At 40.4% G+C, this 72,089-nt stretch overlaps 1 long non-coding RNA gene across 1 annotated transcript; it reads right to left on the reverse strand.

Annotated features, from left to right (window-relative positions):
- Positions 1 to 36,588: 36,588 nt before the first annotated feature.
- Positions 36,589 to 53,368, reverse strand: LOC117675005 (uncharacterized). The gene is made up of 2 exons (XR_004594085.2): positions 53,312 to 53,368; positions 36,589 to 37,204 (listed from the first exon to the last, which is right to left on the reverse strand). It is a non-coding gene; the product is annotated as an uncharacterized LOC117675005 (long non-coding RNA).
- Between the last annotated feature and the right edge of the window lie 18,721 nt (positions 53,369 to 72,089).

The following is a 72,089-nucleotide window of genomic DNA, read 5'->3' on the forward strand; positions in this document are numbered from 1 at the left end:
AGGAGTCTGGGGAAAACAGCCTTCCTCCCCGGAGGCCCTCCAGAAGCTGAAAACAGCCCATTTGCCAATTTCTGGTCCCACAGGTGGCACGTGTAGCCATATTGGTGGGCACGCGAGGTCAGCTCTGACGTGCATGCATGTGCCAGCCATCTTATTTTTGGGCCTCTGGACCCACCGAAAGTTGGCAAACGGGCCATTTCTGGCCTCCAGAGGGCCTCCATGGGGTGGGGAAGGCCGTTTTCACCCTCCCCAGACTCCTAGAAAGGCTCTGGAGCCTGGTGAGAGAGAACAACGGGCCTAGCAGGCCATCGTGTACCAGGAGCACGGGGAGCAGGGGGGTTGCACTTGCATGCACAGGGATGAGGCGCATAGAATTATGGGTGTGGGCATGCATACATGCGACCCCCCCCTCCCTGCTCCTGGCACGTGATGGCAAAAAGTTAGCCATCACTGGTCTAGGCCATTTAACCATTGAAGCACATCATCGTTTATATTACAAAAGTCAGATACTGGACCAGTATATGACCTCAGTTTATAGCCAGTCACAACGTGATATATCGTTTGATGTGGGACCCTGCAGTCATAGTCAGGGAATGATACTATGCCCCATTTATACAGAGAATTCTGTCTCACACATCTCTCTCTCCCAGCCTTTGCAATTTCTTCTGCAAGTCCTCCATTAATGGCTTGTTTCTTTTTTCCCCAAGGAAGATCTGAAGCCCCTTTGAAGGCTGTGGAAATTGAGAAAGTTTAGAAGAGAAGACAAACTGGACAGTGGATATGATAACATTCCACAAATATCTGAAAAGGTGTCATCCAAAAGAAAATAATTAAAAAAAAATATTACACAATGGAGATCACAGAATAATGGATTTAAGTTGCAGGAAAATGGATTTCAATTGTGTGTCAGGAAAAAAAAAATCCTAACAGTAAAGCCAGTTTGGCACTAAGCCCAAAGATTTAAATAAATGATGATCTCCTTTTGTTAGATGTGGTCAGTAGGAAGCTAAGCAGCCATTTGTCAAGGAAGATTTATCATGAATTCCTGCAAAACAGGGAGATGGACTTCATGGTGATATGACGATGATTCAATGTAAGATCAATGTATGTTGCTATTATTTTTATTTTATTACAAAAATCCATCATGTGAGATTGACTTCTTACTTATGACTAATTTATATCAGTGAAGCTAATGGTTATTTTTATTGCATTTTAAATACAGTATTTCTTATTGTCTAATTTTTGCTGTGAGCTTGTTGTTTATTTTTTTTAGCAAAGCAAGATACCAATGTAGCTTGTATAACTATACATTTATTGATTGATTTAGTCAGCTGTTATGCTGTGTCCTCTATTGGAAATAAAATCTCAAAGCTGTGCAATAGCGTTATCGTAATAGCTACAACACAAGTACCTATTTTAGCAGGGAAATGATTTAAAGTGTTGACTGTTGTGCTTAAAAAACACAGGTATTCCGATTTGGAAATGTAAAGGTCTTCCTGTTCAGGTTTTTGCAATCAATGCCCGCCCCCTGAAGGTGTTTCAGACAGTGAACCTACCCCTGAGAAGGCCTTCTTCCATATTGATTGATTGACTTTGTATAGGTCATGGGATAACCAAGATGACCTCAGGTTTTGTATTTTCTCATATTTAAACATCATTTTGCAAATTTAAACTAAAAAAAACCCCTCAATTCTAATAGAAAGTCCCTTCACAACTTAGCATGCATTAGACTCAGTGGTGGGTTGCCCCCGGTTCGCACTGGTTCTATAGAACCGGTAGTAAAACCAGCAGGAGGCTCCGGCCACTGATCCCGACGTCATCAAAATGCTTCTGTGCTTGCGCAGAAAAGCGCACACATGTGCGGTCCCGCTGCAAACCGGTAGTAAAGGTAAGTAGAACCTACCCCTGATTTGGACATCCATTCAAAGAAGTGTCCAATTCTGTGGCTGTTGTTGTGGGGTTTTTTCCCTTTCCTTCCCTCCCTCCCTCCCTCCCTCCCATATACTAATGTGAACTCCCTGCAGAAGCCTATGCTAATGGAGGCTGTTCCATTTTACCTATCAGAAGTCTTCTTTAATGGAGATGGAATGTCAAAGCAAATTGAAACCTGTTGGAAGCAGTTCCCTTCCATTTCTTCAAACTCATTTATCAAATTTCCTGCAAACAACAACATTGCTTTCAAATGGACAAATATGGAACATAGAACATAGAATAACATAGAATAATAATAAAGAGTCTACCAGACTCCAAATTTTGGGCTTAGATAACTTAGAACTACACCGACTTCAGTCTGACCTAAGAATAGTACATAAAATTATCTGCCACAATGTCCTTCCTGTCAACGACTACTTCAGCTTCAACCACAACAATACACGAACAAATAATAGATACAAACTCAAGGTAAACCACTCCAAACTCGATTGCAGAAAATATGACTTCAGTAACAGAGTGGTCAATCCTGGAATGCACTACCTGACTCTGTGGTTTCTTCCCTAAATCCCCAAAACTTTAACCTTAAACTGTCTACTGTTGACCTCACCCCATTCCTAAGAGGTCTGTAAGAGGCGTGCATAAGCGCACTAGCATGCCTACCATCCCAAGAGCCTTGGTGGTGCTAAGTGCTGTTAAGTGCTAGCACTTAGCTGCCAGCTGCCTGCAATTAGTGTGAGTTCAAATCTCACCAGGCTCAAGGTTGATTCAGCCTTCCATCCTTTCGAGATAGGTAAATTGAGGACCCGGATTGTGGGGGCAATAAGCCAGCTTTGTATAGAACAACATTGCTTGGGGGGGGGGGTAGGCAAAGCCCTAATAAGCAGGTATATACATAAAAGTATGCAGGCTATTGCTATAATGCATTGTAAGATGCCCTGAGTCTACGGAGAAGGGCGGCATATAAATTGGACTAATAAATTGGACTAATAAATAAATCCCTGTCCTAATATTCCTTTTTTACTTACTCTTTTCATGTATTCTAATTATGTTTATACTTTTACCTGTTATCTTATATATGCTTATGATTATAATAAACTTATGATTATGATTATAACAGGGTTTGAAAGCACCTTGCAGGTCTTCTAGTCCAATCCCTAATATTTTGCAGAGATTGCATGGGGCTGCCCTTGAAAACCACTTGGAGGCTTCAGCTGGTGCAGAATGTGGCCACGCAGGTTGTGATGGGAGTACCTCGACACTCCCATGTTACACCTTCCTATGCGACTTGCATTGGTTGCCGGTTGCCCTCCGAGTGAAATTCAAGGTGCTGGTGATTACCTATAAGGCCCTATATGGCTTAGGCCCAGGATATTTGGGGGGCCATCTGCAGCCAGTAACAGCTGCCCATCGCCTGGTGCGTTCCCACACAGGGGGACTCCTCAGGGTGCCGTCAGCCAGACAGTGTCAGCTGGCGACCCCCAGGGGGAGAACTTTCTCTGTGGGCGCACCTACCCTTTGGAATCAACTGCCCCTGGAGCTCTGGGTGGCCATGCTGTTCTGTGACGAGGTGGCCATGGGAAATTGTCCTGCAGCAAGTTGGCCATGGCAAGTTGGCCATGGTGAATTGTCATAGGCTGTCCAGGAGGGGAGAAAGAACTCAAAAAAGTCAGGGTAGTTGTCAGACCACATGACCCAACCCCAACTTTTTAAAATATGTGCACAATGTCCCACAATATTAAAAAATGTCTGGAACCCACATTGTATTTCAGACATGAATACTTGTATCTTTGTATCCTCACAATTTATATTGATATTGTTTTTGGATTACTTATTTGTACCCTATGAGTATCATTAAATGTTGTACCTTATGATTCTTGACAAATGTATCTTTTCTTTTATATACACTGATAGAGTATGCACCAAGACAAATTCCTTGTGTGTCCAATCACACTTGGCCAATAAAAAATTCTATTCTATTCTATACAATTGAACGAGTCCAGAGATATTTCACAAGAAGAGTCCTCCACTCCTGCTAGCAACAAAATACCTTATGCCACCAGACTTGAAATTTTGGGCTTAGACAATTTAGATCTTTTCCATCTTCGGTCTGACCTAAGCATAGTACACAAAATCATCTGCTACAATGTCCTACCAGCCAATGAATACTTCAGCTTCAACCAAAACAATACAAGAACACACAATAGATACAAACTCATGATAAACTAAACTGCAGAAAATACGACTTCAATAACATAGTGGTCAACGCCTGGAATGTACTATCTGACTCTGTGGTTTCTTCCCCAAATCCCCAAAACTTTAACCTTAGACTGTGTACTGTAGACCTCACCCCATTCCTAAGAGGTCTGTAAGGGGTGTGCATAAGTGCACCAGAATGCCTACCATCCCTGTCCTAATGTTTTCTTTTATTTGTATCCTTTTCATGTATTTATGATTATGTTTACACTTGTATCTGTCATAAAATACATGCTTGACGAAATAAATAAATAAATAAATAAATAAATAAATAAATAAATAAATAAATAAATAAATAAATAAATAAATAAATACATACATACATACATACATACATACATACATACATACAATGATGGCTATCTTTTTTTTTAAAAAACTTTCTCTGCAGATAGTCTTACCTGGAACCAACCTGAATAGGAAGAAATATAAAAAAATAAATAAATAAATAATCCTGCTCTTCTTCAACCATTCTTGGACAGCGTGTTGCTTAGGTAGATATTTTGGTCTGTCTTCATTTTTGAACCTTTGAAGATTCTCGAGCCAGTTTCCTTTTCCAAAATACTAATTAGTCACTCCTTTTTTAATTCACCTTGGGTTGCTCCTTCAAGGATAGGAATATCACATTTCTTGCTGTTGGTCGGTTTACACGTTTCTGAATAGGATAGGATAGGATAGGATAGGATAGGATAGGATAGGATAGGATAGGATAGGATAGAATAGAATAGAATAGAATAGAATAGAATAGAATAGAATAGAATAGAATAGAATAGAATAGAATTATTTATTGGCCAAGTGTGATTGGACACACAAGGGATTTGTCTTGGTCCATATGCTCTCAGTGTACATAAAAAAAAAAGATACATTCATCAAGAATCATAAGGTACAACACTTAATGATAGTCATAGGGTACAAATCAGCAATGAAATCATATTAGGAAACACTCAATATAAAACATAAGGATACCAGCAACAAGGTTACAGTCATACAATCATAAGTAGGAGAAGATGCGTGCATATATGTATATACATATTATATGTATATTTCTGGATGTAATCAAAAGTAACACACATACTTATGAATGAAGACCTCTCCCCCTTTTTCCCAAGCAGAGCCCCAGAGCTGTTTACAGGTTTTCTAGCTCAGGCCTCAGTGAACCATTATCCTGATGGCAGACATCAAATGCCTGTGGGAGAGACACCACATTTTATTGTTAGGATTTTGTTTAGGATTATTCTTTCATCGCTTTTCTCCAGCCATTTTCTCCTGACAGTCCCATTAATTTGTTGGATGTGCATTTCATATTTCCCCAGGTTGCCTTTTATCTCTTAAGTGTGGACTTTTATGTGACTAGATGCTGCTAAATCCCATTCATAGTTATATGAGTCATAATTTGTTATTACCGGTTGCTATGAAAAGGGAATTGTTGTTTGAAGGTGAGAGATAGCAATAGTTCTTGTGATGGAGTGTAAGAAGGAGATTGATTCCCAGGAGGGAAGGGGTGCATTCCAGAAGAGTAAAAGGCAACCCAGTCCAGACAGTACATCTGAGAGAAAGAGGGTGAAGACAGCTCCTACTTAATAGTACACAGAGCACATTGAAGATACTGATAATAGAATCTTTGGTCTGGCAATATTTTTTCTATGTGCATGAAAACAACAAAGGACTTCACCTGGAAGAATCACAATGTGCCCCAAAGTGGTTTTTTTCCTTTTTTCTTTTCAAGAGGCAACTGGACTTTCTGTTTTTTTCTTTTTCTAGAAAGAGTGCAGAGAAGAGCAACAAAGATGATTAGGGGACTGGAGGCTAAAACATATGAAGAACAACTGCAGGAACTGGGTATGTCTACTTTAATGAAAAGAAGGACTAGAGGTGATATGATAGCAGTGTTCCAATATCTCAGGAGCTGCCACAAAGAAGAGGGAGTCAAGCTATTCTCCAAAGCATCTGAGGGCAGGACAAGAAGCAATGGATAGAAATTAATCAAGGAGAGAAGCAACTTAGAACTAAGGAGAAATTTCCTGACAGTTAGAACAATTAATCAATGGAACAATTTGACTCCAGAAGTTGTGAATGCTCCAACACTGGAAGTTTTTAAGAAGATGTTGGATAACTATTTGTCTGAAATTGTACGGGGTTTCCTGCCTAAGCAGGGGGTTGGACTAGAAGAACTCCAAGGTCCTTTCCAATTCTGTTATTCTGTTCTGTTCTGTTCTGTTCTGTTCTTTTTCTGAAGTAATTTCGCTTCTCATCCAAGAAGCTTCTTCAACTTTGACTGGATGGTGGGAAATGGAAGGATTTATACTCTTTGCAGACAGCTGGACATTTGCATTCTTTTAGCAAGTCATTAAGGTCACCTGGTTTATCTGTATCATCAGGGTCACCTATTTATGCAAAATAGTGTGGAGCCTTCTTGGAACTGTTGAAAGGACTGTGTTGTAGACTGGAGATAGATGATGTTGTATCCCTCCCCCTCTGTTGAATGTTGCTGTTTTGACATAGATGCCTTCTTTGACCCCTCTTTCAAACCAGCGGTCCTCTCTGTCCAAAATGTGGACTTCAAAAGAGTGGTCTGTGTCTTTTAAATGCAGATGGACTGCTGAGTCTAGTCCTGATGTGTTTGCTCTCCTATGTTGTGCCATGTGTTTATGAAATGGTTGTTTCGTTTCCTCAATGTACATATCTGCACATGGCTCACTGCATTGTATTGGATATACCAGATTGCTCAGTTTCTCTCTGGGTGTTTTATCCTTGGGATGGACAAGCTTCTGCTTTAGTGTATTCTTGTGTTTGAAGTGTGCATGTATGTTTTATGTTGGCTGAAGATCCTCCTGAACTTTTCTGATACGCCTGCAACGTATGAAATGACAATGTTGCTTCATTTAATCATTCTCATCACTGTCTGTTACAGAGGAGTAGGGTCCTGTAGGGGTTTTTTTTGAGATCTGATGAAGGCCCACTATCACAATGTGCCATTCTTGGGTTTGGGCCTGACAGTTCTCCCTTTTATCAATGGCCCCTATTAGAATGTTCTTGAAAGCAACAGTACCATCACCGGTGGCCTGTCATCTCTATTTATGGCTTGGGTAAGAAGAGTCCCATTCAGTCTTTTGAAGGTCTGTGAAGATGTGGGTGGGATGTTTTCCTTGAGCATGATGCTGGCAGAAGGTACCATGCAAAGGTGCTTCCAAACAATGAGAGATCAAATTGGTTGTCACCTGGAGTGAGAAGAAGGCAGGAATCCCTTTGCTCTCTGCTTCTTCTTTTAGTTTGTGTCTCTGGGGTCATCATCTCATAATATAAGAATGTAATACTGCAATATCCTTTCCCCAGGAGTAGGGAGGGAATGGAGATTTTGCAGTACCCTTCCCCAGGAGTGGGGTGGGAATGGAGATTTTGCAGCATCCTTCCCCTGTCATGCCCATCAAGCCATGCCCACCAAGCCATGCCCACAGAACCAATAGTAAAAAAATTTGAATTTCACCACTGATTGCAATGAACAAGGACATGCGTTCAATGTTTATTTATTTATTTATTTATTTATTTTTCATATTTGTATACCGCCCTACTCCCGAAGGACTCAGGGTGGTGAACAGCCATAATAAATACAAATAAATACAAATGTTGAAGCTACTACAGTTGTTGGCTGAGCATGGGAAAAAATAGCCAGAGAAATCATTGGGAAATGGGTCCCTTGTCATAGGCCCACAGTCAATAGGAGTGCTGATTTACCACTACCCACTCAGGAGCCAAGGGTGTGGCAGCAAAAGGAAAAAAAACAATTAATGACTTAATAGCCAGTCATCAATACCCTAATGAACAACTAAAAGCTACACACAACCAGGAACCATATAAATAGAATGTGTAGAATAGATTAGTGCACATATTCAGCAGAGAGAGAATAACCTGTTGATGGGCTGCAGCACAAGCCCCAAAGCTTGGAAGAATAAATATTTGTTCCCGGTGAATGGCTCAAATTGGATCCTGCAACATTATCCTGGGACATGTATATTTGCCTTCATTTGTGATTTAGAAACTTGTCAACATACTAGCTTTTGCTAGAATAAGCTTGTATTCTTATGCCTTCTGTTGGGATTGGGTTTACTGTCCCCAACATATATCCATCCCCCAAGGCTGAAATTAAGCTGTACAGATGGTTGGCAAGATTTTCATGGATATTTTTTCCCCCGGTGCTTGATACCTAATCGTTTTTATATTTTAGTCCTCCCTTTAAAATGTCATATTTAGCCCCTTATCTGTCTATCTTGAGAAAATCTGCTTCAAATAACAATGATGAAAATGTATTTGTGCTGCTAGATACATAGCCTCGAGGGCTGCCAATTAAAACATAATTTGGATTGTTGCATACACCCATAGAGAGAACAGCTCTATTCATTCCTTGCCCTTTTTAGAAATAGCAGCATCTCAGGTCACCTTGAGAAGAAAAGAGATGCATGATTGTATTTAGAACTGAGCATGATTTTCAGAGGTGGGGAATCAGTTGTTACCGTATTCCTGATTGCAATAAGAGGAATCTTCAGATAAATTTCTATGAATATGCATAGGTTGATGATTGGCTGATCCACAAGAGAGTCTTTCCTTTTGAAAAAAGGTGCTAATAGAAGCTGTATTCTCAGACTGAGGCAATTTTTAAGTTTTCCCACAAGGAAAGAATGAAGTTCTCTGCCTTCTTCCTCTTATATAATTATCTGAAATCTGATTGTCTTTCTCTCTCAGATGTCAAACCCACATCTGGATTGTATCACTACAAAATGCAAATGGGGCTGGTAATGTGTGAATGCTTGTCCATGGGGAAAAAAAAATAACTGATCATAAAATCAGAGAGTCGAGGTACCTGAGAGGTCATTTAATCCAAACCCTTGCTTAGTACAGGATATATAAAGCATTTCAAAGAGCTGGAGAGCTAATCTCTGCTTGAAGACTTCTAATGATGGGGAACATGCCTCTTTATGAGGCAGCCTACCAGTGGTAGGTTTCAAATTTTTTTACAACCAGTTCTGTGGGTGTGGCTTGGTGGGTGTGGCATGGTTTGGTGGGTGTGGCTTGGTGGGCGTGGCAGGGGAAGGATACTGCAAAATCCCCATTTCCTCCCGATCAGCGGGGACTTGGGAGGCAGAGAATAGATGGGGATGGGACCAGTCAGAATTTTTACTACCGGTTCTCCGAACTACTCAAAATTTCCACTACCGGTTCTCCAGAACTGGTCAGAACCTGCTGAAACCCACCTCTGCAGCCTACCCTATTGATTGACAGATCTTCCCATCAGGAAGTTACTAATATTTAACCTGAATTTACTTCTCTGAGACCCGAAAGTGCTTTTATTTTAAAGGCAACTGGACTTTCTGATTTTTCTTTAAGATGTTTCACTTGTCATCCAAGAAGCTTCTTCAGTTCTAACTAACTGGTGGTGAACGGAAAGACTATTTATTTATTTATTTATTTATTTATTTATTTATTTATTTATTTATTTAGTCAAGTGTATATAAGATAACAGGTAAAAGTATAAACATAATTTGAATACATGAAAAGAGTAACAATAAGAAGGAACATTAGGACAGGGATGGTAGGCACGCTGGTGCACTTATGCACGCCCCTTACAGACCTCTCAGGAATGGGGTGAGGTCAATAGTAGACAGTCTAAGGTTAAAGTTTTGGGGGTTTGGGGAAGAAACCACAGAGTCAGGTAGTGCGTTCCAGGCATTGACCACTCTGTTACTGAAGTCATATTTTCTGCAATCAAGTTTGGAGCGGTTTACCTTGAGTTTGTACCTATTATTTGCTTGTGTATTGTTGTGGTTGAAGCTGAAGTAGTCATTGACATGTAGAACATTGTGGCAGATAATTTTATGTACTATGCTTCTCTGAGGTTTCAACACATTGATCCTGATATTCTCAGTAAGAGATCAAATAGTCATTTCCTTTTTATGTATGTATGTATGTATGTATGTATGTATGTATGTATGTATGTATGTATTTTTATTTATTTGTCAAAAATGTACAAGATAGCAGATATAAATATGAACATGGACATGAACGAAGGAAATGAGTACAAATAAATGGGGACAGTAGGACAGAGATGGTAGGCACGCTGGTACGCTTATGCACCCCCCCCCCTTTATGGACCTCTTAGGAATGGGGTGAGGTCCATGGTAGACAGTTTAAGGTTGAAGCTGTGGAGGTTTGAGGATTTAATAACAGAGTTGGGTAGTGCATTCCAGGCATTGACAATTCTGTTGCTGAAGTAGTATTTTCTACAATCATGTTTGGAGTGGTTTAGCTTGAGTTTGCCCGTGTATTATTGAGGTTGAAGCTGAAAAAGTCGTTGACAGATAAGACATTGTAGCAGACAATTTTGTGTACTATGCTTAGATTGGACGGCAGACGGCGCAGTTCCAGATTGTCAAAGTCCAAAATTTCAAGCCTGGTGGCATAAGGGATTCTATTGTGTGAGTAGAGGAGTGGAGTACTCTTCTTGTGAAATACCTCTGGACCCACTCAATTGTATTAGTGTCTGATATATAGTGTGGATTCCAGGCAGATGAGCTGTATTCTAGAATTGGTCTGGCAAAGGTTTTGTATGCCCTAGTTAACAGTACAATGTTACCGGAGAAGAAGCTTTGCAAAATTAGGTTAACAATTCTTAATGCCTTTTTGGCAATGCTGTTACAGTGAGCTCTGGGGCTTAGATCGTTTGAGATGAGTACTCCTAGGTCACTGACAGAATGAGGGTCATCTACGATGTTGTTTCTGCCCAATTTATATTTGGTGTTCTGATTTTTATTGCCAATGTGTAGGATAGAACATTTATTTTTTAGAACTTAGAGAACAAAACTAGCCATAATATTCCAAGTAGGGCCAAGTGGAACAAGGAAACCTGCCCCCATCACCATCAGACCAGAAGTCTTATATAAAAATCGTGTCAAAAATGTAAAATCTCCAAGTCAATGTTGATTCCTAATGATCTGCTCATCTGGCAGAAATGGTTTATTCTCAGCCATTTTACAACTTTCCAGTCTAACTCACAGTCTTGGTTTTCCTCAGGGGTCTTTCATCCAAGTGGTAACAAGATTTAGTCCTGATAAAATTTGGGAGATTAGTCAAAATTCCATATGGCCTGGGAATAGCCAGAGGAAAATCTATATTAGTATCTATCCATATCTGATTTTTCCTGGCTCAGCATTATGATAAACACATATTTAAAAAATCACACAAAAAATTCTTTAGCAAGCTATCCAAGATGTTAACTGATCAGTCTGATTTTCCATATTTAATTATTCAGAGCTTATCGATGCTTGAAATTTCTCCATTGGTTGAAGTTGTTTCACCTATATATGATTTGAAGAAGAGAAAAACAAATTTTGTTGTTAAAAATTGTAGAGTACTCACGGGATTGGAGGTGCAAATGACACTCTGTCAATTCTGCATATAAAAAATGGGTGTACCAAGGGGAAAAAACCAAGTTGCATTAACATTGTTTTGTTTATACCATGTAGTGTATATATTTTTATGAAGGACTATTTAATTCCAAGCTTTGTGCAGTGCCACACAGTTCAGGTTTACTATTTGTGATAGAGATAATCATTTTAAGACTTTCAGTTAGTGACTACAGGTTTATAAATTGGAGATATACGAATCAGTAAAAAGATTAGATGTGGCAGTCAATACAAAAGCAGAAAAGAGCACGAGATGGAAGAGTAAGCTTTGTTCTCACAGACTCCTTGCTTTTGTCTAATCTGCTCATGACATCCTTAGCAGCAGCTTTTATATTTTAAGAAAAACAAATCCACCCAGAGAAGGAAGCATGATCTTCAGGACTCCATATCCTTTGCGATTCATGAACAATCCAGATTGGCAGTTGTTGCAATGAGTCAAGTTTCTGTGACATCTGAGAAAGAATTTTATAGAGCCATGTTTTTCAATCTTGGCAACTTTGAAGATGTGTGGACTTTGGCTCCCACAATTCCCCAGCTAGCATTGCCAGGGTTGAGAAAAATCATTACCAGAGGTGGTATTCAGCTGGTTCAGACCGATTCACCCGAACTGGTAGCGGAAATCGCGGGTGGACCCACCCACCCGCCCGGGTTCTATGCCATCCTATTTAGGCACATTTTTGAGGCTGGGCGCATGTGTGGAAGACAGGCATACATGCAAACTGGGGGCGTGCATGCACGAAGTGAGTGTGTGTGTGTGCAGCGAACCAGTACTAACATAATGTGAAACCAGTGGTGAAATCCAAATTTTTTTACTACCGGTTCTGTGGGCATGGCTTTGTGGATGTGGTGTGGCTTGGTGGGCGTGGCTTGGTAGGCGTGGCTTGGTGGGCATGGTGTGGCTTAGTGGGTGTGGTTTGGTGGGCATGGCAAGGGAAGGATACTGCAAAATCTCCATTCCCACCCCACTCCAGGGGAAGGATACTGCAAAATCCCCATTCCCTCCTCACTCCTGGGGCCAGCCAGAGGTGGTATTTGCCAATTCTCTGAACTGCTCAAAATTTCTGCTATCGGTTTTCCAGAACCTGTCAGAACCTGCTGGATTTCACCCCTGTGTGAAACCCACCGCTGATCATTAGAGAGACTAGGGCTGTGCAAACATTCAGAATGGAAGTTTTGCAAAGCATGATGTGTGAGCAAAGTCTCTTTCCTTAAAGCGTTAACATAGCTGCATCCTTCAGAAGGCTGGGCTCCTTTGATATTCCACTGAATATCAGAACATGGGTGAATGTGTACAGCTACTTTTTGCTGGGAAACCCAGTGGAAGTGTTACCTGTATATTGGCAAGCATGTAAGGTGAAGCACAACTCCCAGCCAACCTGGCTAGCATGGCCATTGATGAGGGATATTAGGAGCTGTAGGGGGTCATGATGGGTCGGGGTTAAAGATGCTTAGCTTGTCAGCTGGAAATCTGACAGCCCAGGTTCGAGACCTGAGTACTGCATGACAGGGTGAGCTTCTACTTTCCCCAGCTCTTGCCAACCTAGCAGTTGGAAAGTATGCAAATGTGAGTAGATAAGTAGGTTCCACTTGGTGGGAAGCTAACAGCATTTCCTGCATCTCGGCGTATAGTCATGCTGGCCACATGACCATGGAAATTTCTTCAGACAATGCTGGCTAAGAAGCGGAGATGAGCGCTGCCCCCTAGAGTCAGACTAAGAAGCTGTAGTTTAGCTATGTTCAGGGTAGGGGGGATATGTTCCCTGGCATTATTATTATTAATCATATTTCTATGCCGCTCACTCTGTTTATCAAGAATGTTCACCACTCTACAAAACCTGTTGTTTAGCAGACGTATGCATGATTTTGAGAGCCCATTGATCACATTAAGTCTTTGAATAATGTATAGGAAGCAGGCTCAACTTCAAAAGGTGAAAGCAGATCTAAAAAAATAAACCACACACACCAAACTACATTTTGCTTTATTTGAACATAAATTATTTTTTGTTAAAATATCAATTAATTGAATCAGAGTCATCATTATCTTTTTATTATATTAAATGTTACATTGGAAAAGAATTGAGGCTGCATAAGTGACTTTAGGGGGAAAATCCCTTTCAGAAATCCCCCACCACCACCACCATCAACAGTGCCCCTATATTATCCGATAGCCTGCAGCTTTCTCTGAATTGTAATCTGATTTAGGGAGACATTTTTTCTCATTTCTTGAAAAAAAAAACGAAGTATACATGGCTCAAGCTTAATAAAAGGGGCTACTGATTTTTTTGGTTTGCGTTTTGTCTTGAAAACATTAGAATGATCTCAAGCCTTGACTTTTGGTGATTGCATGCATGTTGCTTTCTTGTTAGTGATATAGAATAGAATAACAGAGTTGGAAGGGACCTTGGAGGTCTTCTAGTCCAACCCTCTGCCTAGGCAGGAAACCCTACACCACTTCAGAAAAATGGTTATCCAACATCTTCTTAAAAACTTCCAGTGTTGGAGCATTCACAACTTCTGGAGGCAAGTTGTTCCACTGATTAATTGTTCTAACTGTCAGAAAATTTCTCCTTGGTTCTAAGTTGTTTCTCTCCTTGATTAGTTTCCATCCATTGCTTCTTGTCCTGCCCACAGATGCTTTGGAGAATAGCTTGACTCCCTCTTCTTTGTGGCAGCTCCTGAGATATTGGAACACAGCTATCATATCACCCCTAGTCCTTCTTTTCATCAGACTAGACATACCCAGTTCCTGCAATCATTCTTCATATGTTTTAGCCTCCAGTCCCCTAATCATCCATGTTGCTGTTTTCTGCACTCTTTCTAGAGTCTCAACATCTTTTTTACATCCTGGCGATCAAAACTGAATGCAATATCCCAGGTGTGGCCTTAGCAAGGCATTATAAAGTGGTATTAACACTTCACATGATCCACGGGTTCTTTTACACCAGGGCTGTCAAACTCATGGCCCATGGGCTGGATGCATCACATGCTGGCTATTCCCACTCCCGCTTTAGTGAAGGGGGCAAAAGTCATGATACATCACGTAATGACTATGCAATTCGTGGTGAGTTTGACACCTCTGTCTTAAACTATACCCAGATCAGTGGGCTCCAAACCCCAGTGAGCCAACATACCCACACAAGCACTCAAAGTACTTACTGCTCACTATTCCATTCTTCCCCAGTTCTGCTACAGCTTCTACTTCTGCTCTTTCACTGCCATTCTCCGTGAGTACTACTGCCGGAGAACAGTATCTCCTTATTTGCCTTAGGCTGCTTCAGACTTTATTTCTATAAACAGCCACAAATCACCCTCCTTCTCACATCAACATCACCACATCCAGCTGCCTCTCTGCTCAGATTTTGTAACCAGAGTTTGCTGTGCTGGCTAGGGAGACACCTTAAAGGGACAGAGCAATGGGAACTCAGGTGCTGGCCATATTTATTTTATTTTTATTTTATTTTATTTAGTTTGTCAAACATGTACAAGAAAACAGGTATAAGTATAAACATGAACACAGGAAATGAGTCTGAATAAATGGGGACAGTAGGACAGGGACGGTAGGCACGCTAGTGCGCTTATGCATGCCCTCTTACAAACCTCTTAGGAATGGTGGGAGGTCCACAGTTGACAGTCTAAGGTTAAAGTTTTGGGGGTTTGAGGATGTAACAACAGAGTCAGGTAGTGCATTCCAAGCATTGACCACTGTTGCTGAAGTCGTATTTTCTGCGATTGAGTTTGGAGAGGTTTACCTTGAGTTTGCAACTATTGTTTGCCCGTGTATTATTGCAATTGAAGCTGAAGTAGTCATTGGCAGATAGGACACTGTAGCAGACAATTTTATGTACTAGGCTTAAGCCAGACCATAGTCGGTGTAATTCTAGGTTGTCCAAGCCCAAAATTTTGAGCCTGCTCGTAACAAAATACTTGAAATTCTGGGTTTAGAAAATTTAGAACTACACCGCCTTCAGTATGACCTAAGCATAGCTCATAAAATCATCTGCTACAATGTCCTACCTGTCAATGACTACTTTAGCTTCAACCACAACAATACACGAGCACACAATAGATACAAACTTAAAGTGAACCGCTCCAAACTCGATTGCAGAAAATATAACTTCAGTAACAGAGTTGTTAATGCCTGGAATGCACTACCAGACTCTGTGGTCTCATCCCCAAACCCCCAAAATGTTAACCTAAAATTGTCTACTGTTGACCTTATCCCATGCCTAAGAGGTCTGTAAGGGGCGTGCATAAGAACACCAGCGTGCCTACCGTCCCTGTCCTAATGTTCCCTTTAATTGTATTCATTTTATGTATTCAATTCATGCTTATACTTATATATATTATCTAATATGTACTCGACAAAATAAAATAAATTTTAAAAATGAATATGGTATTCTAATATGAGCAGAGGAGTGGAGTACTCTTCTTGTGAAATACCTCTGGACTTGCTCAATTATATTAATGTCCGATATACACTGTAGATTCCAGGCAGACAAGCTGTATTTGAGAATTGGTCTGGCAAAGGTTTTGTATGTCCTAGTTAACAATTTGATGTTACCAGAAGAGAAGCTTCGCAAAATTAGGTGAACAACTCTTAATGCCTTTTTGGCAATGCTGTTACAGTGAGCTATAGATCGCTTGAGATGTGTACTCCTAGGTCCATGCCAGAGTGAGGGTCATCTACAATGTCATATTGTAGGCAGGCTGCCTCTTCTCATGGTGCAATGTGGTTTCTCAAATACTTTTTTTTCAGGATATATATTTAATTTCTAGGCAAATGTTTGGGATGCCCAAGTAGCATCCACCCACACACTCAAGAACTAATCAGGGCTGCCTCTGCTTCGCTTACCAGAACATCCAAAGTCAGCTAGCTGCTACCAGCTCCTGAGGCAGATTTTTTTCTTCTTGCTAGGTGGCTCAGTGGCTAAGACACTGAGCTTGTCGATCAGAAAGGTCGGCAGTTTGGTGGTTTGAATCCCTAGTATAGATCTCCTGTGTGAGCAGGGGGTTGGACTAGATGACCTTCAAGGTCCCTTCCAACTCTGTTACTGTTACTGTTACTAAGCAAATGCAATGAGAGCTCTCTTTTGCACTTTTTATTTATTTATTTTTAATACTGTGATATGGATGCACCTGAATCCTTTGGGAATATCTGCAAGGCACTTGCCTACATCTTCTGCAGATTTTATACTCCCATGGCCATGTTCAGCTCTAAACCAAGTTTGTGCTTGTAGAACAAGTCAGACTTTAATCATAAGTCTTTAAAGCTGGAAAGACGGTTCTCTCCATGTGAATTTCTCCCCTAATGAGCTACTTGTCTTGCTGTAACTTTCCTGTCACTCTTTAAAAGTGGTCATCTTTTCTCTCTCTGCTTCCCCGATGGGCAGATTTGTTCTCTCATCAACAACAGCATATCAACTTGAAATAGTTAAGAAAATCAATAAAGCATGCTTACAGGTGGCAACAAGAAAGAATCGCAGATGGTTAGGTAGCTCCCCAAAGCATCATTAGCTTGTTAAGTGGGTTGATTTATATTAACTTTAAAAGCTTATTACATTCTAAAAGTTCAATTGGAGGTATGCATTTTCAGTTTAGGGAAGATGGTCTTGAATAGCTTCCTAAAAAAAGGTTGTGTGGGATCAAGGATGCTCCAAGTTCAAAGTTGCCCTATCTGTTTTCCCCTTTTTGCACTACTGATACCATCTCTTCCTCCTAGGGGTATCCACAAGTTATGGTTTTAAAAAAAAGTGACTGGCAGAAGAATGCAATTTTTTTTTTCTTCATGTCCTACTCTTTCGTTGTCATGCTGACATCTCAACTTTTTTTTACCATTTATTTATTAATTGATATGTCACTAATTTCACTCTCAAGGGATTCTGGGCATCATACTCTGAAAACATCCCTGCTTCTTCCTTTCTACCCTACAAAACCACCAATTCTGTTTCTGAGGGAGTCCTTGGTGCTCTCTGAGCTTGTTTCCTTGCAGATGTTTCATTACCCATGTCACAGTTTCTTGCAAAAATCAAATCCAGAAGCACAAACAGATAAACTGATTCACAGGATTCATTTAAATAAGAAACTTCTTTATATACATAATAACACATAAAGTATTTACAATACCAATAGTTGAGTTCTTTCAATGTGGTAACAAGTAGAGAGAGCGGTTTCCAGTTTCATTTCGGCAGACAGACCAGCAGACAAGTTCACACTCTGGTTTCAGTTTTGTTTCTCTGAACAGACTCAGAAGCTGCAGACTGAGACACACCTTGGCTCCAGTCTGTCTCAGCTCCCAATTGACTGACTTAGTTGCTATGCCTATTCATTGGCTGACCTTGTTACCATGTCTTTCCCAGTCATGAATATTCTGACAACCCAAACTAGTACACTGATTCATTTGGTAATGAAACATCTGCAAGAAAACAATCAAGCTTAGAGAGCACCAAGGACCCTCCATTTCAACCCTGGGCTACAGCTATTCTCCTTTATTAATTCTGTTTCTTCATCACCTCTGATAATGTGACAATCCCCTTACACCTTCTCTCCTACTTGCTTCTGCTTTCTTCTGCTACCATCAACATATTTCCTCTTTTCCATTCAGCACCAGAAAAGGGGAGCAATCTTAATAGGACATTCTGGACTGGAAATAAGTAATCTGACTTTAGAAACTCTACTGTGGAGTAGAGGAGTCACCTGCCCCTGATGTTTTTGGCTAATAAGCCATCTTTTAATTGAACAAGGTAGTCATCTTAGCATTAAAGTGCTAAATTTCCCATTTATTCAGGATCAGAGTGAACAAAATTGAATTTTCTTTCTTTCTTTCTTTCTTTCTTTCTTTCTTTCTTTCTTTCTTTCTTTCTTTCTTTCTTTCTTTCTTTCTCTCTCCATGGTCCCACCTAAGCTTCACCATCTGAAAGTTATAATTGCCTATGATTTCTTTATTTAGGTGTGAAAGTACTGTATGTGTGTGATAAGAGGAAGACATGACCATGTTTCACTGATTTTAGGACTGGAAAATCCAGCTCTGCAAATAAGCTCAAAACTACTTCACTGCCTGAATGAGTCCATAATAAATCCTCCATCTGAAACCTTTTAGAATTTCCTCCCATCCCCAAAGAACTGTAAATTAAGAAACACTTAATTCAACATCAACCTCTTTAAATAAATGTTAAATATCTTCTACTGAGATCTTGTTCTCAGGCATTTTTAAAACTTGTTAATCATTTAATGCATTGAGTGATGAATTAAATATATATTTTGGTGGGGGGGGGTTGTATTAGTATTTGTTTTAGCAGGTTATTCTTTGTGTCACTCAGGAATCCATGTCAGGAATTGTGATATGTAGGACAAGTAATGGGAGAACCTCCACAAAAGTACTGTTGATACCTTATTGTAGATAGATAGATAGATAGATAGATAGATAGATAGATAGATAGATAGATAGATGGATAGACAGACAGACAAACAGACAGACAATAGACAGACAGACAATAGACAGACAGACAGACAGACAGACAGATGATAGATAGATATTAGATGGTATAGCCTTTATTGTCGTTGTACATCATGTATACAATGAAATTGGTTTTAGCCTCACTGGTGCAATCTATGATAAAAAAATACAAACAACATAAATAGTATAAAGAATAATCCCTATGCAAGTAATTAGAGGGGTGGAGAAAAAGAAAGAAAAAGAAAAAACTAGTCATACGTTTCTGTGTGTGCGTAGAGTGATTGTGGTTGTGTTTAAGAGTCTGACAGCCCAAGGATAGAAACTATTTTTAAACCTATTCATTCGGCTGGCTATGCTTCGATGTCTTCTGCCCGGTGGTAGAAGTGCGAAGAGACACTGACCAGGGTGTGAATCATCTCTGAGTATCTTTCTTAGTCTGCTAAAGCAGCGAGGCCTGGAGATGTCATCCAGTGGTGTTAGAGGGCAACCAATGGTTTCTTGTGCCGAATTGATCACTCTCTGTAGTGCCTTCCTGTCTGCAGCAGTTAAACCAGCGTACCATACTGTAATGCAGTATGTGAGGACGCTTTCTATTGTGGACCGATAGAAAGAGGTCATCAGCTGTTGTTCCTCCTGATTTTTTTGCAGGACTCTAAGGAAATGAAGTCTCTATTGGGCCTTGCCAACAAGGTGTGTGTGTGTGTGTGTGTGAAAGAGAGAGGAAATAGATGCACAGATAAGTAGGGAGAAAAAGAGAGAGGGAGGTGGGAGGGGGAGAGAGAGAGAGACAGAGATTCTATTTACCTCAGACTTAAGCATGGGTTAGTTTTAGCACTTACATTACAGCTTTGAGAAAAAGAGTGTTATCAACAGCAGGTAACAGAATTTCATTTTTAATATGTGCCAGTGCGCTCACAGTAAAAAATGACAATAAAGGTTATCTTATTAGATATATATCAGGCCTCAACATAGGTCAGAATCAGTTCTCAGAAACCAAGATCCTATTATAGACTACCCACGACAGACAGCCTCCCCCCCCCCAACCAAGCTAGTGTGAATGTTGACATTCCTGGATCAAATGCAAATAAGCACAAAGTACACCATTACATAAGCAAGCCCTTGGGAGTCAAATGAACTCGGGAGTAGCTCAAAAATTTTATATCAGTGTTTCTCAAACCGGACAACCTAAGGATGTACGGATTTCAACTCCCAGAATTCCTGAGAATTCTGGGAGATGAAGTCCACGCATCCAAAAGCTGTTAAGTTTGAGAAACAGTTATTTAGCATACCATTCATCTAAATCAGACTTGATAGGCACCAGCTGAATAAGAGTAGTTTAGTTAATCTGCAGGGACTTGTCCAGGCAGCTGCCAAAAGTCAAGTTGATCTGAAGGCACATACACAGTGTTAATTAATTAGATTTGGAAGACCACCTGTCTTCCATATGACTCCAGGTAGCTTATATGATGAAAAAGACAGTTAAAAAAAGAAAAGAACGTGTACAGAAAAAACTCCAACTCTGGAAGCAAAGCCATATTTTCAAAGACTTATGAAACCTTTGTAGAGTGGGAGATGTGTGAATCTTTGGGGGATACTGTTCTTGAGGTAGGGTAGGTACAGTCTCTTGTATAAAATATGGTTGGAAACAACAACTATCATTTGTGAATGTGTGTTACTAGCTACTCTTCTGCCTTGAATTTTGATTGCCTGATAGAGCTTGCCTGATGTTTTTCTGTCCATGTGCTGACTGGATCTATTCATTCATCTTCTTCTTCTGGAGCCTGATCAAAATTTAGCATGTCTGGCTTTGACTTACTAATATTAGAAATAAGACTTTTCAACTATACTATTCCTCCTTGGAATCCTGAATAGAATAGGAGAGGAGAGGAGAGGAGAGGAGAGGAGAGGAGAGGAGAGGAGAGGAGAGGAGAGAAGAGAAGAGAAGAGAAGAGAAGAGAAGAGAAGAGAAGAGAAGAGAAGAGAAGAGCATCATTTATTTATTTATTTATTTATTTATTTATTATATTTCTATACCGCCTTTCTCCCATAGGACTCAAGGCAGTGTACAGTCAAGAAAAATATAGACACACAAACATCATAAAATTGCTAATTAAAATTATTACTTAGTTTGGTCAATTAAATAAAACCCAGAATTAGATAACATTTAAAAAATCATTCACATGTTTGTATGTTTAGCCCCGCCTGTTGGAACATCAGGGTCTTGAGGGCACGGCGGAAAGCACGGAGATCAGGGATATTCCGTATCTCTGGGAGCAATTCATTCCAAAGGGTTGGAGCCCCCACAGAGAAGGCCCTCCCCCTGGGAGGAGGGTTTTGAGGGTAGGAGTTGAAACAATTTATGTCCAGGATGCGAAGGGTCCGTTAATATTTTCAAAGCCCTCTTTTTGACTCTTGCAGTACACAGGTCCTCAATGGAAGGCAGATTGATTGGTAGTAATTGTTTTTTCTGCAGTTCTAATTATCCTTTGAAGTCTGTGTCTGTCTTGTAGGGTTGCAGAACCAGTTAAAGAGGTGCAGATGACAGGCTCAATAATTCCTCTGTAAAACTGTATCAGCAACTCCTCGGGCAGTTTGAGCTTCCTGAGTTGGTGCAGAAAGAACATTCTTTGTTGTGCTTTTTTGATGACATTTTTGATGTTAGGTGTCCACTTTAGGTCTTGAGATATGATAGAATCTGGCCAAGAGGAGGGCAATAGAAATGTGTGTCTGCGTAAAGATACTTTCAAGTCTGGTGCTGCCTGGACTAGTCCCTGCAGTGTTCTTGGCAAATTTTGGAAATGGTTTGCCATTACCATCTTCCTAAGGCTGAAAGGGTGTCACTGGCCCAAGGTCACTTAGCCAGCGTTCTGCCTAAGGCAGAACTGGAATCTATGATCTTCTAGTTTTTAACCATTACATCAAACTGGCTCTCGGTATCAATGCGTTCTTCACACCAATAGACTGCAGCAGTTGGGAGTTGTTGTTCAGAGCCATTTGGAAGCTGGTGGTGCTTCCTTTACTGACCAAAATACATGTGAAGATGTGCAGGTATTTCAGTTATGCTTCTTTTAATGAGAAATGCTCCACTGCTGTTCAAAAAAAGCAGCAGAGTCTCCTTCGGTTCAAGCCAAATATTCTACTTAGATCTAGAGTGCTTCTGATGATAAGACATTCCCCACAAACAAGGCCATCCTGATTACAAAGCTGTGTTTTTATTCTTTTTATGCAGTAGGGGGGCATGAATTTTTAACTTCATACATCATTTACAATTTGCTGCAACAATTCTACAAAATCAGTAAGCTTTAAAAAGTTAATGAAAGAGAATACATTTCCCCCTTTTCCTTTGCTGCCTGTCATTGTGAGTTTTGTGATTTGTTGGTCTGAGCTGGCAGTTTATTTATTATGTTGGTGGAAAGAAAGGAAGTAAAGGAATACCAAATAGTAACATTAAAAATAGTTTGAATATGCTGCCCAGCCATGAGCTAGGAGGAATCAAGTGACAGCATAAGGGTGATCTTATTGGACTTGAAAAGCTAAACAGGGCTGTGTTTGTAACTATTCAGGATGGAAGACCAACAGAAAATGCCAGGCAATAAGATAAATTGTGAAACAGGGGGAAAAAAAAAACCCTGAAATGTCAACCCAACAAGGTAGACCAGCCTAAGAAACCAATGACATACAAACAGTGGTGGAATGCTGCTGGTTTAACAACCAGTTTAGTGAGTGTGCGCTTCGCACTGAAATGGAGCATTTAGAAGCTCAGTTGCTTACTTTCCAAGTTAGCAAAGGTAAGTAGAACAGCAAGAGGGGGGGAATCAGCTGTGCCGCGTGATTGAGATGAGCTAGAAAGCAAGAAATAAAGGACAGGATAGGGTGGGGCAGGTGGGCGGGGTCAGATGATCATTGGAGCTACTGGTTTGCCAAACTGGTCCGAACCGGCTGAATTCCACCTCTGCATATAAATCAGTAATTTTATTGTAACAACTATAGTAATAAAATCTTGCAAGTCTACATTTGCTTTCTCCTTTCTTAAACTTCACATGAACTAAATATGACCTTGTCTGAGATGTTTTCTCACATTATTTTCTTGGTCCAGGCTCAAAGCATTCTTATCTGACCATCCCTTCTTCCTCCTGTCCTTGAAGGCCATTTCTTCTGCCCTCTGCATGAACAAAACTAGTGGCAAACCATTTCTATATGTTGCCAAAAAAACCCTCATGGACAAAAGAAGGACTAGGGGTGTCATGATAGCAGTGTGTCAATATTTGAGGGGCTGCTACAAAGAAGAGTGGGTCAACCTATTTTCCAACCACCAAAAGGCAAGACAATAAAAAATGGATGGAAGCTAATCAAGGAGAGATGCAACCTAGAACTAAAGAGAAATTTCCTAACAGTGAGAACAATTAGACTTAGACTAACTTTATTGTCACTTTAAATCACGGGTGTCAAACTTGCTGTGACTGTTGCAGTCACATGATGTTTCGTGACATTTTTCCCCTTTGTGGAGCTGGGGTGAGTGTGGCCTGTGTGTGAAGCATCCATTTGACACCCCTGCTTTAAATGTACACTAATCGGCGTACATTAAAATGAAATGTTGTTGCATACATCTCTCAAAGGGTCACCACATCCAATATACATTACATAAACATGACAAAAATATAAATAAATAAATAAATAAATATACATATACCCACATATATTATATGACACAGAAAAACAACACAGTCTAGTTCAGATGCGTACATGGACATGGCAAGAAAAATAAATCTTGCAAGTTTATCAGACGGATGGCATAGGGAACAAAGCTATTGCAGAATCTGGTAGTCCTGTTAGAAATACTTCAAAATCTCATCCCAAAGGGGAGCAATTAACTTGTGGAATGGCTCATCTTCAGAAGCTGTGGGTGCTGCTTCGTCACAGGAGGCTTTTAAGAAGAGACTTGGCTGGAATAGTCTTATGCTTAAGCAGGGGGTTGGACTAGAAGACCTCCAAGTCCCTTCCAACTCTGTTATTTTGTATTCCATAAGTCTATAAAGTCACCAGGGGCATATCTGACTTGAAAGAGATCTTCCCTTGGAATTAAATCAGGGCAGAACAAGAATTACCTAAGCAGTGCAACATCTTCCTTTTCTATCAGGCTAAGAATCTTCTAATCACAAGCACAGCATAAGTGAGATAGCTGAAAAGTGTAATGGTTTGAATTGGTTCAACAAGTATGAAATTCTAAACTGCTCAAAATTCTTTCTCTTTGGCTGGCTCTATTTTATAGATCTTCTTACATGTGTCATATAAATTTCAAGATGATGGGCAACCATTTTTATTAATGCTTTGCTGAAAACAACTTCTATGTTTATTTGATTGATTCACTGAACATTCTTCATTATTGAATGAAATACAATTTATTTTAGAAATTCATGAAATCATAGAACTGGAAGAAGCCATCTGCCTACTGAGCCCAACTCCCTGCTTAGTGCCGGAATCCAAATTAAACATATCTCTGAAAACATCTACCGAAAGGAAGTTACTTCCTCTCTGGTTATCTAGTTCTGTTGTCAAACTGTTCTTACAGTTTGGAAGTGACAGTCTGAGAAATTCTAGCAAGTGAGGTATGATTTTCTTATGTTGTATTATTTTGGAAGCAGCCAACCAATGTGTGTGTTTCATTCCATACTCAGCTCCATAATAGTCTACAAGTGCTCTGTTTTCCCAGGCTTTCATTCATTTTAGTAATGCATCTCCTGATCACCACCCAAATAGACTATTACTATTGTGCCGTTGGTCTGGGTGCCCTTGGAGACATCATAGAATCTATAGCTAGTACAAATTGTGGTAGTTAGATTGCTGGTGGGATAACCCCACCAGCTGAAAGTATACCTGTTTTTAAAGTTGCTACATTAGTAGGCTCCAAGGACAAATTGAAAGTGCTGGTTATTATCTTTAAAATCCTTTTATGGTCCAGCACTGAGATACATCAGACAATGCTTTGCCTCAATTAACTCTTCAGTCCAGTCATCTAGGAGAATCTGTTAAAAATTCCCCCATGAGAAAAACAATGGAGACGGGGGAAGACAATGGGCCTTTTTGGTAGTTGCCACTCTTAGGAAGGCCATCTCCTTAAAATACATCTACTCTTTCTCATCCTCTCCCATGTTAAATTTGCAATATTTCCACAAGCCTTCAGCCCCATTTGATCTAACTGAGGGGTGTCAAACTCAAGGCCTGGGGCTCGGATCCGGCCCACGGGGTGCTTACATCTGACCCGTGGGGCCACCCTGAAAACAGCAAAGGACTAGTCCGCGGTGCTTCTGCCAGCAAAACTGAAGTTCATGAGGGTTATGCGTGGCCCTCCTGAGCTCTTCTTTTCCCTGGCAGAGCATTTGGGCTGCTACAGACACCCCCGACATGAGTGATGTCATGCCGGCTATACCCACCCTGGCCACTCTCACCCCGGTCCCCCGAGATCAAAAACAACCCTAATGCAGCCCTCAATGAAATCAAGTTTGACACCCCTGATCTAACTGATGGCATCTAGGTGTGTGATTTGTGTAGGTTTAGGGGAAGTTGTACTGTGCTAGCTATATTTTGTGGTAATCTAGAAAACTAGAAATACAATTTTATTATAGAATAGAATAGAATAGAATAGAATAGAATAGAATAGAATAGAATAGAATAGAATAGAATAGAATAGAATAGAATAGAATAGAATTTTTATTGGCCAAGTGTGATTGGACACACAAGGAATTTGTCTTGGTGCATATGCTCTCAGTGTACATAAAAGAAAAGACACGGTTAAGGAATTCGCAGAGTAACTCTTGAATAGCAAGGGTGTGTACATGAAAGCGATTGAGAGTAGGTACGAATAAATACAGTCAACACATAGATACACTGAGTTGTGTTTACTTTCAGGAAATAGTAAGGCACAGTCCAATAAACAGTCCAGGTCATATACATATAAAGCAGGAGATAGCAAAATGACAGTCCAGGGATAATCCAATAACAAAGTCTTCTTACCAGTCATCGTAGTCATTCACAATAAACAGTTCTTCTGGATTTGCAAACAGTAGCATACAGAGATATCAGAGAGCAAGAACAGCAAAGAAGAAAACAAACCATGTTTCTAGCTCCCTCTTAAGGAGATTGGCTACAGAGCTAACCAATCAGAACACAGTATGATGCAATACAGCAATCTTAAAGCTATATTGATGGTTTATATATTGCCAACCCAACAAGGTAGGTAATACTCATTTCCTAACAGATACATTCATCAAGAATCATAAGGTATAACACTTAATGATAGTCATAGGGTACAAATAAGCAATCAGGAAACAATATCAATATAAATTGTAAGGATACAAACAACAAAGTTACAGTCATAAAGTCATAAGTGGAAGGAGATGGGTGGTGGGAATGATGAGAAGATTAATAGTAGTGCAGACTTAGTAAATAGTTTGACAGTGTTGAGAGAATTATTTGTTTAGCAGAGTGATGGTATTCGGGAAAAAACTGTCCTTGTGTCTAGTTGTTCTGGTGTGCAGTGCTGTATAACGTCATTTTGAGGGTAGGAGTTGAAACAGTTTATGTCCAGGATGTGAGGGGTCTGTAAATATTTTCACAGCCCTCTTTGACTCGTGCAGTATACAGGTCCTCAATGGAAGGCAGGTTGATAGCAATTGTTTTTTCTGCAGTTCTATGTTCTTATAATTATACGTTCTATGGTGGAAATGCACACGTGCACTGCATTCACTACCAAACTTATCCAATCCCTCACCCACCCCATATATGTGAACAGCTTAACATGTCCTGTAAGAAAAGATGCATAGCAATCTGAATTGTCCCAGACTGGCAACAGAGGGACGCTTCAACCAGGAACCAGATCGTTTATGTTCATTGACCATATGTCAGAGAGAGCATAGTTAGCATGCTGACCTTGTAGGAAGGGATAAATAATAAAAAGGTCACCCAAATGGTGAATACCTGAAATACTGTTTCTCAAGCTCAACAATTTTTAGAGGTGTGGATTTCAACTCCCAGAATTGGGAGTTGAATTACAACACTAATCTAAATCATTCACACATGATGATGTAATTGAAACGGTGCCTGCTTTTTTCCCCATTGTCTTGTCTTTGACATGTAAGTAGGTATATAAGCTCTGGTTTTGCTTTTGATCAGGGCTGCTCGGCAAGCTTCCAATGCCTTGCAAGGAGCCCAGTGTATACTCTATTTGGATGCATGCTTAATACTGTCATGTTGTCTCTTGTGGGTGGTTTGGTTGCTTTAGGTGAGGCATAACAATTCTTATATCCTTTGAAGTCACCCAGAATCTTTTGTGGTGGGGGCAGCAGGTTATAAGCACTGTTAAACCCATCCATCCCAATGGAGGACAACATGAGAGGCCTTCTCCCCTGGTGTCTTTTACTAGTTGTGCTAGTGCTGTCACTGCTAATGGGGCATTCTGCCTTTGAGGAACAATTGGATATTTCTCCTCCTGCTGAAGAAATGAAATCCCAGGGGAAGCTATTCTGAGAAACTCCTTCAGAGTGGCATTTTCTGATTAGGAAGCAGAGACAGCAGGAGGGTTGCAGATTGATGTGTCATATAAAAAACCCTGGCAATACCACATCAAGTAAGTTCAAACTCCCACTAGGAAAAAAAAATTGTAAAAAAATCCTAAAGGATCCTAAAAATCCTCTTTTGCAAAGGAAGAATGTTTTCCAGAAATTGGGAGATAAGACTTTAGTACCGTATTGTGTTTTATATCCTCATTTGTCTGTTCAGATGTTGCCTTGACTTTGGAAGCATGTCAACCAGGAATGATATTCATTTACCTTCACTACCAGTTCGCAAATGTGAGTGTGCATGGGCCTTCCGTGCAGGGCCTTCCACGCATGCGCAGAGCATCAAAAATGGGACATGATGATGTCTGGGTGGGTGATCGGAGCTTCCCGCAGCCGCCGCTACTGGTTTGCTTGAACCGGATAGAACCAGCTGAATACAACCACTGATGTCAACTACATGCTTCCAAAATCAAGGCAGTCTATTTTTTCCATGCATCTCTTCCCCTCCCATTCTAGTTCTCAGGTGTGGTGTGTGGAATAACAGGTTGCTCGAAATAGCTGCAGGTACCTGTGCTGCCTTCTTCCCCTCCTGTTTGAGCCTTTTAGAATAGAATAGAATAGAATAACAGAGTTAGAAGGGACCTTGGAGGTCTTCTAGTCCAACCCCCTGCTCAGGCAGGAAACCCTACACCACTTCAGACAAATGGTAATCCAACATCTTCTTAAAAATTTCCAGTGTTGGAGCATTCATAACTTCTGCAGGCAAGTTGTTCCACTTATTAATTGTTCTAACTCCTTAGTTCTAAATTGCTTCTCTCCTTGATTAGTTTCCACCCATTGCTTCTTTTTCTACACTCAGGTGCTTTGGAGAATAGCTTGACTCCCTCTTCTTTGTGGCAGCCCCTGAGATATTGGAACACTGCTATCATGTCTCCCCTAGTCCTTCTCTTCATTAAATTAGACATACCCAATTCCTGCAACCATCCTTCATAAGTTTTAGCCTCCAGTCTCTAGCACCAGCATGGGAGATCTGCAATAAAGCAGATAACTTAATACAAGTGTAGAAGGAGATGACAAAAGAATGGAGTAAAGGTGTGCTTTAGAGTTCTGCAGGCAGCCACAAGCAAACTGAATGCAGCAGCCAGAGAAAAGCAGGAGTTTTTTCCTTCAGAGGGAGGGGATGGTCCAAAAGAATGGAAAAGAGGCTCAGCAAGACAAAGTACAATATGAAAAAGGTGTAATGATTCTGTTAGTCACCTGACAGGGAGATGGCTAGTATAAAAATTTAATAATTAAAAAAAAAACCACTGGCCCTTAACAGAAAGAGACAAAGAAACCTCAGAAAGAGGGAACTTAAGACAGAACAGGCTTAAGAAAAAAAAAATGTTTCTGCATGCTAGTAATGGAATAAAGCTCAGTACATAGATAATTGTAATAGAAAAATAGATAACAAGAGTAAAAGCTAATGGTGATAGAGTATAGTAACATACTATATTGAATAGTAACAGTCTATATCAGAGATGTCCAACCTTGACAACTTTATGACTTGTGGACTTCAACTCCAAGAATTCCCCAGTCAGCATGACTGAAATTTTGAGCATGACTCAGCATGACTGAAATTTTGAGTAGTTTGGAGAACCGGTAGTAAAAATTCTGACTGGCCCCACCCCCATCTATTATCTGCCTCCCAAGTCCCAGCTGATCGAGGGAAAATGGGAATTTTGCAGTAACCTTCCCTTCAATTGGGGAGGGAATGGAGATTTTACAGTATCCTTCCCCTGAAGTGGGGTGGGAATGGAGATTTTACAGTATCCTTCCCCTGCCACGCCCATCAAGCCACGCCCATCAAGCCATGCCACGCCCATCAAGCCACACCCACAGAACAGGTAGTAAAAAAATTTGAAACCCACCACTGGTCCACAGGTCTTCAAATTGACAAGGTTGGAGGGTCTATGTTGGACAACTGACCCTGGCTGACTCATCCTTGCCAACTTGCCTTGGTTGACTTGTTGTGGCCAACTTGTGGTGGGAGAACTTGCCACAACCAACTCACCACAGGACAACTCACCATGGGAAAATTATAGTGGGCCTTGTCTTGTTTTAAATTTGAACCTTGGGCTGAATGATGACATCTACCATGCCTGCCTAGCCCGAGGGGCCCCAAACCGCCTCCACAACTGGTACATCCTGGCTGAAGAGGTAGAGATTGACCTGGCCAGAAACCAGTACCGAGCAGGGAGAACCTGGAAGAGATCTCCACCCCAGTGGAATGGAGCACATGCCTTGGCCAATGGAGCATATGCCTTGGCCAATGAACCACTGGGATTCCATTTCTCTGGCTCATCTCAGCCTCAAGGACTTCTCATTTGAGAAGGTTCAAATCTAAAGCAAGACCTTCCCACTATAATTATACTGCAGCAAGTTGTCCCATGGCATGGCAGTTGTCTCATAGTGATTTGGTCAAAGTGAGTAAGCTGGAGTGAGGCGGCTGAGTCAAGTTGTCCCATTCCGAGATTGGACACCCTTGGTATTATGCACAATAGTTGTCTTAGTAATAATGTCATAATTGTCATAGTATAGAGATGGCAATAGGACAGATTATAGGAAGCACTCACATATCACTTTTATATGTTGGTTTTTACAAAACAAAACACCTCTCCAATCCTTATAAGAGATATAAAGACATGCTCAGGGTCCAGTGCTTTTGTGTTTCTCTTGAGTCTGGGTCAATCCAATTGAGCATGGTTTAAAAAAGAATCCCAGGGGCTGCTACAAAGAAGAGGTAGCCAAGCTATTCTCCAAAGCACCTGAGAGTAGCACAAGAAGCAATGGGTGGAAACTCATCAAGGAGAAAAACAACTTAGAACTAAGGAGAGTTAGAACAATTAATCAGTGGAACAACTTGCCTCCAGAAATTGTGAATGCTCCAACACTGTTATCCAACACTGTTAAGATGTTGGATAACCATTTGTCAGATGTTGGATAATCATGGCACAGTGCAAATCATTACCAGTTAAAAAACAGACTTCACTGAGTCACTCCCAAGATGAAAGAAACAATTGAAGGATCCTGTACTGACTGTTGGCTTTATCCATTATGTAACATACACCAAAGATACTGTAAAAATGTCAGCCAAATCTTGACACAGTTCTCTCCAGAAGATGGCAGGTCTGATGTATTTATAGACACTTTCTATAGAAATATTATCAAACTCTTCTTTGAAGTGAAATATTGATTTAAAAGAAGACAATACCAGGGGAAAGTGATGACAAGCTCACATATTGATTCATATTCAAAAAGTTTTGAGGTGGAGATACATGGCACTTAAACAAGCCACAATTTGGAAACCAGAGCCTGTAATTCAGTGGAGCAGAGTTATTAATAGCCCAAGAGGTAGGCTAAAAGATAATCAAAAGAAACTAGAGATATATAGCTTGTTTCTATGCAAATTGGCAGCAATTAATGGAATCTGCTCCTAAGTGACATTTATATTCGCACATTCAGATCAAAATTGATAGGATTGGGGCTCAGGAAAAAGAAGCCTGTTATGATTGGTGACATTCGCATATAAAGTGTTTATCAAAGATAGTTGTCTTCCATATTCATACACTGAATTATATGAACCAAGCTAGAGAGTAAGTTATGGTCTGCAAACTCCAGTTGTTGGGTTTATAAAACACATTTAGTAGACCAAATACATTGCCATGCCCTAACATTTGTGTGAACTATGTCAATAAGCTTCAAATGATTTATAAATGAGGTTTCACCTAATTATATCAATTCTGAACAGTGATTTTTTTTTTTTAACAAATAGGTCAGCATGGGCTAAATTGACATAAATGTGTCACTCAATTCTTTTTTTTTTTTTTTAGATAAGCAACATTATGGAAAATGTGGAAAAGATGTAAGAAATAATAAGCCAGGAAATAAGAAAAAATAATATAGTTATATTTAATTTGCATCAACATTGTTTTTGTAATTTTGCAAACCTCCTTGTTTCCTTCATGTCCATGCACCATTTCATATATTGTTTTTTTTATTCTTTAAACCTTTCATCTCTTTTTGAACTCATTTCAATTTAATCATGATTTTTTTCAGTCATCTTTCACCTTTTAATCATGTGCTGTTAACTCATGTTTTGTAGTTTGATCTTAATTTATCCTCTCTATATGGCCAGACTATCTTTTTTTTTTTTAATTTGACTTATATGCCGCCCTTCTCTGGAGACTCAGGGTGGTTTACAACGTGCTCAGCAATAGCCTTCATCCTTTTGTATATTTATACAAAGTCAGCTTATTGCCCCCACAACTGGGTCCTCAATTTACCTACCTTAGAAAGGATGGAAGGCTGAGTCAACCTTGAGCCTTGGCGAGATTCGAACCTGCAGTAATTGCAGGCAGCTGGTCTTAATAACCAGCTTAATAACAGGGTGCCTTAGACCACTGTACTACCAAGGCTCTTAATGTACTAACAGACTACAGGTAGTCTTCAACCACAATTGAGCCCCAAATTTATGTTGCCAAGTGAGACATTTGTTAAGTCAGTTTTGCCCCATTTTATGACCTTTCTTGCCACAGTTGTTAAGTGAACCATTGCAGTTGTTAGTTTAGTAACACAGTTGTCGAGTGAATATGGCTTCCCCATTGGCTTGGCTTGTCAGAAGGTCACAAAAGGGGATCATGTAACCCTGGGACATTGTAACCATCATAAATATCAACCAATTGCCAAGCATCTGAATTTTGATCACATGACCATGAGGCTGCTGCAATGGTCGTAAGTGTGAAAAACAGTCATAAGTCATTTTTTTCCAGTGCCATTGCAGGGGTGAAATGCTCCCGATTCGGACCGGATCACCCAATCTGGTAGCAATGGAGGTGGGTGGTTCGGAGAACTGGTAGCAAAAATCCCTGCCCCGCCCCCATGCCCAGCTGAGCCGCACAATCATCAGAGGCTTTTTTTTTACTTTTAAAAGCATTTTTTCCTACAACCTCTTCGGCCGAAAAAATGCTTTTAAAAGTAAAAAAAAAGCCTCGCGCGGCTCAGCTGGGATCATCAAAGGCTTTTAAAACCATTTTTTCTACAACCTCTTCGGTGAAGAGGTTGTAAAAAAATGCTTTCAAAAACTCTGACGATCCCAGCTGAGTTGCCTGATCAGCAGAGGCTTTTTTTTTTCTTTTAAATGCCTCTGACGGTCAGGCAACTCAGCTGGGATCGTCAGAGGCATTTAAAAGAAAAAAAAGCCTCTGCCGATCAGGCAACTCAGCTGGGATCGTCAGAGCCTTTTGAAAGCATTTTTTTTACAACCTCTTCGCCAAAGAGGTTGTAGAAAAAATGGTTTTAAAAGTAAAAAAAAAAAAATGGCCACGCCCACCCAATCACATTACCCCCCCACCACCAAGCCACACCCACAGAACCAGTAGTAACAAATTTTAGATTTCACCACTGTGTCATTGTAACCTTGAACTATCACTAAATGAACTGTTGTGAGTCAAGGACTACCTGTACAGAATAATAGAGTTGGAATGGACCTTGAGATCTTCTAGTCCAACCTGAAATTTCCTGACAGTTAGAACAATTAATCAGTGGAACAACGTGCCTCCAGAAGTTGTGAATGCTCCAACACTGGAAGTTTTTAAGAAGAGATTGGATAACCATTTGTTTGAAGTGGTGTAGGGTTTCCTGCCTAAGCAGGGGGTTGAACTAGAAGATCTCCAAGGTCCCTTCCAAACTCTGTTATTCTATTCTATTCTAACCCCCTGCTCAAGCAGGAGACCCTATACCATTACAAACAAATGGCCTTTCCAAAGCTTGTTAAAAACCTCCAGTGATGGAGCACCCATAAGTTCTGAAAACAAGCCATTCCATTGATTAATTATTCTCTCTGATATGAAATTTCTCCTTAATTCTAGGTTGGATCTCTCTTTGCTACACTTCCATTCATTACTTCTTGTCTTTAGGTGCTTTGGAGAATTGGTCAACTCCCTTTTCTCTGTGACAAACCTTTAACTCACTTTCATATTCAATTCACATTCATTTAATAGCTATCCATTTCAGACTCTATCTTTTCCTGCTCTGCCATACACATTTCTTGAGAATTCCATTCCTGTTGTATTCAACTTAGTTTGATGTTTCTCCTGATATGCAATTCTCATTTCATAGAGCAAAGTGGCTGCTCTCTTATATACATCCCTTTTCCCGTTTCTTCCAGTAAACATTCATTTCTCACAAGAAATCACATACTACCTCCTACTTTTTTACCAGCATTCGCACCATTTAACATTTGTCCATTCATTTCTCCAGCTTTTAGTAAATACTGCACCAAAGTAAATCTACTTGCAATCGCTCGCTCCATTTTTCTTGTTAAACACAACCACCCGATCTCTGACACATTAATAACTCTTTTTAATTGGATAGACTTAGGTGTTGATAAGAGTCCAGTCTTAATTTACTTGTTCTACTTCTGACGATCTTTTCCAACAATGAAGATAGAAGCAGTGAATTTTAACACATTGGGGGGCAATAAGTCACAAATGTGATTAAAACCCAGTTTTAGCCCAATAGTTTTTCAGACTGTTTTACAGTATGCGAAGTAGGATCTTTGATCTACAGACAATTTGGCAAACCAGTGTATTGTTGTTAATAATAAGTTAATAATAGCCCTCATACTTTTAAGGATGAATGTCTAATCCTGCATCAGTTAACAGTGGTGTTCCACAAGGCAGCATTTTAGGTCCCACACTTTTCTTGCTCTATATCCGTAATGGCGAACCTATGGCATGGGTGCCACAAGTGGCACATGGAGCTATATCTGTGGGCACGCGGGCATTGCCCTACCTCAATCCAGCATGCATGTGCGTGCTGGCCAGCTGATTTTCAGGCCTTCTGGGCCCACCGGAAGTCGGGAAATGGGCTCTTTCTGGGCTTCCGGTGGGCCTCCGGGGAGTGGGGGTGGGGAAGGTCATTTTCACCCTCCCCAGGCTCCTAGAAAGCCTCTGGAGCCTGGGGAGGGCAAAAAATGGGCCTACCGGGCCATCACGTGCCAAAAGTGGGGGGAGAGCAGGGGGGTCACGCGTGCATGTGTGGGGGGATGGGGCACATTGAATTATGGGTGTGGGCACACACGCACGCAATCCACTCCGCCCGCTTTTGGCATGCGATGGCGAAAAGGTTAGCCATCACTGCTCTATATCAACGATTTATGTGATCAAATTAATCATAATCATAAGTTTATTTATCAAGCATATATAAGATAACAGGTAAAAGTATAAACATAATTTGAATACATAAAAAGAGTAAGTAATTACGATTTTTATTATGGGTGTATGTATGTTTTAATTTGCGGGCCAATTTTATATATTGATTTTAATTTGGTTTTAAATTTTATAAATCTGTGTGTTTTAATATGGCTGTACACTGCCCTCAGTCCTTCAGGAGAAGGGCGGTATAGAAATCTAATAAACTTCAAACTTCAAACTTCAAAGTAAAAAGGAATATTAGGACAGGGACAGTAGGCACGCTGGTGCACTTATGCACGCTCCTTACAGACCTCTTAGGAATGGGGTGAGGTCAACAGTAGACAGTTTAAGGTTAAAGTTTTGGGGGTTTGGGGAAGAAACTACAGAGTCAGGTAGTACATTCCAGGCATTGACCACTCTGTTACTGAAGTCCTATTTTCTGCAATCGAGTTTGGAACAGTTTACCTTAAGTTTGTATCTATTATTTGCTTGTGTATTATTGTGGTTGAAGCTGAAATAGTAATCGACAGAAAGTACATTGTGGCAGATAATTCTTTGTACTATGCTTAAGTCAGACTGAAGTCGGCGTAGTTCTATGTTGTCTAAGCCCAAAATTTGAAGTCTGGTGGCATGAGGTATTTTATTGCGGTTAGAGGAATGGAGGACTCTTCTTGTGAAATATCTCTGGACTCTCTTGATTGTATTTATGTCCAATATGCAGTGCGGGTTCCAGACAGATGAGCTGTATTCAAGAATTGGTCTAGCAAATGTTTTGTATGCTCTAGTTAGTAGTACAACATTACCAGAGAAGAAGCTATGTAAGATTAGGTTAACAACTCTTAATGCCTTTTTGGCAATGCTGTTACAGTGGGCTCGGGCACTTAGATCTTTAGAAATGAGTACTCCAAGGTCCTTGACAGAGTGAGGGTCATCTACAAGGTCATGTCCATCTAATTTGTATTTTATGTTTTGATTTTTTTTTGTCAATGTGCAAGACAGCATTTGTTGGTTGATATTTGATACTTACTGATGACGTAATTATTTAATACTACAGATAAATCTGTTGCGTTGCCAAGTGATCTCGATTATGTGTCTGAATGGTCATCATTTGGCAACTTCAAATTTTGATTAATAAATGCTCTGTCTCACATATTGGTAAATGTAATCAGAATGTCAAGTATAAGCTAGGTGGTGTTGATCTAGCAGATGAACCTCACTTTGTTAAGGACCTAGGTGTACTTATCTCTGACAATCTATGCTCCAAAATTCACTGTAACAGCATTGCTAAAAAAGCACTAAGAGTTGTAAACTTAATTCTATGAACTTCTTTTCTGGAAACATTGTATTGCTAACTAGAGCTTATAAAACATACGCTAGATCAATCTTAGAGTACTGTTCAACTGTTTGGAATCCCTACCATATATCTGACGTTAGTACAATCGAGCAGGTTCAGAAGTATTTTACAAGAAAAGTTTTGCACTCTTCTGTGCATAATAGAATTCCCTATGCTACTAGGCTCAAAATTCTTGGTTTGGATAATTTGTAACTGCATCACTTGCGGTCAGACTTAGCTATTGCATACAAAATTGTACGTAGTAATGTTTTACCTGTAAATGATTTTTTTTCTGTTTAATCGCAATAATACGTGCATAAACAACCGCTTTAAACTATTTAAAATAAATAAAATAAATGGGTGGAAACCAAAAGTCTGTACTGCCAATTTATTTCACAAGGGTCTTATATATGCAGAAAGTTATTGTGATACAAAACCACAACAACTAGAAATATAATTTGGAATGGAATGGTTATGGAGCTGGATGTGCATCTGCTTGAGTTGAGTGTGCAGTTGAGTGTTTGTAGAAAGTGAAAGCTTTTCCTTTCATCCTGCTATGAGATTTCCATGTGTCAATTCAGCCTGGGAAGCCATTTCAATGGCTCCCTTCTCTTTAAGTTCTTATTCATGTTCATTTCTCCTTGCACAGATTAATTAGTTTCCTTTGAGATGTGTCTTTTTTTTTCTGTCTTGGCAAATGACTGAGCTTCTTTTTAGTGTGCCATGCTTTCTGATTACCATATCCTAGCATAATTAACTTGTTCAGTTGTCAGGTTCTTGTAGAAAGCCCTAATGTCTGTTGGGGAAGTAGAAATGACAATCTACCTGGCCAAAAGCTTAGATCCATGTGGGGTTTTCTGTCCTTGTTTTTCTCCCCTTTGGACAGGCATTGTGCATTGTGTTACTTTTCAAGATGATGTCACACAATGTTAATTTTGCTTTGTACTTAAAAAGGTACAACTGCACTGTCAATAGTTGCAGTCATGCTTCTGAAAAAAAAAAGGGAGAATGAGACATTTGCTTATTCAAAAGCCATATACAGTGTAATCTATGATGACAGGTTATAGATGAGCAGAGAGGTGATTTTGGAGAAGGTATACAAGTAGGGGGTTACTTGGGTAGGGGTGACATGGTGGCTCAGTGATTAAGATACTGGGCTGGTCGGCTGGAAAGCCAGCAGTCCAGGTTCAAGACCTGAGTGCCACATGATAGGATGAGCTCCTGTCCTTGCCCCAGTTCCTGAAACTTAGCAGTTTGAATGCATGCAAATCAGTGGTGGGTTCCTCCTGGTTCCGCCCGGTTCCGCCGAGCCAGTAGCTGTGACAATATGACATCACCAAACCGGTTCTGCCCCCCCGCCTCCCCCCCCGCGTTATTCTTACCTTTTATTTGGTCCCACCCCCAATCTATTGCTGCCTCCTGAGTCCCAGATGATGGCTAGAGGGGAAAAAACTGCTTAAACTCTTGCCGCAGGGCTTCAAAGGGCCTCCCTACAGCTGATCAGCGTTAAAAGAAAACAAATGAGTAGACCTGTGTCTGCAAAAATACATGAGTAGATCAGTGCCTGCAAAAATAAATGGGTAGACCAGTGCCTGCAAAAATACATGAGTAGATCAGTGCCTGCAAAAATAAATGGGTAGATCAGTGCCTGCAAAAATACATGAGTAGATCAGTGCCTGCAAAAATACATGGGTAGACCAGTGCATGCAAAAATACATGAGTAGATCAGTGCCTGCAAAAATACATGAGTAGATCAGTGCCTGCAAAAATAAATGGGTAGACCGGTACAGCTCTGCAAGCAGTTAAAAGCCTGGTAGACCAGTACCTTTGCTAAATCCTAAATAATTGTCACATGACCATCAAACCACGCCCACAAAATAAGCCACGCCCACAGAACCGGTAGTAAAAAAAATTAGAACCCACCCCTGATGCAAATATGAGTAGATAAATAGGTATCACTTAGGTGGAAAGGTAACAGTGCTCCATGATGTCATGCTGGCTGCATGACCATGGAAATGTCTTCAGATAGCACTGGCTCAATGGACTTGAAACAGAGATGAGCACCACTCCCTATAATCAACAACGACTAGCAGAATAAAATCTGCAGCGACTCCTTTTATAAAAATAGTCCTTGACTTACAACCCTTTGTTTAGTGACTGTCTGACATTATGACACCACTAAAAAAGTGATTTAAGAGCAGTCCTCATACTTACAACCATTCCCACGATCACATATTAAAATTGCCCTTGGCAACCAGCATGTATGGTAGCAGCGACTTGATCATTATTTGTGACCTTCTTCTTCATATTTTGTATGTTTCTTTATCATGTGTGTGTGTGTTCTTTTTTTTCCTGTATTTTTTTCCAATTCTATTCTCTTTCTCTCTGTCTCTGTCTGTCTGTCTGTCTGTCTCTGTCTCTGTCTCTGTCTCTGTCTCTGTCTCTCTCTCTCTCTCTCTCTCTCTCTCTCTCTCTCTATATATATATATATAAATTTATATTTCGCTGATAAAGAAATAAAGAGAGACTAGTATAGATCTATTTCAAGCTATATAGCTCTCATCAGCTAGCCATACCCTTACTTGAATTTGAACTTGGGCAGCCTACATGTTAGGCAGTTGTATTAACCTCTGAGCCACAAGTTCTCCTCCCTTCATCAGCTTGAGCCAGGGGAGAGATTAAGTATTTTTCTATCGCGGCATCTGGTCTACCCCAACATGTGGGAGGGAGCATACTGCATCCCTTTCGCCTTTCAGCTCCAATCCAGGAGCCCTCAAGCAGTCGCATTCTCGACAAACCATTTTATACCAAATTTATATATATATTTCTTTTTTTCCTGTATTTTTCTCAATTCCATTCTCTTTCTGAGCCTAGTTTGTGTTAGTTTTTACTATGGTAATCAAAATTCTTAAAAATTATATTCAAACAAAAAGTGTCTTTGAAATGTGGCAGGACATTTTTAAAAAATATCTTGAATAATTGTATCTAATTCTCTCCCCCCCCTTCTCTGAGGGGATCGCTAAGTTAAAGTGCTTGTTGGGAAAAATGATGATGTGATGTTTGATAGAAATTGTTCTTCAAATAGACATGAGAACAATGTGGATATGTGTTTGAAATGACCTTCTCTGATTTTTTTTTTCTCATATTAAGAAAGAAAGAAAAAACATCTACAATTGAACGCTTTTTTTACTGCTCTTAAGTCCTTGTATACAGAACTGGAAAGAAAAGCTTGTCAAATGAACATGCAGTTAGATTTTGTCACTTTATAGTAGGGTTGATATAGTTTCGTCATTATGTGCTGTTCAATAATTGTACGGCTGTATTTGCACTAACTTTACTTTATGTTCTGTGAATAATATGCAAAACATATTGATTTGTAGAGCTCAGAAGTGATTTCCATGAAGCAAACAGAGTATAAGATTCTGCAGCTAGACTCACCAACCCGTGGCTCTTTGATCAAAGAGAAGCCACATATGGTACTCCAGAATGCTGAAGTACAAGTTATGGCAGCACCAAACAACCTCACAGATGATGAAGGATGCTGGGAATTAAATCCAACAATATGTGGAAATTCACAGGTATAATTCTCTTTGCTAATAAAGTGGAAATATTTGACATCTTGGATACATTCAAGGTACAAATTGGTTCATTATGTTGCCAGTAGTGAGACACTATTTTTATCTATTTATTTCACCTGATAATATATTTCAGTTATGCTATTTTCCCTTCTGAGGTAAGCAACTTTATACAAAATGCAGAAAAAAATTAAGAACTGCAATGTGTAAAGGAAAAAAAAATACAGTTTCTACCAACACCACTGTTTTCTATTTTTTTCCTACCTTTGCAAATCATTCTTGACAGTTTACTGTAGCTAAACCAAAATTTAAGAAGCTAATGTTGGCTTGGGCATTAAGCAAGCCGGAGTACCCTGGGCCAGTCACTCTCTCTCTCTCAGCCCTTGGAACCACTCCCAAAAATGTTGTCAAGAAAACAATAAGATTTGTCTGTTTAGTTGCCTGGAGTAAAAACTTAGTCCAAGTAATTATTCAGACAAGTCTAGTGTTTTGCATTTATTCATTTATTTAAACCATAGTCAAATGTTGCATCATACTGTATATTGCCTTGTTTTTTTATCTTCTCAACTCACTTAAGCCAATATTCCCCTTTCACTCCAGCTATTCATGTTTCTTTCATACATTTGACTTGTAATTTGATGCTCCTTATCCTAATCAGTTCAAAGTACAGGTTCATGTGTCAGGGTTCCAATGGGATGCCCTAATTGAAACATGAGCCTCGAGGCAAGCTTATCCAGATATTTATTAGGAGCTCCATGCCGGCACATTCCAAGAGAAGCCAACTCTGATCCCACGTAATTTACGTCCCAATCATAATTCTGTTTTCCCCTCCTCCCCAGGGTGTATCAACAATCACATTCACCAACGGGGCAATTTCGCAGGTTGTAGAGATCACTCCCCTCCGGCCACTGTGAGTAACCTTGGGAGGCAGCCTTGAGACAGATATGTCTGGAATGTGCTCCTGTATTTGGCTGCCATGCTGCTTCATCGGGTTCCCATCCCCCTTGCCTATGGCAACTCGAGAGCAGGCCAGGGATGCTTTGCAAGTTGACATCCTGCTCATCATTGACTTTTGTATTCAATTCTCATTCCTTCTACAGCTGAAACATCTCCTCGTGGTCTCCACTCCTACTACAGACAACATACTCTTATGTTCCTCCTGATATCAAATTCTTGCTTTCTATATAACAAATGGTCAGGATAAATAACGTTTATAAAAATAAACATTTTTCCTCATGCTAGACCAGATATTAACCACTAACCTTCAATCAACATCTGCATGGCTTAAAATTTCACTTTCCCGTCTTAGAAAACATCTACCTGGGTACACAGATTCATCTTTTCCCCAGTTTTTGCCATTCATGTATAATTTGTGATCATTAGCTTCATTGTTCCCATCAAACAGACCTACCTCCAAATCTATTATTTGTTGTATCATACAGTCTGTCAAACAATCACAGCATATCATTTGGGTTTTCAACCAATGCAGCATTATTAGCATATATTATTTATTTATTTATTTATTTATTCATTTATTTATTTATTTAATTTGTATACTGCCCTTCTCCAACAGGACTCAGGGCGTGAACAGCCATGGTAAAAACACAACATAAAAAATTTAAAAGCAATTTAAAAAACATTAAATAATTTTGGCCATCAATTTAAAATAACCCAGTTAAAACCAATTATAAATTTAAAACCGCAAGGATGGGGTCAAGTCAGCCCGGCTAGATGAAATAGATGTGTTTTCAGGGCCCGACGAAAAGTCCGGAGGTCTGGTATCGTGCATATCTCTGGGGGTAGGTTGTTCCAGAGGGCAGGTGCCACCACAGAGAAGGCTCTCTCCCTGGGGGTCACCAGCCGACATTGTCTGGCTGACGGCACTCTGAGGAGGCCCGCTCTGTGCAAGCGAACTGGCCGGTGGGAGGCTATTGGCGGCAGAAGGCGGTCTCGTAGATACCCCAGCCCTAAGCCATGGAGTGCTTTAAAGGTGGTCACCAACACCTTGAAGCGCACCCGGAAGACCACAGGAAGCCAGTGCAGCTCATGCAGGAGAGGTGTCACATGGGAGCGCCCCGTCGCTCCCATAATCCCCCGCGTGGCCGCATTCTGGACCAACTGGAGCCTCCGGGTGCACCCCAAGGGGAACCCCATGTAGAGAGCATTGCAGTAGTCCAGGCGGGAAGTGACAAGTGCCTGAGTGACCGTGCGTAGGGAGTCCTGATCTAGAAAGGGACGCAACTGGCATATCAGGCGGACCTGATAAAAAGCCCCCCTGGCCACGGCCATCATATGCTCTTCTAAAGACAGCCATGTATCCAGGAGGACGCCCAAGTTACGAGCCCTTTCCGTGGGGGCCAATGATTCGCCCCCAATAACCAGCGATGGCACCAGCTGGCTATATCAGGACGCCAGAAGCCACAGCCACTCGGTCTTGGAAGGGTTGAGTCGGAGCCTGATTCTCCCCATCCAGGCCTGCACGGCCTCCAGGCACTGGGACATCACTTCAAGGGCATTGTTGGGGTGGTCTGGGGTGGAGATGTACAGCTGAGTGCCATCAGCGTACTCATGGAACTCCACCCCAAAGCCATGGATGATCTCACCCAGCGGCTTTACATAAATGTTGAACAGAAGGGGCGAGAGGACCGACCCTTGCGGCACCCCACTAACAAGGCACCTCGGGGTCGACCGCTGCCCCCCTGCCAACACAGATTGCGACCAGTCAGAGAGGTAGGAGGAGAACCACCGCAAAATGGTGCCCACCACCTCCAACTCCTCCAACCAGTTCAACATGATACCATGGTCGATGGTATCAAAAGCCGCTGAGAGATCTAACAGGACCAGGATAGAGGAGCATCCCCTATCCCGAGCCCTCTAGAGATCATCCACCAATGTGACCAATGTCGTTTCCGTGCTGTACCCAGGCCTGAAGCCAGACTGGAGTGGATCTAGATAGACAGCTTCATTCAGGTACTGTGGAAGCTGCCGCGCCACCACACTCTCAACAACCTTTGCAATAAAACGAAGGTTGGAGACTGGACGATAGTTAGCCAAAACAGCCGGATCCAGAGAGGGCTTCTTGAGGAGGGGCCTCACCACTGCTTCTTTCAAGGTGGCCGGTCGGACACCCTCACTCAAAGAAGCGTTAATAATCCTCTGGAGCCAGCCTCGTGTAACCTCCCGGGAAGCCAGCACCAACCAGGAGGGACACAGGTCCAATAAACATGTGGTCACGTTCAGCCATCCCAGAATCCTGTCCACGTCCTCGGGAGCCACAAGATCAAACTCCTCCCAGATAACACTCTCAAGACCAGCCTCAGTCATCTCGTCTGGACTTACCCAGTCAGAGGCCAGGCCTTCCCAAATCTGAGCGATCTTGTGATTCAGATACTGCACAAAATCCTCAGCTCGACCCTGCAAGGGATCATCCCGCGCTCCCAGATGGAGGAGGGAGCGGGTCACCCTAAACAGGGCAGCTGGGTGATTATCTGATGACGCAATAAGGGCAGCAAAATAGCTAGATTTTGCCGCTTTTATCGCCACTAGGTAGGTCTTAATATGAGACCTCACCAGTGTTTGGTTGGATTCGGAATGGCTGGTCCTCCAACCGCTCTCCAGGCGTCTTTTCCGGGGCTTCATCTCCCTCAGCTCCTCGGAGAACCAAGGAGCCAGATGAGTTCGATGACGGGTCAGAGGCTGCAAAGGCATGACGCGGTCCAAAGCCCCAGCGGCCGCACTGTCCCAGGTCTTCAGCCGAGTCATGAGCCAGAGTCCCAGGAAATGGCCCAAGCACCATCTGGAACCTATCAGGATCCATCAGGCGCCTGGGGCAGAACCACCTAGTCAGTCCCACTGATGGATGGATTAGCACATATACATTCAGTTCATGCCTAAGCAATAGATCCTTAATGTCACTGGAAGCATCCCGTATACTGTATAATTATCCAGAAACACAACACAACAATGGGATGTCTAACATCTCTGCTCACATTGACCCATTACCTAATCATTCCATTTCTTTCCATGTGCTTCTCTTCTATATGTTCCTGTTATAACTTTTGGCAACCTTTAACTCTATATACATTTCAAACAATCTGTATTTCAAATAAATTCCCTTTATTGTATCTAATGTACAATAAGCTATGTTATATTCATTTTTTCAGTAACCTGTTGCCCAGCATGAACCTGCAGTACACTCTCAAATTATTTTCATTATCTCCTTTTGTACCTTCTCAGTTAAAATTCTCCCAAACACTTTCCTAGGTATTCTTAACAATCTAATCAGCTGTAATTTTTTACACCCATTCTTGTTACTTTTTCATCTGTGTGTGTGTGTGTGTGTGTGTGTGTGTGTGTGTGTGTGTACACACATATCTTTATATTCATTCTGTTCAACCATGTTTGATTCTCAGAGCCTAGCCGGACTATTTGATTATGAAAAACTACCATGGAGCTTGTACTATCAAATAAAGAACTGATACTTAATGAAAATTCTGGACATATTTTTTATATAAAATAGCACAAGGAAGTAATGTGTTATGGTTGCTCTAAGCTAACATCGGTGTGTCGTGGAATTGCTGCCATTTCCTTATCCCTGTTTGTTATCCACAGGATTTATTTAACCAATAAATTTGAAATGATTTTTGCTCTGTGAGTGTCCTCACTAGTATCTTTAAATACATACATACATAAAATTAGACATGGAAGAATAGCCACACCACATAAATCATAGGTGCACCAAGGGCATTTCCTGAGTTACATGACATCCATTTCAGTAGCCACCAGTGTACAGTTAGTGCGATTTGGGGAAGCAAGCGTCACTTCAGGTTGAAATTCAGAGGCATCAGCTATTCCAGAAAACAGAGGTAAATTTCATGGTATTCAGAGCATATGAATCTAAGCAATGCTACAGCAGTATCATTAATGGTATATAACCCCAGGGTACCTTGTAGGGATCACAAAGTAGCATTGTTACGATTAACAGTGTTATTTTGAAATCTGGAGCACAATTCATAATTGCCTTGTTTTGGTCCTTGAGATTAATGATGGTTAGGGAGTTTTCGCCTTGGTACATTTACTTCTATTCCATATCATGTAACTGGTTCTCTGCCCTAATGACTGGCTGGGTGAGCGTGGCTGGGTGGGCATTGTTGGGGGAATCATGGGACTGAGTGGACATGGCCAACTCTACATCACTTGTGTGGGTGGTACCTGCATAGGACAGGCAGGGTTGGGGATGGAATCCAGGGGTCTCCAGTGGGGGGGTGGGAGGAAAGAAAGATCCAACTTGTTTGTGTGTGTGTGCATGTTTATGGTGTGTGTGTGTGTGTGTGTGTGTGTGTGTGAGAGAGAGAGAGAGAGAGAGAGAGGGAGGGAGGGAGGGAGGGAGGGAGGGAGGGAGGGAGAGAGACTGAGTCAATCTAGACTGGGAAAGCTGGACCCAGATGCTTCCCAGAAGCAGCAACCTTGCACTCTCCCCTCTCTGCTAGCCCTTATTCTCACGGGCTCACCCAGCAGCAGAGAGGGAGAGGGAGAAGTGGGCAGCATCAGCCACTAGCATCGAGGGTAGAGTGCCACACAGAAACAGGAGCACGCAGAAATGCCTCCCCCTTCTCCCTCTCCGTCTCAGTGGCTGGGCGATCCCATGCGAAGAACAGGGCTAATAGCAGAGAGGAGAAGAGTGTGAGATTGCTGCTTCTGGGACGAGGGGACCTGGGAAATGTCTGGGTCCAGCTCACCTGGCTTCTCTTCCTCTCATAGCCAGCCTTTTTTGGACCATTTTGAGACCGTTCTCAGGTCGTTTTTTGGTCCGATTTCAGGCCTTTTTTAGGCCATTTTCAGGCCAGTCTTCAGGCTGATTTTGGCTGGAAAAACAGTTTGAAAATAGCCCCAAAATGGCCTGGTTAGGGGGCATTTTGGGGCCATTTTCAGGATGTTTTTTGGGCTGTTTTCAGGGTGATTTTTGGGCCAATTTTGGCTGGAGAAATGGCCTGAAAATGGCCCGAAATATGGCCTGAAAATGGCCCGAAATATGGCCTGAAAATGGCCCCAAAACAGCCCCAAAAAACAAGCAGGAGGGCCAGCCAGTGGTCCAACTTGCAAGTTCTCTGAACCGTGCAGAATCAGAACAACCGGTTCTAGCAAACCGGACTGAACCGGCAGCAGCCCACCTCTGGATATAGATAAATGATAGATAGATAGTGTCAAGTGTGCTTCCTTCAAAGTCCAGGAAAGAATAAACCAAACTCCATTATTTATAGAGTAATGTACTTTTACTAGAAAATGAAGTGAACGCAACCAAGGAAAAGCTGAAACTAACGTTTCAGCTTTACTACCAAGGGCCTTGGTAGTACAGTGGTTTAAAGCACCCTGTTATTAACACAGCTGCCTGCAATTACTGCAGGTTTGAATCTTACCAGGCTCAAGGTTGACTCAGCCTTCCATCCTTTCTAAGGTAGGTTAAATGAGGACCCAGTTTGTGGGGGCAATAAGCTGACTTTGTATAAATATACAAAAGTATGAAGGCTATTGCTTAACACATTGTAAGCCGCCCTGAGTCTCCGGAGAAGGGCGGCATATAAATCAAATTAAAAAAAAAAAGTAATAGGCACGAAAATTGCATATAGAAAGCATCCCCTCCCACTGTCCATCATCAATCACTCAATCCAAAGGTTTTCCAGAGGTCAGGTGGAAGCATGTCTGGCATCGTCATCAATCAGGAATGCGATGATGGTTGACCTGATAGCCACTTCGGAGATTAGGTTTCGTTTCTTCAAAAATCCTCCAGCACGCTTCCCCCCCACGCTCTCTAATTCTCCCCCACCCGTTTCTCATGGCAGCCAAAGCAGTAAAGGCGGAGGCTGACAGATAGATAGATATAGATATAGATATAGATATAGATATAGATATAGATATAGATATAGATATAGATATAGATATAGATATAGATATAGATATAGTATAGATGATATAGATATAGATATAGATATAGATATAGATATAGATATAGTATAGATGATATAGATATAGATAGTTTTATATATATAAACACTGAAGACCTGACTGTTTTCCCAGGCATGAGAATTGAGTTAATTAAGTAATTAAATATATTGGCTGACCATCTTACCACAAGGTAACTCTGGGCAGTTTGAGTTACTAAAGCCTGGGTGATTCGATCTTGTTGTGAAATATTTATTGAGATACCCCTCAATTCTTATGCCTGGGAATAATTAATTAAATAAATAAATATGATTAATACTAGTAAATATGATTAATATGAATAATATTTATTTAATAAACAATTTAATTAATTAAATAAATTTAATTAATGTCTGGGAATAATTAATTAAATACATTTAATTAATTACACTTATCAGCCATCGCAAGGTAATTCTGGGCAGCTGAATTACTAAAGCCTGGGTGATTTGATCTTGTTCTGAGATACTTATTCTTGGCTGCTGTCTTTTTGTTGGATAGTTATACTGTATATTTTATTATTTGTATTGTATATTTTATTATGTATATTTACTTTTAAACACTGCTCACAACACCATCAGTTTTCAAAACCATAAATCAAATAAATGAATACATTTGTGTAATCATGACTCCAAGTAGCATTCCTCAAACAAACAACAAAACAACAAGGCAAATAAAGCACATAAACCCTCAACTGAAAAAGAAAATCTATAACCAAATTAAACAATATACAGCCAGGCCCACTGATTATATAGTCCATTTTGCAGAAAGCAAACCCATCTATCACTATGCCCAACACTAGCAAAAACACCTCAAGTTTTTAAACTTTGCCTCAAATCTAACAGGGTTAAGGCTATCTGACTCTTGAGGGATGATTGTTTCAAAAGGCAGATGCTACAGTAGAGAAGATTCACCGCCTTGGTACCACGAGATGACATTATATCAAGTGGGAAATATGCCCATATTCAGAGGGAATGTAGGAGGGTCAGAAATAACTATTTATTTATTTATTATTTATTTATTTTGTTGAGTATGTATTAGATAATATATATAAGTATAAGCATGAATTGAATGCATAAAATGAATACAATTAAAGGGAACATTAGGACAGGGATGCTAGGCATGCTGATGCTCTTTTTTTTATTATTGAAAAAGTTTTTCAAATACAATTTTCCCCCTTTCCCCCCCTCCTCCCTAACCCCCCCTCCCCCTCCCCTCCCCCCCGTGGCTTCTCCAAAATAAAACCCAAATTAATAACAGATTATATAATACTTTACCATCCTTTTTACTCCACCCCCCCATATGCTGACCCTTTCTTTCTAATAATATTATTATATCCCCCTTATACTATACCTTTCAAAGCAACATTCTGCATGCTGATGCTCTTATGCATACCCTTTACAGACCTCTTAGGAATGGGGTGCGGTCAACAGTAGCCAGTCTAAGGTTAAAATTTGGGGGGTTTGGGGACGAAACCACAGAGTCAGGTAGTGCATTCCAGGCACTGATCACTCTGTTGCTGAAGTCATATTTTCTGCAATCGAGTTTGGAGCAGTTCACTTTAAGTTTGTATCTATTGTGTGCTTGTGTATTGTTGTGGTTGAAGCTGAAGTAGTCATTGACAGGTAGGACATTGTAGCAGATGATTTTATGAGCTATGCTTAGGTCATACCAAAGGTGGTGTAGTTCTAAATTTTCTAAGCCCAAAATTTCAAGTGTGGTGGCATAAGGTATTTTGTTGCGAGCAGAGGAGTGGAGGACTCTTCTTGTGAAATATTTTTGGACACGTTCAATTGTATTAATTTTGGATATGCAGTGCGGGTTCCAGACAGATTAGCTGTATTCAAGAATTAGTCTAGCAAATGTTTTGTATGCTCTGGTTAGTAGTGTAATATTACCGGAGAAGAAGCTATGCAAGATTAGGTTTACAACCCTTAATGCATTTTTGGCAATGTTGTTACAGTGGGCTTTGGCACTTAAATCATTTGATATGAGTACTCCAAGGTCCTTGACAGAGTGAGGGTCATCTACAAGGTTGTGTCCACTCAGCTTGTATTTTGTGTTCTGATTCTTTTTGCCAATGTGTAAGAGCATGTGTTCTGATTCTTTTTGCCAGAGCATTTGTTGGTTGAGATTTGGAGTTGCCAATTTTTTGACCATTCCGACACAAAGTCAAGGTCTTTTTAAAGGGTAGCAGCATTGTTGGTGGTGTTAAATAGTTTTACATCATTGGCGAAGATAACACAGTTACATAATATGATCACAAAGGTCATTTATGTATAGTATGAAGAGTGTTGGTCCTAGAATGCTGCCTTGGGGGACACTGCTATTAATAGGTCACTCCCTATTTTGACCACTTGTTGTCTGTTTGATAGAAACACAGTTATCCAATTATGGAGGGGCCCGGAGATGCCATAGGATTTCAGTTTTAGAAGTAGTTTGTCATGTACCACTGAATCAAAGGTTTTACACAAGTCTATGTAAATCGCATCTATTGCTTTGCCCTGGTCAAGATTTGTAGTCCATATGTTTTTGCAATGTAGAAGTTGTAGATTACAGGATAATTTTTTTCTGAAACCAAATTGTTTATTAGAGAATAGGTTGTTTGTTTCCAGGTGGAGGGTAATGGATTGGTTGATGATTGATTCCATGACTTTGCAGGTGACGTAACATAAAGAGATTGGTCTGTAATTTTCAACTAGGCTGGGGTCCTCTATTTCTATGGAATGAAGCCAGTATCTTGAATTTCATCTAGAAATCAGTTGGGAGCCAATTCTGCTTATAAAGTAGGGGTATTAATTATATGGACATATCACAATGTGCCCATTACTACCTTTGCTGCCACATTCTGCATCAATTCAGCTTCCAGATATTCTTCAAGAACAGCCCCATGCCAGTAGTAATATTCACTTACCTTCGCTACTGGTTCATAACATGAAGAGCACTCAGAGGCTCCAACTGTTCCAGAATGCGGCCGCGCGGGTGGTTATGGGCGCAACCCGTTGTGCCCATGTGACACCCCTCCTGCGCGAGCTGCACTGGCTCCCAGTGGTCTTCTGGGTGTGATTCAAGGTGTTGGTTACCACCTTTAAAGCGCTCCATGGCATAGGACCCGGGTACCTTCAAGACCGACTTCTGCCACCAGTAGCCTCCCACCGGCCAGTTCACTCCCACAGAGAGGGTCTCCTCAGGATGCCATCGGCCAAGATATATTGGCTGGTGACACCCAGGGGGAGGGCCTTCTCTGTGGGAGCCCCAGCCCTGTGGAATGAACTGCCCCCGGAAATGCGTAAGATCTCCGACCTCAGGGTATTTTGCTGTGCCCTTAAGACCCTGCTGTTCCACCAGGCCAGGCTATCAATGTAATGATTTTAAATTGGATGTTTTAAATTTTTTTTGGGGGGGGGTTAATATTGAGCCGAAATTATTTAATAATTTTAAATTATTTTAATTGTTGTTTGTCTTTGTGCTTTTAATAGGCTGTACACTGCCCTGAGTCCTTCGGGAGAAGGGTGGTATAGAAATAAAATTAAATAAATAAATAAAAAATAAATAACATGTGCACTCTGCATGCACAGAGTGTCCATGATGACATCTGGGCAGATGCTTGTGATCATAAGAGAACTGGCTTTAATACTGTGGTCAGATGCTAATTTGAGAAATAAAGGAAAGAATAATTACAGAAGACAAAAATGGTACTAATATATTGTTGCCACCAAAAAAAAAAAAAAAAAAAAGGATGTTTCTATGTTGTCACCAGATGGTGAGCAAAAACTCAAGCAAGTTTTTACTTTTTACCTCTGGGAATATTTAATTCAAATGGAATTGATGTGGAGGAAAGGAAGCTCATCACAATCAAGGCAGCTCAGTATCCTCTATGTTTACAACTTGGCCAACACTTACTTTTTAAGTGTAGTAGAAGAGGAGGATCTTTGAAAGATCTTGGTGAAAGGTGGAATATGAAGTGTAATCAATGAATCTGTAGAATTAATTGTCTGGCTGTTCCTTATTTCTTGGTTTTATATGTGAATAGTAGAAAATAGCCTTTTAAAAAATGAATGGCTTTGATTTGATTTTACTTATAACAGCCTTCCTCTAGGATAGCTTGGGACAGAGCACTTGGCTTCCAGCAATTCTTCTTTTAGATGTTGAACTTGTCTTTGCCCCGTTGCATTAAGAAGCATTTCCCCCTTGCCTTTTCCCCTTTTCCATTTATTTATTTAGGATGATGATGACGATGATGATGATGACGATGATGATATCCATTCAGTCTGGTCCAAATCTCACCAGGCTCAAGGTTGACTCAGGCTTCCATCCTTCTGAGGTGGGTAAAATGAGGACCCAAATTGTTGGGGGCAAGATGCTGACCCTGTAAGCGACTTAGAGAGGGCTGGAAAGCACTGGAAAGCGGTATATAAGTTTAAGTGCTATTGCTTTCCTCTTTACAAGAGAGATACTCCTGCAAATGCCATCACCAAAGACTAATGGCAAAATTATCGGCTACTTGTCCCCAGAAATTGATGTACATCCAGAATCCAGTTGGGCACATAAAGATTGCATGTAGTTATGGAATATAACTGTGAATGGCCCTTTCACCCATTTTTCCTTAAGCTTTTTTTTTTTTTAAGTCAACTAAACTAATGGCCATCACCTCATCTTGGGGTGATGGATTTCACAAGTTAATTAGGTGTTATGTGAAGCAATACTTTCTTTTGTCCATCCAGAGCATACTGCCAATTAGCTGTTTGTTGTGTGTATAATTAAAGTACAGCTCAGGGAATCAGAGAAAAGTCACTGAGTGCCACAAAGAGAAAGGACACCAGGCCTCTGTGAATACTGAAGAATGTTTCATCAAAACTGGAAATCCAGTTTGACAGCATCTGTCCTGCCAAACATTGAGATCCTTTGGGATTTGTTTTTTAATATAATTTCTTGATTGCAGTTCTATCCTTCAAACCTGTCTTCAAAAATGGAAAGCCTAACATTAAACATTTCCTAATGAATATATTAATTATTGTTCTCCTGAGCGAAGATGTTCTTGGAGGAGAAAAGGGTGACAGTGTCACATCTGAATTAAAGTATTTTGCAAATTAATTACACTCTGGTTGACTCTCTCTGGAGCAGAGATTCCTGCCCTAGGATGGGGGGGCCTTGAAGTGGAGGAATCAGTCTATCCCATAATCTATCCAAGTGGATATGAAAGCAAAATCCAAGAAAAAGTGAGAATTCACAGTTTATCAAGCTGTAACTGTTTTAAGTATGATAGATATATTTTCACTCAGATTTCCTGCAGAAGAGAGGAAGCAACAAAATCTGATTTCTGTCAACCAAGAACATTGTTTTTTATATGTTACTTAATTCTCTGTATTATATGCTGCCCATCTCACTGTCATGTGATTCTGGGTGGTTTACAACATGATAAAACAATATTATAAAAATAAAACAAAAATATAACCTTAGAATTAACAGAGAATTAGTCAAGATACGGGATAATGTACCACAGGTGGAGGTGGGATCTTCTATTTAACCCACTAACCATCTCAAGAATGGCACATTCCAAAAAGTCAGGAGTGTGATGGTGGATCTTATCTCAAAGGGTACAACGTTACAGTAAAGGATTTTCTGGATCCCATCAGTCAGAATTCTTTGACTGATAGGGTCCATAACATGTCCCTTCTTACAGCAAAAGTGAGGTAGGCAAATTCCATTGGGATGCAATGGTTCTTCAGGTAACCTGGGAAGTCCTAGTTCCCCAAAAGGCCATATTTTTGACATCTGCACAATCCAAAGAGCATGACCCAGTAATTCCATGACATTTCAGTTCTCTGGAAAATTCATCTTTACATCTGAAACTGCTTAGGAGTTATGTGAAGCAAGGTCTTTGCCCCACATTCTTTCTCAGTGACAGAGTTCTATGTATGAAGGTTTGGGCGGAGAGACCCTACAGCTATCTTCAAAGCAAAAAAACCCCATAAATATGGAAGAAAACAAGATGTGTGCTCTGGTTTTTCTCCATGTACATTTTTACTTGAAAAGCCAAAGTATAAATGTAACTATGCTACCCTGAATTGAATTGTTGAACATGCTTGATCAGAACAGTCTAGACAAGATTCCATTTGTGACAAAACTTGTCATCAAAACTTAATTACATCTTAGAATTAGGCATTCTGGGAAAGCATGGCAAGATTAAAAGACTAGTCAAGGATATCACAATGCTCTCCATGCTCGGAATGTTCAAATATAAGATGAATGTCATCATAAGTATGTAGATTTGTAGGGTTCATGTAGGCCAGGGGTGTCAAACTCAAGGTCCATGGGTCAGATCCGCCTCCCCCCCCCCGAGATCAAACACAACACTGATGCGGCCCTCAATGAAATCGAGTTTGACACTCCTGATGTAGGCCAATCCTTGCTCAGGGCAAGAAAACATCCCTGATAGGTAACTATCAATTCTCCCTGCTCAAATCCAATTTAAAGTGAGGGGCATCTTGCCCATTTCACAGTTGAACTATTATTCTAGTTGGGAAGTTTTCCCTATCATTTTACCAGTATTCTCTTTCTTGTCATTTAAAATGATGACTCCATAACTCTGCAATGATAGAAAACAGGTTAATTAAATAGTTATTTCCTAGAGAGCCATTGAAAAAAAAAATCAATATGGTGCTACAACTATACAATACATGAAAAAAAGGGGTTGGATTTCAATCATATGGTTGTGACACCATGTTGTGAGCTGCTGAAAAATCTTTTATATATATAAAAAATAAATTATGCCTTTTTCTTATCTTCCTATTGATGGTCACAGTGCTGATGGGATGTTCTCAAAATTCCAAATTTATTCATTTGCTAAAAAATAAAAAAAATTGAAGTCTGACGATCCCTGGAATAACTTTACTTAGACCTTGACAAGCCTATCAGTCTTCCCCCAAAATGGGTGCTGAAACTCTGTTTATAGAGTCAGATTCACAGAGGAAAATGAGAGGCAATTACTTCTGTAGTGCTGATTAGTCTCTAATTTAGTCCATTAAATGCACAGTCTTGTTCTCACCAGTTCTACTGAGAATGTTTTTTTTAAAAATAAATAAATAAAAATATGATGCAGGAAGATAATCTATCTTTCTAGCAGTTTCCATCAACTTTGTTTAATTGTAGCCTTTTAACAACACAGAGGGAATGAGTTGTATACACCTCCTTTCTCTCTTTTAATTACCTCTATATTTTGTATCTCTGAAGGAAATAACTACTAATCTAATTGAAGGCATTTTATTTATTGTAAAGAGGGAGAAGCATGTGCGAGATACAATTTAAATTAAATGTTCACAGATTATAAACACTCCAGTTACAATTCATTCTGTCTTTCATTCAGATGTAGATGACAGACAGAGATAAAGAGAAAGGAGGTGGGGAAGGAAGATACCTAATAGGGCTTAAAAGTTTGTGAACCTTTTTGAATTGTCAGGATTTCTGCATAAACATGACCTAAAACAGTGGTCACTGTTGGAGGGGGCCAGAAATTCTGACTTGGGGTCTGCTTCAGCCTCCTGGTGCAGGGCTTTGGGCGAAGGCTGGAGGGAAGCGCCACTGATGGCGAAGAGCCGGAGGGCCTTGTTCCAGTGGGACAGCATCATGGCCTAGAACTGGCTGACCATCTCAGCCTGTTGAATCTCCAGGCCTTGTACTCCCGCAGGTTTTCCCTCTGCTTGGAAAGCCTATGCTTGTAGTTCTTGGTGAGGTGCTTCTATTTAGCCTCCTTCTTGGTCAGATCCAATCTGAACTGAGCTGTTTTGCCAACTCTTTCTCGTGGTGGCTGCTTAGCTCTAACAACTGCTTCCAGTTGGGGCCCTAAGGAGCCTGAGTGGGGAGGCAAGGAGTGGCTGGCAGGGGAGGGCTGAGTAGAGGCCAGCAAGGAGCCCCTCGATGTGAGTGACATCGAGTTGGACATCGAGTTGGACATGTCCACCCAGTCACATGACCACCTAGCCACGCACATCCAGCCACTCATTAGGCAGATCATATTAGTGGGATTTAAAATTATGAATTTAGGGGTCCCTGAGGTCCGAAAGGTTGGGGACCCCTGACCTAAAACATGATCTGGTTTTTTTTCCCCACACTAATCCTAAAATTAGATAAAGAGAACCTCATTAAACAAATGAGTCAAAACCATTATACTTATTCATTTATTTATTGAGGAAAATAATCCAGAGATACATATTTGTGTGAGGCAAAAGCATCAGTAACTTGTGTGCCCACACACATCCACCTTGAATAGTAATAATCACAAATAATTGTTATTCAGTCTTGCATGTCACCTTGGAGGAATTTTAGACCGTTTCTTCTTACAGAACAGCTTTAACTCAAGGATGTCAGTAGACTTCCTCACATGAACTGCTCATCAGCTGTGGTGGTGCAGTGGTTAGACTGCAATATTGTAGGCTAACTCAGTGCTCACTGCCAGGAGTTCGATCCTCACTGGCTCAAGGTTGACTCAGACTTCCATCCTTTCGAGATAGAATAGAATATAATAACAGATTTGGAAGGGACCTTGGGGGTCTTCTAGTCCAACTCCCTGCATAGGCAGGAAACCCTACACCACTTCAGACAAATGGTTATCCAACCTCTTCTTAAAAAGTTCCAGTGTTGGAGCATTCACAACTTCTGGAGGCAAGTTGTTCCACTGATTAATTGTTCTAACTATCAGGATATTTCTCCTTAGTTCTAAATTGCTTCTCTCCTTGATTAGTTTCCACCCATTGCTTCTCGTTCTACCCTCAGGTGCTTTAGAGTTCTACCCTCAGGTGCTTTGGAGATGGATAAAATGAGGACCTAGATTGTTGGGGGCTATATGCTGAATCTGTAAACCACTTAGGGAGGGCTGTAAAGCACTGTGAAGTGGTATATAAGTCTATGTGCTATTGCTATCTCAGATCATCTCACAACATTTCTATAAGGTTAAGGTCAGATTATTTCAAAACATTAACTTACTTATCCCACCTTTATTATTTTTATAAATACCTCTATATGAACACTCATATTCCTCCTCCTATTTTCCACACAACAACCCTGTAACCATTTTTTGGTCACACAACTTATTTTTAGGTCATTTCCTTGTTCCATAATTCACTTTCCCTTAGGCTTTAATTCATAAGCAGACAGCAGATATTTTCTTATAGAATTTGCTGGTACAGTTCAGAATTCATAGTTTCACAAAGGATAGCAAGCCATCCTGGTCCAGAGGCAGCAAAGCAGATTCAAACCATAATAACCAGAACAACTAGACACAAGAACAGTTTTTTCCCAAACACCATCACTCTGCTAAACAAATAATTTCCTTAATACTGTCAAAGTAGTTACTAAGTCTGCATTACTATTAATCTTTTCATCGTTCCTGTCACCCATCTCCTCCCACTTATGACTGTATGACTGTAACCTTGTTGCTGGTATCCTTAAGATTTATACTGACTGTTTCCCTATGACTATCATTAAGTGTTGTACCTTATGATTCTTGACAAATGTATCTTTTCTTTTATGTACACTGAGACCGTATGCACCAAGACAAATTCCTTGTGTGTCCAATCACACTTGGCCAATAAAAATTCTATTCTATTCTATTCTATTCTATTCTATTCTATTCTATTCTATTCTATTCTATTCTATTCTATTCTATTCTAATACTTTCACTACCATATTTTACAGATAGGATACGTTTCTTACACTGGCATGCAGGGTTTGCCCTTCATTAAGCATGACACTTTCAGCTCAAGCCAAAAAGTCCAATTTTGGACTCACATGATCTTTCAGAAACTGCAGATGACCAGAAATGTTCTTTTTGGAGAGCAGTGGCTTTGTCCTTGTAACCCTGCCATGTATACCATTATTGTTCAATATTCTTCTGGTGGTGGTCTTATGAACACTGATGTTTGTCAATGCAAGAGGGGTCTTTCATCCTTTATATGTTACCCTGGGGTTCTTAGAGATCTCCCAAAGTATTGCATGCTTTATTCTTGGTTTGATCTTGGTCAACCTTTCCTGAGTAGGATAACAATGGTGTTGAATTGCCTCCATTTGTACACAGTCTGTCTGACAGTGGATTGCTGGGATCCAAACTCTTTAGAAAAAGTTGTGTAACCTTTTCCAGCCAGGTGAGCATCAACAAATATTTCTTGGGAAATCCTCCTTTGTCAAGCCATGACACACTTCCATATACTTACGTTGCAAAGATCAGCCTCTAATAATGAATACCCAGAATTCTGCTCTTTCTGTAACGCAGGTCAACCCACGGCCCAATTATCATCCTATGGAGTCAAACAACTGACTCTAATTTTATCTTTAAATGAGTAGGAAGGTTCACATATTTTTGTCATACACAAATATTTAGCTTTGTATTATTTCCTACAATAAATAAAGAAGTGTAATATTTTTACTCATTTGCTTAATCAGGTTCTCTTTATCTAGTTTTAGAACTTGTGGAGAACAGATCACTTTTTAGGTCATATTTATGCAAAAATATTGAACATTCAAAACAGTTGAATTTGGCATAGAAACACTTTATACCAATTTTTTTTCCAGGTTTGGTGGATCTGGAAGCTGCTTTTTTAATTTAAAGAGGTGATTGGGTGCTTCTTTGTAATATATATATAAAGTTTATAAATATCCTTGGACAGAGTACATGCTTCTCTATAATATTGCAATTAATTTGCTCTTACACTAAATTCACATGGATCATGATTAAGTCAATTTTTTAACTCAGTTTAGTGAAGAAGAATTTCATTTAGGATTTTTTTCCAAGGAGAAGGGCATGTTGGGTAAACAGCGTACTATTGTTGCAATTATTTAGTGATGAGGCAATTATTTAGTGATGAAGAGAATGTGCGAAAGTTCAGATTTTGTGGTCCAGTCTACAGCAATTTTCAGCATACTGACTTCTTGTGCTTGCAGAATTATGAAATGTCTCATCCCAACACATCTGGAAAGCACCAGATGTGTTCCAGAGTAAGGAAAGCTGATGCTGATTAATAAAGTTACTAATCTATGTTGCGTTTTTATAGTGATTATTGTTAACCATTAAAAATAACCTATTTGTTGTTTCCTATTTGATTTTGCTACTCATTCTGATGCTCATTTTCTTTAATGAGAAAGTGGGTCTAAATATTTTAGTGAATAAATTAATAATAACAGCAAAACTATGTTCAGAAGTAATAGGAATGTGCTACACTATGCTAAGGACATTTAAAATTTGCCTTGCTATTAACTGATACACAGCACATTCAATCCAAGACTCATAAAAGTGGCTCTGTGATTTTTGCAATTTAGATCCACATAATTGTACATCTTGCATATTATTATCTACCACCAGCCTCAAGTTGTACATTATCATCTCCAATAAAGCAAGTATAATACAGACCAGAAGAAATCAGTTATAATAAAACAGATAATGACACTTTCTATGTGCTACCATAAAGTCTTTATCTGCATAATTAACCACAATACCATGGAGAAGTCAGTGGAATGGTGAAAAGCATAAACTAATACATTTTGCAATCAAAATATTCAAGCCATGACCATCATAAAATGGCAATGTTTGGAGAATACTTTTAACCAATTCACTAGAAAATCCAGTCACTGTATTTCAGTGCATGCTAAGCTTGATTAGAATTAATCTTAGTTAATTATATTGGTTGAGACTATAGCCTACTTATTTCTGGCTTTGACTCCTCCAAAGTTACTATTTTCTTTTGTGGTTCCAAGTTATATGTCTTCTGCAGGGTACAATCTGGATCCGTCACTGGGACCAGAGGTTTAGTCTTCCAAGCTTTCAGACTCGTGCTGGAGTCCATCCTCAGGGAATTTTTCTCTAGGAGAAATTGTATGGTGCCTGGTTATGTGTGGCTTTTTAGTTGTTGATTGGGATATTGATGGCTGGCTGAAAAAAACTGCCAACCACTTAATAGCCAGCCATCAACACCCCAATCAACAACTATAGAACAAAACAAAACAGAATGGAATGGAATGGAACCAGTGGTGGGTTGCTCCTGGTTCTGTCCAGTTCTTTACAACCGGTAATAAAAGTGGCAGGACGCTCCACCCACCTGCTCAGATGTCATAATTGATGATCTGCGCAAGCGCAGTAGTGCGTGTGCGCTCTCTCATTGCAAACCGGTAGTAAAGGTAAGTAGAACCCACCCCTGAATGGAACGGAACAGAATGGAACAAAATGGAATGGAATGGAATGGAATGGAATAGAATAAAGAGTACTCCACTCCTCAACTCACAATATAATCCCTTATGCCATCAGTCTTGAAATTCTGGGCTTGGACAATCTGGAATTGCGCAGCCTGCGGTCCTATCTAAGCATAGTAAACAAAATTGTCTGTTACAACGTCTTACCTGTCAACAACTTCTTCAGCTTCAACCACAATAATACACAGGCAAACAATCGATACAAACTCAAGGTAAACCACTCCAAACTCAATTGCAGAAAATACGACTTCAGCAACAGAGTGGTTAATGCCTGTAATGCTCTACCTGACTCCGTTGTTACAGCCTCAAACCCTCACAGCTTCAACCTCAAACTGTCTACCATGGACCTCACCCCATTCCTAAGAGGTCCATAAAGGGGGCATGCATAAGCGCACCAGATATTTTTTCATGTATATATGTATAAACACTGCGAATCCGATGTCAAACAAAATTGTTATTATATTTTATCTGTCTTAAAAAAAAATCAATAAAGTGTAAATAAATAATAATAAAAAAAAGAATAACCAAACTTCTATGTACCATATTTTTCGGACTATAAGACGCACCTCCACCCCCCCAAAAAAGAAGCTGAAAATTTGGGTCATCTTATACTCCAAATGTAGCTTTTTCAAAGTTCTTTTTCAGCCCTAACAAGGTGCTAGCCAGTGAAGTGATCTTCCCAGCTTTGCCGGCTCCCTCGACTCTCTGCTGTGCTTTAACAAGGTGCTAGCGAATGAAGCAATCTCCATGCTTTGCTCCAACTCTTAGCTGTTCTTTAGAAGCTTTTTTTCAGCCCTAACTAGGCGCTAGCCGAGTGAAGCAATCTCCCTGTGCTTTGCCTGCTTTTCTCATTGCTGCTTTCTCTCAGCTATGCCTTAGAAGCTGTTTTTTATCCCCAAGCAGGGGATAAAAAAATCAGCAAACTAATGTGCTGAAGTTGATCAGACTAAGGACGCTAGCCAGATGAATACCTGGTAGGCAGATTTTTTTTCCCCTATTTTCTTCCCCAAAAACTAAGCTGTGTCTTATACTCCAGTGCATCTTGTACTCTGAAAAATATGGTAGTTCTTATGCAAATAAGAATAGGAGGAAAGAGGGAGAGATACAATACTGCCATTAATATTTCAGATATAAATTGTAAATGTAATCCATGCTATCATTTCTTTATTATTGTTATCTGCAGCTGTAAACAGACAAAAACAAATGTGTTTATAACTACAAAGGGAAGTGCTTAAAAAAAACCCAGCCTCTCCCTCCTTCTCTACTTTATTTAATGGTTGAATGTGTTCATTAGAAGAATCCTTGTAAGCTCTTATCCACTTCTAAAGACTTGTTCTGGAAACTGGCAGAAAGAAATTGCACATATAAAAGGAGAGAGAAGGAACATAAGGAGCCCATTTTTATGGACTTGCTTTAGCCCATTCAGAGGTATGTGAAAGATTATTTCTGTCAGGAAACAGGAAAACGGATGTTTGTTTCGGAGATGAGTGGGTGAGAAAATGCTACTTAATTGGCAGTTAAATGTAGAAGGCTTGCATCATGTATGGATGAGTGTTTAGCAGTCCATAGCAATTGTACTGTTTTTTTTAATGTTTGCCAATGTGTTGGAGCAGCTCCTAGCACTATGGGTAATGAAGCAATTGCTTTGAGCAGTGGGCTGTGACAGGCAGTGAAGTGGAGCTAAGTCTTCACCTGCAGCTCTTTTGAGCGACCATTCAGAGCAACCTAAGATGCACAGCTCATTGAAACACTCACTGTCCTAGGAAGTGCCATGGCGTAGACTTAGGCTTAGAACTTAGAATAACTTTATTGTCACTTTGAATCAGGGGTGAAATGCAGCAGGTTCTGACAGGTTCTGGAGAATCGATAGCGGAAATTTTGAGTAGTTCAGAGAACTGGTAGCGGAAATTTTGAGTAATTTGGAGAACCAGCAAATACCACCTCTGGCTGGCCCTAGAGTGGAGTGGGAATGGGGATTTTGCAATATCCTTCCCCTGGAGTGGGGTGAGAATGGAGATTTTACAGTATCCTTCCCCTGCCATGCCCACTAAGCCATGCCCACCAAGCCACACCACGCCCACCAAGCCCCGCCCACAGAACCGGTAGTAAAAAAAATTGGATTTCACCATTGCTTTGAATGTACACCAATTGGCATACATTAAAATGAAATTTGGTTGCATACAACTCTCAAAGGGCCACCACCTCCAATATGCACTACATAAACATCAGGGGTGCTAGTCAGTAGGTTCTGACAGGTTCTGGAGAACCGGTAGCGGAAATTTTGAGTAGTTTGGAGAACCGGCAAATATCACCTCTGGCTGGCCCCAGAGTAGGGTGGGAATGGAGATTTTGCAGTATCCTTCCCCTGCCATGCCCACCAAGCCATGCCTACCAAGCAACACCACACCCACCAAGCTACACCCACAGAACCGGTAGTCAAAAATTTTGAATTCCACCACTGATAAACATGTCTAGATAGATAGATAGATAGATAGATAGATAGATAGATAGATAGATAGATAGATAGATAGATAGATAGATGATAGATGATAGATGATAGAAAATTATGCATATACCCACATATATTATATGACACAGAGAAACAACACAGCCTGATTCAGATGTACATGGTGAGAAAAATGAATCTTGCGAGTTTACCAGACAGATGGCATAGGGAACAAAGCTGTTACAGAATCTGGTAGTCCTGCTAGAAATACTTTGAAACCTCCTCCCAGAGGGGAGGAATAGCAACAAAAACAGACCACAAAGGCCATAGCAATATGTATGTACAGTGGCCAACTGAGAGAAAAACATAGGAGCATTTTTGTCTTTAGTCATGGATCTCCTGGATTTCTAGTGTTTCCTGTAATGTCCCCAAAGCTACGTCTGATAATATTAAAGAATATCTGGAAGCCTGCCATTCAGATATATCAGCCATCAACAGCTACATTGAGATAAACAACATCTACATACCATTCAAAAGAGACTATCAAAAAGCTAACACCTCCAGGCAGCAATCAACAACCAGATAAGCAGATATTAACACTAAGCAGTAAACAATATCCCAATCAAGGAACTGCCAACACAGTAAATAACAGCCTAATCAAGGAACCATCAAGAACTGCCCCTCCAACATTGACAGAGCAAGCAAGCCACTAATATGTTAAAAGAGAACAAACCCCACTCTCTTCTAGCACTGATGAGGTTGCCTAGTTGGGTAATGAAATGTTTTCAAGAAAATAACTAAGTTCAAAGAACACCAAGGACTCTATGGTCCCCAAAAGTTCCATGTGCATCTTCATCTGTGCTTAAAATTCAACAAATCTACAGATCTGTAGAGATGCCATGCTCTACCTTCCATCCCAATGGGAGATCAAATAGAGATGTTAAAATTTATAAATAAATGTACTCACATGATGATAAAAGTTAACCATGGATTATTTTCAAGCATTTTTTTTTAAATGTGCAAAAAGGGGTGGGAGAAAAGATCTGCAGATAAGATTTTAAAGCCCCTTTGATGGAGGCAATTTACCTATTAGGATGTCTACTGTATCACTGTTGATCAAAAAGGTGAATTAGTATTTGTTTACAACTTTGGGATTCTGAAATCATGAGCATATATATTATTATGCACATATCTGAGGACTTTGACATGATAGCAGTGTTCCAATATCTCAGGGGTTGCCACAAAGAAGAGGGCGTCAAGCTACTCTCCCAAGCACCTGAGGGTAGGACAAGAAGCAATGGGTGGAAACTAATCAAGGAGAGAATCAACCTAGAACTAAGGAGAAATTTCCTGACAGTTAGAACAATTAATCAGTGGAACAACTTACCTCCAGAAATTGTGAATGCTCCAATACTGGAAGTTTTAAAGAAGATGTTCGATAACCATTTGTCTGAAATGGTGGAGGGTTTCCTGCTGGAGCAGGAGGTTGAGCTAGAAGACTTGTAAGGTCCAACTCAGATTTCCTTCAAAATAACAGAATTTTGTTCTGTTATTCTGTTCTGTTATTCCAAAGCTATATAAATTCTCTAAAATAAAGAAGGAAGGAAGGAAGGAAGGAAGGAAGGAAGGAAGGAAGGAAGGAAGGAAGGAAGGAAGGAAAGAAAGAAAGAAAGAAAGAAAGAAAGAAAGAAAGAAAGAAAGAAAGAAAGAAAGAATAATGATCTTCTAGGAGATAACAGCAGAAACACCATTGACATCCACTGTTGGTCATATATATATATATATATTCCAAGTTTCGGTGTTAGTTAAATGCAGACATAATAATTTTGCAGACAAATTAAGAAAAATGGGATAACCACAGTGGGAAATCCTGTAATTATATGAGACTTCTCTGGAAGTTGGAGAAATAATTGGTTAAGTATGAAACCACTGGACAGCTAAAGTATAGAAGAATGAAGATTATCCTCATCTGTACTTGATTTACCAATGAAGGCAGAGATAAAAATGTAAGGATGTATAGTAGGTGGCTTTAAATATGGAATGGGCAGCCTGGAGTCCCAAGGCCGCCTACAACTTCCAAACTTCTGTAATTAAACCATGAAACTTCTCAAAACAGAAGAAAATATTTATGTAATATAATAGGCCCTCAGCCCACACCAAATTTCATGTGATATGGAATAGGAAACATTGCCACTGTTATTTTGAAACTGTGAGAAACACAATTGTATGCTGCGTTGTTTTATCCTGGATGCTGATATAAGGGATGCTGATATAAGAAATGAATTATGGGAATAAAATTATTGGTGTTATCAATAATGAGACTGTTTCATAGAAGAGCTGGAGAGACTTGGCAAGAGAAAGGCCTTGGGAAGATCCCTGCTATACCCTAGTATAAGAGAATTGTGGTGGAATGGAGTCTGGATTCCCAGGAGGAAGGGGGTGCATCAGTGGTGAAATCTGAACCGGTTTGCTTCCGGTTTGCTGGCCGTGCATGCATGTTGTGTGCCAAGTGTGCACTGCACGCCCGCATGTACAGTTTGCACCAAACACGTGCTGTGTGTGCATGCACAGTTCACACCAAATGAGGCTCGGGAAGCTAAGTAGAATCAGCTGTGGCACGCGATCTTGGGAATCTTTTTAAAAACTTTTTAAAGCATTTTTTACTACTGGTTCAGGTGAATAGGTAGTAAAAAAATGCTTTAAAAAAGTAAAAAAAAAGGCTCAGACGATCACAGCTGTGCTGCACGATCATCTGAGCCTTTTTTTTTCTTTTTTAAAGCTTTTTTTACTACCTATTCGCCTGAACCTGTAGTAAATAACATGCTTTAAAAAGGTAAAAGAAAGGTTCCCAAGATTACAGCTGTGCTGCACGATCATCGGAAGTTTTTTTTTTTTTACATTTTTTTTACTACCGGTTTGGCAAACTGGTAGAATTTTTTACTACCAGTTTGGTGAAACAGTAGCATTTTTTACTACTGATTAGGGCGAACTGGCCCGAACCGGTAGCATTTCACCCCTGGGATGCATTCCAGAGGAGCAAAAGGCAATGAAGTTTGTCTGAAAGAAAGTCAAAATAACTCAAAATAGGAGTTAATAGTCAAAGAAAGTCAAAATAGGAGTTCTCAGAATATATGTTTAATGATAAGTAGTCTGCTTTAGTTTGGCAAGAATTCTGTCTGTAGCAGGGGTGGGTTCTAAATTTTTTTACTACCGGTTCTGTGGGCGTGGCTTATTTTGTGAGTGTGGCTTGGAGGTCATTGTGACTAGGTAGGCGTGGCTAGCTGGTCAGAGTCATTTCTGGAAGGTCCTCGCACTTACGACCAGTCTCGCACTTACGACCCGACTCATTTGTTTGCTTTTAACAGTGATCAGCTGTAGGGTGGCCCTTTGAAGCCCCGCAGCAAGAGTTGAAACAGATTTTTTCCCTCTAGTCATCAGCTGGGACTCAGGAGGCAGCAATAGATTGGGGGTGGGACCAAATAAAAAGTAAGAATAAGGTAGGTGGGGGTGGGGGGGTGGGAGGGGGGGAGAACCGGTTCGGTGATGTCATATCGTCACCGCTACCGTCTCGGCCAAACCGGACCGAACCGGGAGGAACCAACCACTGGTCTGTAGATGAAAAACAATAAGGGACACTGCTTAGAAGAATCTCAGCATGTCTTTCTTGGTTTTTAGAGCCTGACAATCACTAGAGTGTGCTGCACCAAAGTTGTCACTGAGAGAAATAGGGCTACCGTATCTGGGCTGCAAATTTTAAATGACCACTAGATGTCTATGGAGATTCTCAGGTCATGGTCATCCCATAGATGCTTTTTCAAAAGGCAGCTAGACTTTGTTTTTCCTTGAAGACATTCCGCTTCTCATCCAAGAAGCTTCTTCCATTATGGCAGTCAGAACCGAAGAAGCTTTTTGGGTGAGAAACAAAACATCTTTTCAAAAAGCATCTTTGGGATGACCACTAGATGATATCAAAGAAACACAGGGATCTCTCATTCTTTGTCACTATCTGTTGGCTGTCCAAATATTTGCAGCCCAAATATGGTAGTTGTAAAAGAAAGGTTATGGCAGAGGTCCCTTCTCCAAACTTGCTCTTTAGCTCCCAGAAATTTAGCTCCTGGACAACAAGCTTGGAGAATGGACCCCTGCCCAAACCTACAACCCGAGCTATGAATATTCTCAAAAATCTCTAAGAAAGGTTGTATTTTTCAAGAAAGGGCTATTGAAGAATAGCCTTCAAATCTTCAAGGAAAGCAAGCCATCTTCTATGCTGTTAGATCCCAGAGAGCAACATTGACTAGAAAGGTGAGCATCCTCAAGAAAACGGGGAAGCAAATGATGGCAGTAGGTTATATTTTTCAAGGACTACTGAAGAATAGCCTTCAAGTCTTCAAGGAAAGCAAACCATCTTCTATGCCATTAGATCCCAGAGAGCAACATTGACTAGAAAGGTGAGCATCCTCAAGAAAACGGGGAAGCAATTGATGGCAGCTGGCCATCAGCCCATGTGGGTCATTTACAAATCCTTATCACTGAGAGATGAAAGAGATTTCCCTGTATGCTGGTAGCATCAAACAGCAGGATGATCTGGCAGATGATAAAGAATTCATCAGACTACAAAAATCTTTCCTATCTAGATAGGTTCAAAAGCATTTTGTACCATGTGGGTGAGGAGACAGGCTTGGGGTTGCACAGGAAAAGAAAGGAAGGTCATCAACTGGCAAAACAAACATTCTGTCTCACTGAAGTTAGATTTGGAAAGGACGGTTTTGGCCTGAACGCAAGGAACACACTAGCAGCAGATAAGCAGAGCAGAAGCACGGGACATAAAGCCTGTGAAGTCTTGCTAAGTACCTTTCCCCAAGAAAACAGAAAATCTGGCATTTGGACAAAAAAAAGGGTGGAGATAATGAGAGAGAGGGATGGGTAACAGGTGCCCAACAAGATGGCATCCAGCAAGATGAAAAGGGACTTTGCAATTATAGGGTGAAAGGCAGATGATATGGTGAAAGGAAAGCTCTTTTCAGAGTACAAATGGAAAACAACTCCGATGTGTATTTATTTATGTGGGAGAATGATCATGAATAAACATTAATATTTCAAGTGGATAGGCAGTGAGGCTATTTTGAAAATACAGTGCAGTTGCTTAGTTCTGACATTTAAGAATCACTGTTGCTTCATCCCCCCCATCCTCCACTAAAAACTGAGAGGAGGGAAGAGGAAATTCAAAACAATGTTCAAAACACATCATCAAAGAGTGAGATCTATATATAAAAAGAAGCTTTGTGTTTTCAAAGCATTTTACTGACTGGATAGATAATAGAGGTATGCTTCCGTTTCAGATTCTAATAGGTTTGGACAGATGTTTCCACCAAAGTGGACTCTGAATGCAAGATCTGCAAAGCTTTGTTTAATGATCCAAATATAAGAAGACACAAAGATGTAGACAAAAGATGGTTCATGCTGCCTGCAGAGTCAACGTACTGCCTTGTTTGAGGCTTTGTATCATGTGTGAACTCAGCTACCACATCTCCAAATATGGATATAATGCATTTCTTCCAAACTCTTCATTGAAAGGGGGAAAAAAGGCTGGGGGGGGGAAATGAAGCAAAATTATAGAGTTGTGACTGAGTCTGCAATTCTGCATTGTGACCAGTGTGGGACCAGAACCCTAAGCTCACTGTGTTTTGAAGAAGGAAGCTAAACTTTTTCAGTATTCAATATTTTTCTAGTTATCTCTCTCGACAACTGAACGTGTTTTTAAGAGGTGCTGTCTGCCAACTTATGAGGATGTAGCATGAACTGCTTGTTTGCAACCTTCATGTAGGAAAATGTGTGATAGAGAAGGTAGACGGGAGATAAACAATCAGAGGAGAAAGATTTGCATGGGTGGCAGTAGCAGCTGGCAAATGTAGGGAGAGAGAAGTCAACAATAGCAGTTGGTGCCCAATGAGCTTAGTGGGAGTGCAGACATTTGGCTCTCAAATTCTCATAGATGCTTGTCTGGTTTTAATTCTCTGGCAAAAGAGTTTTTATTGCATCAAAATAACTTCAATGACAGTAACTGGAACCAATGAGTTACAATAGGTTGAGCCAAGTAGAGGGAGAAGGGAACGGGAGAGGAAATGGGGAAAAAAGCAGAGAAAGAAATGTGTGAGAAGGAAGGTGTACCCACACAACATTCTTAACTTAGTGAATTACTCCATTTTCTGGTTTGGCACAATATAATGATACCTAAACTCAAATGTAAAATTTGTTACTACCGGTTCTGTGGGAGTGGCTTGGTGGGGGGAGTTAATGTGACTGGGTGGGCGTGGGCAACTTTTTTTTTTTTAACTTTTCAAAGCATTTTTTCTAATGCTTTGAAAAGCCTCTGCCAATCAGGCAACTCAGCTGGGATTGTCAGAGACTTTTCAAAGCATTTTTTTTACCACCTCTTCGGCCAAGAGGTTTCAGGAAAAAATGCTTTGAAAAGCCTCTGATGATCCCAGCTGAGCCACGCGATCATCAGAGCCTTTTTTTTTTTACTTTTAAAAGCATTTTTTCATCGGAAGAGGTTGTAGAAAAAGTGCTTTTAAAAGTAAAAAAAAAAAGCCTCTGATGATTATGCATCTCAGCTGGGCATGGGGGGGGGGGGCACGCAGGGATTTTTGCTACCGGTTCTCCGAACCACCCACCACCATCGCTACCGGATCAGGCGATCCGTTCCGAACCAGGAGCATTTCACCCCTGCCTAAACTGTAATTGGCTAACATTACAAATGACCCCTAAACAATAGGGTTATCTGCAGTGGTGGGCTGCCCCTGGTTTGGACAGGTTCGCAAGAACCGGTAGTAAAACTGGCTGGAGGCTCCGCCCACTGACCCAGACGTCATCATAGGCGATCTGCGCATGCGCGGGCACGATGCAAACTGGTAGTAAAGGTAAGTAGAACCCACCCCTGGTTATCTGTAATGCTTTTCGGTCATAGAGTCATAGAGTCTCCAACCTCTTGGATAAGAGGGACAACCAGCTGCTTCACCTACCATGATTGAAGTGGTTGCCCATCTGTGCAGCCCTGTAGATAACTCAAGGGAAGGGAAGGGAAGGGAAGGGAATTTTCTACACCAGGAGTTGCTGAGAAAAGAATAGAAATGATACATGTAAACTTTGTAATTGTTTGCCACCTCAGCATCCCGTTTCATCTCAAGGACAATCAAGTAATGTGTCTGATGAGAAAAGTTCAGAATTTTTAGAATGCAATAGTTTGTTTCAGATTCCAAACAAAACCTGTCTCCCATTTTGCACCCAAGCTTTGCCACAGTATTTGTTTTGATATATTCTACTTTTCTTGAAAGCTTAAGATAATAGAGATGAGGGGGAAATGATATAGACACCTCCAAACTGTCCATCAAAGAGCTTATAAAGGAAATATGATAGACCAGGGGAGGGGAACAATGGCCTTTTTATGACTTGTGGAATTCAATTCCCAGAATTCTGATGTTTCCGATGTCTGATGCTGGCTCAGGAATTCTGGGAGTTGAAGTCCATAAGTCATAAAGGGGCCATTGTTCCCCACCCCTGTTGTAGAGCAATGCCAAAAGACTCTTAAATTAACTTTAGAACTGTATTGTGAAACCTTTATTTAACAGATAAAATTTAGCTGCCTTTGAATGCAAAGGACCACATTTTCATCTGGAAATCTCCCAAATAATGTCTGTTGTATCCAACATAATCCAGATAAGTCAGTTAAATTTAACTAATAAAATTACCTAGGGCACTGATGATGTTATCTAGCAGGATAATGAAATGTCTGCAAGCAAACAACCACGCTCAGAGATCCCAAACAACTCTGCAGTTAAGGTTAAGTTAGTTTTACCTTAATTTTATTATGTCCATGGCGATTTACATCATTTACCCAAATACCTCAAATCATGTCATTTGCATACATTTGCATTATTTGCATAATGACATCATTAAGCAAATGACACAAAATGTCATTTGTGGCTATGTACTTCGGCATTTACTGGCTACCTGGGAGTCTTAGGTTTCCTATATATGGAAGTGTAGCTGAGACATTATATATTATCTGTTAATAGTCCCTCAAAAGCCGCTGAAACATTTTACAAGACTACTGATTGCTTTCCAGCTACTTAGTCTGATTCACCACTTCAGAGCAGGGACCCACTTCAATTTGCAAATCTACTTTGATGGGGTGATTCAGCTGAACTTTTATCAAACTGAACCACTTCTTCAAAGCTTTGCACAGCCCACTTACCAAGGTAAACACTAGTCCAACTTACCAATTTTTGTGGGGTATAAGCACCTTTTACATCTTTACATGACCTGATTAGGTTAAGTGCTGCGAGAACACAAGAAACAGAACTCAAATAGCACTGTGTAAGAATGTCGAGAGAAAGCAACCTGGGTGAAAAATGGCAGAAAGGAACCATACAAAACAAGGAATCTTTTGTCCAGAATTAGATATAGATTCAACTATATTTTGATTGTCTGCTATGATATAAATAGATCTAGCCAAACAACAAGTGTTACTCTGGGAACAGCAATATTACATTATTCCAGATGTTGCTGAATTATACATTCCTGGTACCTTTTACAATAGGCCATGAGGACTGATGTCTATTCTAGTTATTTTTACAAGGACCACATGTTTGGACCATTTCTGAGAATATTCACAGTAGGCAGATTGGAGCATTTTGAGAAATAGCAGTTTTCTGCACTGCACCCACACGGAAGAAGTCTGATTTAGAGCAGAGTTTCCCAAACTTTCTGGCTTTGTGGACTGGCAGGAAGAGAGGAGAGATTCTGCCAGCAAGCACATGTGTGTGTGCAGGTCCATTTGTGTGAGCGGCATGTACGTGTGCCTGCCCACGCAAATGGAGCACGTGTGCACACTCTCGCCCACTGCTTGTACAACTTGTGGCCTGCCAGTGGGCCACAGCCAAGAGGTTGGGGAACCCTGAGTTAGTGTGACTGACTAGGCTTGAAGTAATAGCAATAGAACTTAGACTTATATACTTCTTTACAGTGCTTTACAGCCCTTCCTTAGCAGTTTACAGAGTCAGCATATCGCCCCCAACAATCTGGGTCCTCATTTTACCGACCTCGGAAGGATGGAAGGCTGAGTCAGCCTTGAGCCTGATTAGATTTGATCTGCCAAATTGCAGGCCACCAGCAGTCAGCAGAAGTAGCCTGCAGTACTGCTTTCTAGCCACTGCGCCACCACAGCTCATGTAAAAGTAAACACTGGAATCAATCAAAAACCCACCCAAAATTCTTCAAAAGAATCTTGCATTAGCTCCTTTTGGCAGAGAGCCATCCTGACAAACAGGCATCATTAGGCTTCTTCTGTCTGAATTTTTCTAAAGCTTTTTAAAGATATCTAAATTGATGACCATTTCAAGTCATGATTGACAGCCAAAATAAATAATTAGTGTGCAGCAATCAACCACATGGATCTGTCAGCTTTATTAGCACCGCCATTCACAGATAAAAGTAGGAAGCAAGCTGCCAGTAATGGCTTGAGCTTGGCATCATAATTCAAGCTTGACTGAAAGCAAGATCTTTGATGAGACCTCACTCTCCTGTCCCTTTCCTGACATCTGCTTGAGCTGAAGCACCATATTGCTTATTAGCTTCCTCTTCCATTTCTTCTTCCCACTATCCTGATCACCAATAATATGCTCCAGTGGCTGACAATAATAAAATAAGTCAGCCCTGTTGTAGCCAAAATACTCTGACTGATCAGATGCCTTGTTTCACAGCAAAAACGAAATGTTGTATTTACAGCTACTGTATGTAGCTAAAGATTCAGTAGATTATGGAGTCGTTTAAACCGGTAGCAAAATAAATTGGGTTGTTAAAAAATGACCCAAAGCAGCACTTTTATCTCTACTGGAAAACTACAGATCTGCTCAGGAATAAGTTCCAATCAGAAAATTCCCCTGCAGTGTTAATTAGAAGCTTCTTGTTTGAGGTTTAGCCCAGTTTATTGCTTCCAATTGAATGTCCTGGAGGAGATCGGGGGAAAAGACTTCTCATTGTTTCTTCTTCTGCATCCATTCTTTTCTTTCCATTTAGTATATCAAAATAGCATCGTTCAATTCATAAAAATGGGTGGCAAGCATAAAAGGTCTTTGCCAAACCAATTAGTTTTGCAAATATATTTTATGACACATAAAACATCCCCAATCATATATCTAAAAGCAAGGGAAGACAACCTAAGAAAATAGTAGAATTCTGCTATTTGTCAGTGTTAGAATACAGTTCATTCGTGAAAGCTGAACAGATTGTAATTCTACAGCAAAAGCCTGAGGTGAAAACAAGTTGTACTTCCTGATGTAAATCCTAAAAGATAGCTACTAAACTTCTCCAATAAATCTGAAAAATGGTATCTGATTCTTTCAAGTGAATTTAGATTAAGGCTAAGCAATTCCAGCTGGCAATTCAGGGGTAAGCTGGAGGATCACATCTGTGTAGAAGGTTGGGAAACATTAGATGGGTGGGAAACATTAGATGGGTGGGAGATTGTAGCCAACTATGGCTGATCTCAAAGAAGCTACCGTATTTTTTGGAGTATAAGACACTCCAGACTTTAAGACACACCTAACTTTTTTGGGGAAGAAAACAAGAAAAAAAATCTCC

This window comes from Pantherophis guttatus, chromosome 1, assembly GCF_059756535.1.
Source record: "Pantherophis guttatus breed Tessera chromosome 1, ASM5975653v1, whole genome shotgun sequence".
In the NCBI taxonomy this organism is placed as follows: domain Eukaryota; kingdom Metazoa; phylum Chordata; class Lepidosauria; order Squamata; family Colubridae; genus Pantherophis; species Pantherophis guttatus.